This window comes from Cygnus atratus, chromosome 2, assembly GCF_013377495.2.
Source record: "Cygnus atratus isolate AKBS03 ecotype Queensland, Australia chromosome 2, CAtr_DNAZoo_HiC_assembly, whole genome shotgun sequence".
Classification (NCBI taxonomy): Eukaryota; Metazoa; Chordata; class Aves; order Anseriformes; family Anatidae; genus Cygnus; species Cygnus atratus.
Window position 1 is genome coordinate 146,026,688 of NC_066363.1, and position 72,089 is coordinate 146,098,776.

A 72,089-nucleotide genomic window follows, 5' to 3' on the forward strand; every position below is an offset into this window, starting at 1 on the left:
CCTAATTCTGTGGGACACGGCCAGTTATTGATAATGGAGTGCTATCTTACAACAATTTGTGCATTCACCTTTTAATACATTCAATTAATGCTTATTTCATAGACCTCATTAAAACATAGGGGCCAGGCAGTTAAACCCAAACTATGGTTGTGAGAAACTGGACTGCCAAATTATCCATTTATTCAGATTTTCAGCAATAAAGCATTAATAAAGCTTTTTCTAGAAATCTCCTCAAATCTTTGGCAAAATCTCAAGTTTTAGTGATGGGAAATCTAAGAGAAAATAGGACTGACCTTCTCATACTTTACTTACTAGTATTTGTACCCAAACAGCTATTACTCAGAATGACTGCTAAGGTTATATTTTGAGCTCTCCAGAATGTCTTTCACTCTTTATTTATATTTATAAGATCTACTACAAATGAGCATCTCTCTGGGCATCAGTGTAATAGAAATAGATGTTATGCACATACTTGTGGGAATAGTTCAGAAAAGTTTGGCTCAGTAAAATCTGGGACTCTGGCTACTGTTAAAGTTACTGCTGGCTCAAGTTATTAAATTTTTTAACTCCTTGATAAGTCATTCGAAACATAAGCTTCTCAGACTGTTTCAGTTTATTACTCTTTTTAAGTGAACTGATCTAAATTAGAATCTCCTGAGATCAATAGCTCATTTTTATCACAGAGCATTTGAACTGTATCATATAGACCAGATAAATCATCTTTCACTGCACTCTAAAGTAATAAAACTGCAAATCTGCAGTATAAAACTACTGTAGATTTGGTGCTAGGAAAATGATACGTTATGACTATTTCTATCTATCTACTGATCTTCCTGATTAAGTGCCATGTTCTAGCACGGCAATTATTTTAATGGTAGATGTTTCCTCAGAATGCATTGCATATTTCTCTCTCTTAAAGCAGACTGTTTACTGTTACTTTACAATCAGTATCTCCTCACTGGGTGACTTAGGTGCTGTTCAGCCTATTTACATCATTAGAAACACTAACTAATCTATGTGAACACGTGCGGTCCAGAGCTAAAGGGATGGGAACATTCTAAATGGAAGTTAAAATCAGTGCCATGGCCTTTCCTGGTTAGTGCAAGAATCACAGGACCATGGGAAAATTCATGGTGGACAGGGCCTCCTAGGGTCTCTAGCTCAGCCTCCTGCTCAAAGCAGGGTCTGCTACCCAAGACGAGGTAGATTGGAGGTTTAAACCTTTCCAGGAAGGAAATGATACAGCCTTCCTGGGCAAACTGTTCCAATGCACAACTGTGCTCATGGGGAAAAAGCTTCTCCTTATATCCATCTTCAATTTCTCTCTGTTTTTTTTTTTCTTTCTTTTTTTCATTTTATGTCTATAGTCTCTCATCCACCCACCAGGCACAGCTGTGAAGAGCCTGGCTCCATCTGTAGATGGACCGCTTTCTAGGGATGGGGGCTGCTGTTAGGTCCCCCCAGGGCTGTCCCTTCTCCAGCTGAACCAGACCAGCTCCCTCAGCCCCTTCTTGCAGAGCAAGTGCTCCTGCTCTGAGCATCTTGGTGGCCCTCAGCTGAACTCACTCCAGTTGATTGATGCCTTTCATGTGACATTTTGCCTTCTAAAGATGATTGCTCTTTGATTTTCATCCTGCTTCAGTTCATGTATTAAGCCATTATATGCTGTCAGCTGATCAAGAACTGCCACAGCAAAGGTCATTACAGGGATTTCACAGGCAGATGATATGACATTGAATAAAACCACTTGAAAATTTTATCTGAAAAGTCTTATTTTCTAAAGAGAAATAACCTTGCAAACAAAACAAAGTGGATGTCAGAACAAATTTTTTTTTTCTTCTTCTTCTTTTTTTTTTTTCTTACATTCTTTTCAACAGAAAAGATTCTTAAGGGTGTAGGGGATATTTTTTTCCCCCTGCTTTGTGTAATTCACAATATGTAGAAATAAACAATGGATTTTTAATGTCTGCTTAAGGTATATTTTTGGGGGATACAAATAAACTACTGCAGACCTTGTGAAAAAGCTGAAGGATGCTGTGTTTCAAGGTGGAAGAAAGCCTGATGTAAATGGGGCATCTGCAGAGCAACATGAGCAGGAATGTGTGCTTGGTACCAGGCAGGGTACTGATGGGGAGATGCAGCCACTGAAACCAAAATGAAGCCTTGTCCTAAATCCTCATCACATGGCAAATGTGAAAGGCCAACTTTCAGAAAAACTTCAGTTGCAGACTAGAAATTTCCCCATGTTCCTGAGTACAGGTGTTAAAGAAAATCCTGAGGACATTTTCCAGGATACCATCTATCATCCTGGTCATAGTATGGTTCAAGAAAGCAGTTATACATCTGACAGAAAATAAGGAGTAATTTGTCATTTCCAGAATTTTTCACTCTGCTACCACTGCTTCTGCCAGAATTGCAGCATCTTAGCTTTTTGGATGCTGCATTGTAGTGCCATATATTATCACATTACTGCATTGCCATAGCCTTAGGTAGGTAACCATGTCTGTGAGTTCTAGGTTAATTGTTCAACATCAGTTGCAAATTGTGTACCTTAAATCACTTTAGTTCATTAAGTCAGTGTTTCATTGTGGTCTCTTCTGCACCAGCATTAGTTAGCATTTGCGTTATTGCTATGGACAGTGGCATACAGAATATGTTTATTAATTTTTCAGATGACCTCCATCTGGAAAGTGTTACTTGGAGGACTGGAAAATAGGATTAGAATTCAGGATACTTTTGACAAATTGGATAAATGATTAAAACAAACAAAAAAAAGAAGATGCAATTCAATCTGAGCAAGCGAAAGGTTTTTATACACAGGTAGAGGTAATCATCTACTCAAATATGCAACAGTCAACATCAGGTAAGCACCAGAATAACAGGAGAAGATTTGGCTTGGTGGGGGAACACGTAGTAAATCAGAAGGTGAACCAAAGTCAATAACATTATCCTGTTTCCAGAGAGGTATCTACTGCCATGAGATATATAAGCAGGATTTTGTCTATGTCACACATGGTGGAAACCTTCCTTCTTCCAGCACTGGCATGGCCCCAGCTGGAGCATGCTCCCAGTCACAGAGGCTCTGGTGCGATGCAGCCGCTGGTGAGTGTCCAGGGGAGAGCAGTGGGAATGGTCCAAAACCACAGCCTGGAGGAATCGGAGCTGCTTGCTGAAAGGGAAGGAACACAGACACAATTACTGTTTCCAGAGCATTAAAGGTAGCTGCGGAGGGTGAAGGAATTAATTCTCCGTTATGAAATAATAGCTTAAATTACAGCTAGCTTTACGTTAGGCACTAGGAAAAGCTTTCTAATAGTAAGAGTAATTAAGCACAGAAATAGACTGCATGAAGAATATCCACCTTGGAGGGTTTTAAGAAGAGGCTAGAAGAGTACAAGTAAGCCATACAGAAATGAACAGCCCTGCTGAAAGGGAGAAAGAGCAGTTCTGATTTTGTTGCTAGTGAATAGAGAGGATTGATGTTTTCTATGTGCAAACCTCATGGCTGTGAGAAGCTCTTATCTGTGTAGCACTAGAACACAGTTGACCTGGAGCAAGTACTTCATTTATTGATGTATGCAGTCCCCAGTAGAAGGCCTATTTTGACAGATGACACCTCAAAACACTAGGAACTCAGGGGACAGGGCATCACATCAAACTTTCCAATTCACCCCTAGGTACGAGGTTAGCCCAGAGGCTATGCAGGATTCTGGACCCAGATGAATCTCCAATGTACTGGTCCGCAGGAAAAATCTTTGATCTAGCAAGCAAATGCAACCAATCTTTGTAATAACAAGCATGATCTTACCTGATCTTACCTTTGTAATAGCAAGCATGATATTGTCCTGCCAGATTTTGCTTAAAACATTTTTTTTAATTAGTGTTTGAAAATTCTGGGCAGTGGGGAAGTGAGGAAAGAGGCTGGTGAAGGAAGTTTTTTTTTTTTTTTAAGCAGAGACACCAACATGTATTTTACCAAATCAGTTCATATGTTGGTATCCTAAAGATATCTACAGAACCTGGATCCTTTGAAAAGAGGAAAACAGATCCAAATTTATCAACAGGATTTTAATATTAGAAGAGGCAAGCACCAGATTCTATAAATGTCATATTAAATGCAAACTTATCAGTATTTACCAGCTTCACGCTATCCCTGGTATCATCAGGTAGTTCAGGGACTTGATTATAGTCATCATGACAATGCTATAATAAAAGATTATGAATAGCTTGTTGCTGGCTTGGGAGCAATCTGGAAATCTCATATCATAAAACCAGCATTCAGTCTCTTTAACTTTATTATATTAAAAAAAAGTTATAAAAACTCGCTGTGTAATTTTTACTGTGCTCCATACACAAGAGAGCCATTATTTAACTCTTCATTTAATTTCCAGATGCCGTATATGCACCATATAAAAGGCATCCAGAGAACCCAGGCAGGAAACAGGGTTATGGTAGGCAACTCAGAGGTAAGCATGTGTGGAAAATACGATTAAAATTATGGCTTGTCTAGTGTGCTTTGCTTCCCTAAACTAGAAGTCTTTCAACTATTTCCATGGGCTGAGGGCTTCAGGCTCTAGGGTTGACATCCCTTTGTCTCTCCCACGCGGCCAGGCATGGGCTGCCCTGGGGATCATGTATGTGCTGCACCTCTGAAGTGCTGGATCCTAGATCCTGTGGTGCTGTCTGCCTCGAAACCCAGCCGATAAGACCCACCGGGACCCCTGCGTGGGTGCATCACTGCATGGGGTACATCTTGCAAAGCAGTGCAAGACTGACGGTCTTTGGAGTCCCAGCCCTGGACTCATACTGGCCTTTCCACTTTTTCTTTAGCAGAAAGGGGAAGAGAAAAATCTGTGGCTGTGGAGAAAATCTTAGGCAACAATTTGCAGGAGACAGAGCTATGTGGGCTGTAATTCACCAACAGGCTTTAGCCATGACGTCCCAGGGAAATGATGCAGATCCACTCCTGTGGCTGGGGAGCCCTCGCTCTCCAGCTGGGGTGTTGCCGGCTCTGCGCACGTTGAACACTCAGAAATTGGAAAGGCAGTAAACAAAAACAACTCACTTTTTCAAAGTCTCACAGTTCTTGAACATTTGAATAGCCAGCCCTGGTTTCCTGACCTCCCAGCTTGGGCACTGCTCTTGGCCTTTCATCCTCTACCAGGAACAGGAGGAACAGCACGTTTAGATCTTCCATTTGCTCTCCAAAGTGCCAGAATCGAGTTCAAAGCTTGCATGACTACTTTGGACATCGTCCTTCGGTCTGTAGACACAGCTGCCTGCTGCTCCTTGAGGCAAGTGTGGCAGACTCCTTTTGACCTGGCTTACAGCCAGTCTGGCTGTCACTCCTCACCAGACTGCATGTCAGCTATGTAGCTAAATCTCCATAAAACCCATTGATTGCAGTGGTAATAGTAGCCTTCAATTCACGCTGGGTGTGGATAAAAACAGCCTGTGGATCTCACATTACATATTTTTGCAAAGAAAATTTTAGAAGTCCTCCAGGAATGAAAAAGTTCTGGAGCAATGGTAAGTGCCTGCATGGCACAAGAAAGTAGGACATGGGCACTGTTTGAACATCGTCGTTGTTTGGCAGGCTTGAGAAATCCTGGTTGCTGGGATGCCTTTATGTAGGATGTCCCTGGAAATGCTTTTACCAGGTTGCTCTGTTCTTTTCATAATTCAAGTTGCAATTACAGGGATGATAAAATTGGAAATAAATGTATATATGCAATAGCTGGGAAAAACCAATTAGTTTTGCACTGGTGAGAAATAATGTAGATCTCCTTGTGTCTTTAACAAACTGGCTCTCAATATATATTGTAATGTACCTTCATGACCCAAATCACTTACGAAGAGCATGACAACAAAATGTATGTTGCAAATATAATAAAGGAACTAATGCAGTGAAGTTCTTATATTTTATTACGAGAAGAAAACAATTAAAATGATATCCAGGTAGTAACTTAGGAACCAAATGTCATAGCTGTCTCTTTTGCTGCCAAAATATGTGTACTCTCTTCCTAACAGTCTCTTTCCCCAAGGAAAAATAAATGTATCTAAGAAATACTTGTTAGCAATGCAATTACAGGCTTAATTCCCCAACCAACTTCAGACATCATAAAAACAAAAACAAGCAGAAGCCTTTTGCAATAACAATGGAAAAGGGAGAGAGAGAAAAACACTTAGTGTTCAGAGAAAGATAATAATATATTTTTATAACAAAGGCTGACGTACGCTTTGACAATAACATTTGAGGAGTCATTAGCATTTGTTTTTCAACTGTACTGTCCTTTTCTTTTAAACTATGGGGTAGAATGAAAAACCTTTTCTAAGGGTAGACTATTTGCTACTACTGAACAGGACTTTTGGGACATTCCAACACCAATGTAGCTTGCCAGAGTCTCAGAAAAGCAAAGCAGCCGTATCAAAATAACGTTTTTTTGGCATTGCTTACTTCTCAAGGTCTGGTCTGCCCGAGGAACTTAATGAGAGCTGGGTTAGTTGGGCAATGTGGATTCAACCATGACAGCTGATACGTTGGGAAGCTTATCCAGAGCCCTTTTGAAATGTTGGCTCTAGGAAAATAAGATAAAATAGAAAGCTCAAATAACTAAGATAAAAAGGACAAAAAGTGCTAAGCCTTATTTTTTTTCTGTGACTGTCTAGATTAGACCCATATTCATATGACACCTGGGAGGGAAAAAAAAAAAAACGCACAACACCTTCAAGAGGCCTGGAATCAGCCATAAGGCATTTGTACAAGGTTTGTATCTGTGATGTCCTTCAGGACCTCTACCCTGTGGTCTAGATACATTCCACATCTCCTCACATATTTGTTTTGTGCTCCCTGCCGAGCCTGGGCACCCTGGGGACTCCCACTATCCATAGTAAGGCCTTGAGCTTCTCTAGAGATGCCTGGGTAAGCTCTGAAGGGACTGTCTCACACCATTGGCTTCACCAGGAGCCTAAAAGCTTAAAGACTTCCTTTTGTGGGAAGAAGGTGTCTGATGATCCTGACCTGAGACTCCAGCCTCTGTGGAACAATTCCTATTTGGTTTGGTAGCAGAGTAGACTTTTACTTGTGGAGGTAGTGGTATACACCACAAAATGGTACTAGGCTATTCTCTTCTAGATCCCCACTCCCAGTACAAGCTCTAATCTCTTTGACAAGGGTCTGAAAAGTAAAGTCTTTTTCTCTTCAGCAACTTTGTGCAATTGGAAACACCCTCCTAAGACATTGCAGAGGACAACTACCCCTCGGTAGTGACATAGTCATTGGCTATCAAAAGTCTCTATTCTTTTGAAATATTGCAATCAAACCCAAGATAAAAATATTGATGCTTAAAAATTCAGTATTTTAAAATATTGAACATTAACTTCCTTTTAATGACTTTTAAATTGGCTCTAAATCAGGGTAGATATTTTCCTTTTGACAGTCACTTATAAAAGGTTACTGCATTACTAGTTTCACAAGAAGAAAGTGCTTTTTCTCTCAGTTTGTCTTGAGAGAAAGCCCCCAGCCTTGAATCCCAAATCAACATATGCCTGGAGAGGTTCCAGCCAAAGACAGTAGAGCTCCATGTGGGTGAAAAAGTGTATTCTCACTATAAATACAAAAATTCTAATAATGAAACCCCATAATCACAAATGCCTGGATCACCGGGTTGCAGGCAATGAAGTGCAGAGCTACTTGAATTAACGCCAGAGAAAGGTGAAGAAAAACGTTGTAATGTTCTCTAAGATGTCTCATGCCTGGTAAAATTGACTGACTTCAGTAGCATTTTCAATTAATAGATGTACTGATTTTCCCTCTTTACATTTAAGCTGTCAGTATCTACTGCCATAATGACAGGATGAGAGTTTTTATTTTTTCATTTCTAAAGTGTAGCTGATTAGGGTTGAAATGGGATCAAGGATATGCTTTTTTAAATTTTTTAATTTTTTTTACAGATGGAGATTTTGGATAACAGCGATAAGGGACTTGCATTTGCAAAAGCCAGTGTGATGCCTCACATGTCTGCATTGGATGCAAATTTGGAGAAATGTCCTTGACTAGGGTCATTAGAACCAGTATGATTGGTTATGTGACATTTTTAATGTAGACTCGGAAGCAAACTGCATTATTACTGAAAGCAGAAGATGAATTTATTGAGATGGTCTGAATAATTTCTTTGAAGCAGAAATTCCACAGACAGCTGCTGTCTCTCTCTTAATGAGTTTCAGAGTCTGCATAAAGAGGAAACCCAAGTCTTTGTGGAAAACTCTGAAGAGATTTCTTTCTATCCTGCCTCACAGCCGGTCTCCGGAGAAGCACAACCTTCAGCACTGACAACAATAAACACAAAACAAAGGTCTGGATTAAATGCTGGGGATGATCTATGGCTTTGTTTTGCTGGAATGCACCTGAGGCTCAAGACCCTTTTGCAAAATGGTGGAAGGCCATCTATCTCACTAACAAAAGTTACATGCTTCCAGTGATTTGAAACAGAAGGAGGCTTTATCTGCAATCTTCTGAGGTGGATTTTAAATTTTCCTTAAACTGAGGATGCTTAGACCTAATACTTTGGCTTAGCACCTTAGAAATACCGAGATTCAGTGTAAATCAGATACCAGCCCAGGTTTATTTTTCAGACATCCCTAATCAGTGACATGATGGTGGTGTCTGGTAATTTCTACAGGAAAGATGAGTTGAGAAGCACAGAGTGACACTGCAATAATGGTGGCATTTATGGGATTGGAAGCCAGCAGAAGCTCTTGTTGGGTATGAATTATGAGCCTGCGTCAGGTTCCAGGGCAGACAGCTGGAAAGGCTGCTTTCCTTTTCCTTCCTTCTTCCCTCTTGGCTGCAGAATGAAATTGTTATTTAATGGCATTTCAGGGGTGGTAAGTAATGTGGCACTTTTGTTTTGTAACATTTCTGCAGATGCCCTGGGTCCAAACTATTCATCCTTGGAGCTGATATTCTTCTCAAAGCCAGTCTTGCCAGCCAGCCATATTAGGTGTCAGGCCCCGGTAAGTGACTGCCATTGGAAAAAATAAATAAAATAAAATAAAATAAAATAAAAATAAAGAGCAACTTTCAAATGTCCACAAGAAGCCAGGAAGCCCCAGAAATGAGTCAGAAAATAAATCTCTTCCACCAAAGGGGCTTTAAGGGTGTGTAGGTTTTTATAAGCACCTGGGAAAATGTTCTTGAGAAAAGGACATTAGAGGGGCAGTGAGGATGGATGCATTGTGAAAAAAATCACGTATTTCTACCGTTTGTCAGTGGCTGCTCACAAACATGTTTGAGATACCATCAGCTCCTTGGCTTATAGACTCCAGGAAAGTGTTAGCACAGCTGACACGTGGGAGACAACATGTAGATGTCAAAAAAAAACCACAAGTTTTTGCATCTATGTGATGTAGAAATTCCTCCTCAACATGTGAATCTCAGACAGGGTACATGTCTACATGTCCTTCAAGCTGAGGGAGGGGAGATCCCAGCTTGTAGTGTCCATATTACACTTCCCATGACAATAAAAGCCAGTTTTTAAATGCCGCACCCATCATTTTCTCATTGCCTATTTCTAATCTCAAATCTATTAATTTATAATGGGGTAAGACACCAGCAGTGCTAGTGCAAAATTCCCCGTTAGCTCTGAAGGGCACGTCTGAGGCCAGGCTGTGAGTGAGGTGAGGCTGAGGCCTTCTTTGTCCCCCAGGATGGTGTTTGCAGGCAGCTGTAGCCAGGACTAGCAAATCGAATAAAGCAGCAATAACAACCCACGTTCCTTTCTGGTGAAATGAAGATTTCAATAACCTGTGTCACAAACGACAATAATAAGCAGTCCCTTTTGGTTTGAAATGTTAGGAGTAAACGTGCCAGGGATAGGAATAAGTCTTCAGAGTGATCATTTAGATGAAGGAGGCTTGTGCCGAGCTGGGTAAGGGAGGTGCGTGTTCCTCCTCAGCTGAGGAAGCAGAAAGGCAAATGGTGTTTTGACTGTTTCCAGGCAAATGGGTCTGCTTCAGTCCATTTTAGTGTGTGTAAATCAGTGTGCACACAACTGAGCTTGACCCTGAGTCAGCAAGTGTGGGAGCACTCGCTCACCACATGACAAAAATCATATCACGGCATCAAAAAGGGAGGGAAAAAAAAAAAAGAAAAAAAAAAAAAGAGAAAAAAAAAGAGGGAAGGAGGCCCAAACCTCCAATCTCACAGGCTCAGCAAGTTAGTGTTTGGCATGTTAGTGACGCCACCAGCAACAGGAAAGCTGCTTTCTCTTGCCATGGGTTTATTGAGAAGATTATTAAAACCTTTTCATTGAAAAACATTTGGCAGAGACTTCTGAATAAGTTGTGGGGACGTTTTTGCCTGCATCCACTTCCAACGGAGCAAGGAGCATTTGAGGGGGGAAAGAAACAAAACTCCACCGACTGTCCTCATGGCTGCCAAAAAGGGTCTTGAACGAGCATGCCTTGTGAGCGAGAGAGACACCAAGAAGTACTCCTTAGCCCTAGACAGGTAACACAGCTCTGTGCTTCCTTCTCTGCCATTGCTTTGTCTTTATGAGCACCATGAGATCACTGACCTACAGATGAGCTGCAAAAGCTGAAGTACAGGGAGTTTCACAGTGTATACAGGGAACATCTTTCACTACTTCCCAAATGTTTTGTCTGATTTTTTTTCCCTTTCAAACTTTCTTAGTAGATGTTAGATGCATTTACTAGACAGCAGCCTGATATATCTGCATCTGTGATGGATTGAACTAATCTGCTGCTGAAGCAAGTGTCTCCTGATACCCATTTTATAAGCTTAGTAGATTTATTGTAGGATGCAGAACCTCATGGATTATGCTGCAATTTTAGGCTGAATTATAATAGTGCTATTGACACCATGTTTGATTCAAGGCTCTTTCATGCCTGAATGTCTAAATAATCTATCTGATGTGAAAGAAAAGTGATACTGCAAAGGACTTGATCTTTCAAAGCTTTACTTATGTGAATAGTCTATTAGGCTTGAAGCTGATGTGCCAGAGGTCCAATGAGTAAATGTTTGCTTGAGTGAAGAAAGACCCTCTGAAAACATATGATGTGTTGTAGCTTGACTTCAAAAACGAGTATAAATGTCTATCACAAAATAGTTTTACAGCTGAACTTATTTTCATTCTTCCTCTTGACTCAGACCAGCAAGTATTTTTAAAAGAAAATAGCTGCTCAGTTACAGCTTAGCACCTCTTGACATTTCCATTATCTCATTGGTTTTCAGGTTATTTATTGCTTGGCTCCCTTAAAAAGCATAGGACAGAAACTTGGCATAAACACTGTCAGTTCTAATGGAAATCTGTCTCCCCATGTTCCTATACTGGGGTCACTGCCATCGTATTTTAGTCATTTCAATGTCTGGATTATTATTTAAATATTATTACATGGCTCCATAAATATACATGGCACTGTCCAAGAGGACTTTTGTGGTAATATTTATATTTTTAAAAGATGTCACATGATTCTGCAATTCATTTTCGTTACTGAAGAATCTCAGAGCCTTTTTGATAATTTGCAATGGTGTGGGCACAGCTCCAGTGGTTGAAGTCCTTTGGCCCCTTTCTCCCTCTGGACACATGGACATCTCTCGACAAAGCCTTTATATGATGCAGGGAAGGGTGCCCTAAGACAGGGCTTGTTGTTAGGACAAGGATGTCATACAAGTACCTGACATTTGTGTTGCACCTCTTCTTGGCTATTTTTTTTTTTTTTTTATCAGGTTAAGTTTTATTAATGGAAAGATCTAATTACTCATTCACAGACATTATCATCAACACATTCCAGGATCCTCTTGGGTTGCTTATGCCCTGCTGTGCTGTTCCTCCAGAAGATACCAGGGCAGTTGAAATCCCCCTTGACCACCAGGGCCTGTGAACATGAAGCTGCCCTATCTGCCTGTAGAGGGCCTCATCTGCTTGGTCTTCATGACCTGGTGGCCTGCAACAGACACCCAATATAATGTCACCTGTCCCTGCCCTACCTTTAATCCTGACCCATAAACCTTCGTCAGCCCCTCATCCATCCCTGGGGACTCCATCTAGTCATAGACATAGAGGGCAACCCCCCCTCCTCATCTCCCCTGCCTGTCCTTCCTAAAGGGCCTGTATCCTTCCATTGCAGCCCTCCAGTCATGGGAGTCATCCCACTATGTCTCTGTGACCCCAGCAAGGTCATAGCCCTGCAACTGTATGCACATCTCTAACTCATCTTGTTTATTCCCCATACTGCACTCTTTGGTGTGCAAGCACTTAATAGACATACCCCAGCATGTTGGGTTTTGGGGGGATTTAACCATAATGGTGCCTTGTATGAACTTCCTTACCTACATGAAAGTGCTGGTGACCACATTTAACCCTCATTTTCTTGATTTTGTGTTCCATCCCTACCATGTCACCCCATGCCTCTGTTCAGCAACCCTGTCCATCACTCTCTCACAGGGCTGATGGTTACCATTTCCCTCCCCCGTCATTATTCCAGAAATGGGGAGGGAGAGCCACAGCCTCCCGTCTCCCTCCTCCTGGGAAGATTTGGCTGCACAGGGGAAGCCCTCACAGCCCAGTGGCATGGAGGACACATCCAGCCCACCCCAGGGAGCCGGCGTGGTGGTGGGGAGGCAGCCTGCTGTGCTCGGGCTTGCACAGACCAGCTGCGGGCACAGCTTCAGGTGTCTTAAGCCGATCAGTAGCAATAAGCTCATTTTAGCCTTTGGTATAAATTACCACATTTTTCCATTCCCTGTGTGTAGGCTTAATGAGCAGCTCCAATGCTTTCAACAGAATCTATTTTGCACACAGATTGCCTCTTTCTTTGCCAGCCCCCAGCCTCTTTCTTTTTAATAAATGCCATTATTACAATACACAGGGAACAAAACTGTTTTTATCTCAATCATATGAGTAGGAAGTCTGAATACAGGCCCCATTCCCTGCACACAGGCTGTGCGGGAGAGTGTTTTGCACATGCCAAGCCTGTCAGTAGTCACTAGTGGGTTTGGATGCATTGAGGCTTCCCCTGCCAAACTTGAAATTCTTAAAAGGGGCCTGGATTTAGCTGAGCTCCCTGAAAATCAGGTCAGCCATAGGCTTACGGAATAATTCAGGTTGGAAGAGACCTCAGGAGGTCTCTGGGCTGACTCCCTGCTCAAAGCAGGGTCAGTCCAGAGATCACACAGGGTTGCTCAGGGCTTTATCCAGTCTAGTCTTGAAAATATCTCCCAGGATATAGATTGCACAACCTCTCTGGAGAATCTGCTCCAATACTGAATTTTCCTCACAGTCTTCTTTTCTTTTTTTTTTTTTTCTTCTTTTCTTTCTTTCCTTATATTCAGTCTAGACCCCTCATGTTTCACTTTATGATCATTGTCCTCATCCTTCCTACATGCACATTAATAAAGCCCCATCTTCTCAATACCATCCTAAAATATTGGTAGGCTGTTTCTAGGTTCCCCTGAAGCCAACTCTTCTCTAGGCTTGACAAGTCCTGTTCCCCCAGGGCAAGTGCTCCAGTCCTCATCTGTCCTAGTGGCCCCCTGCTAATTCCATGCTACTTTGCTGATCATTCCTGCACTGGGAGCTCCAAAACTGTACACAGTATTCTAGATGTGGTCTCAAAAGTCTGTTCCAAGTGCATTGATCCTTGCTGAATTTCACGGGGTTTCTGTCATCCCAGCTGCACCCCTGGGTTGGAGTCATCTGCCAGCTTGATCGGGGTGCACTCCAACCTCCTCTTCCAGGTCATGGATAAAGATATTAAACAGGACTGGTCCCAGGATAGGTGAGAGGCTCCACTTTTCTCTAGTCTTCCAGAAGAATATGAATCATAGTTTTACAAGTGTCTGAAGCTGAGCACTCAGAACCTCCTGCCTTATTCAAAAAATGTCTGTAAGTCAAATCAGATTAGAGTTGCATCACCTCTCTTTAAATTCTTCAGAGTGTTAATCATTTGATAAGTTGGTTATCTATCAGGTGATCTAGATAATCACTTATAAAAGCCCAGGAAATATCTTGACCAAATTCCTGAAGTTTCCATGAATTCAGTTTCCTGAACAGGCCAGGTTATTTCTTGCTGGCAATAGATCAATGTAACATTGACCAGAAATATTCAATATGCCACCTCATAAACCAGTGGATTTGCATCAGATTGTACCAGCTACACTGTGAGCTAGATATTGGCTTGATGTAGCACAGATTTATGATTATGTTCTTTATATGTCATTACAGTGGGATTTTGAGTACCATCATACAAGTGAAACCCAGGGCTTCTTGTCTCAAGGTTTATGTATTTATTTTACTGTAACTGAAATGAAAAGACCAGCATATATAGAGGCAAATGGTCTCGAAGTTTTAATCACCTTTAGTCTAAAGCATAGAGTTAAAGTGGCAAAACTGCCCCTACATTTACTTCTTCTGTTGAAGGTTTGCTGTGGAAATAAAGTTTTGCAGCTCTCTGCTAAATCACCCCGACATCCCACATTACTGCTAAGGGCCTATGACTTACAGAAGAGCTGACTGTTACCTACTCCAGCCCAGCTGCTTAACAGTAAGTTTTTGAGACAAGAGACAAGAAAAAGGGCAATGCTGAAGGCAGGAAAGATGTGTAAATACCTTAGAGCATGTCTTCATGCATAACTTTTTAACATTAAATTAACTGGTAGTTATTCCTGTCTAACAGTGAAGCCTTAGGCTTGTACTTGATTCTTATCTGTTGGGCTCATATCACGAGGCAAAAAGTTTGAAGAGTGTTTGGGAGATGATTCCTTCAGGTGGAGATTGATTTTCTATTACAGATGTGTAGGAAATATTTTTTTCTTTTTCTGTCTTCTTGCAGGTGATATGAAAACACTTACAGGACCCAAGAGCCCTCATCAAATAATGGCTTTCCACTACTCCTGATACCTTGTGAAAGCCAATGATGAGGAAAACTTTAAGTGCTTCTTGTGACTTCTGAAAGGTTTTTGTTGTGGGCCCTGTGGTTATGTCTCCTTCATACTGGCTTGCCAGCTGACACCAAGACCAAGCAGTATCTCGGAGAACTCAGCAAAACCCATCCAATTGCTTTTGGCCTCATGTTAGGTGATTATGAAGACCTTGTAGAAAGGACTGTGTCTGCCTAATACTGCCATACACCATCTCCATAGTACAGTGATGCCCACTTCATGTCAGAAAGAAAATTAGAGCCAAGATAGTAAGAGCTATGAAACAGAAATTAATTAACTCCGTCTCAGAAAATTGATGGTGGAAGGTTTATAACAATGATACATAAAAGCATGATTGATGTGATGAAGGTAAACAGGGAGTGGTCATTCATTATTTCTAACAGCACAAGAACTAATTATAAGGCAGACAGCTTAAGGATGCATTATTTTTACACAAATCATAATTAAACTGTGGAACTCACCAATTTTTAATCAGCCAGGTTCACAGAATCACAGAATTGCAGAATGGTTGAGGTTGGAAGGCACCCCTAGAGGCCATCTGGTCCAACCCATGCTCAAGAAGGGACACCCAGAGCAGGGTGCCCAGGGCCACATCCAGGTGGCTTTTGAAGACCTCCACGGATGGAGACACCAAAACCTCTTGGGGCAACCTGTGCCAGTGCTCAGCCACCCACACAGTAAAGTGCTTCCTGATGTTCAGGTGGAACCTACTGTGTTCCAGTTTGTGCCCATTGCCTCTTGTCCTGGCCCCAAGCACCGCTGAAAAGAGCCTGTCTCTGTCCTCTTTGTACCCTTCCTTCAGGTATTGATAGACACTGATGAGATTTCCCTGAGCCTCCTCTTTTCCAGGCTGAGCAGTCCCAGCTCTCAGACACTCCTTGTAGGAGAGGTGCTTCAATCCCTTTATCATCCTGGTGGCCCTCTGCTGGGCTCTTTCCAGTACTTCCATGTCTCTGTTGTACTGGGACCCCCAGAACTGGACACAGTACTACAGGTGCAGCCTTACCAGTGCTGAGCAGAGGGGAACGATCACCTCTCTTGACCTGCTGGTAACACTTTGCCTAATGCAGCCAAGCAAACCATTAGCCTTCTTAGCAGAAAGGGCACACTGATGACTCGTGTTCAACTGGCTGTCTACCAGGACTCTAGCTCCTTTTCTGCAGTGCTGCCTTCCAGCTTGGTGGCCCCCAGCATATAGTGGTGGTTGGATTTTTTGAGTTTTGTACAGAAAAAAAAAAAAAAAAAAGTAAAGGGCTATTTAACACAAGCTGTGGTTCAGCCATCTCCCAGTACTGCCCCAGACTGCCATACTGCCAGGTTTGTGCAGCCTGGAAGAAGGGACCAGGGAGGCACCCTCTGGACATGTTCCTTCCTTGTACTTTGTCCTTGTGTATTCCGTCATGCTCACAACGGAGGCTGGATACTACAAGCACCTTTGCTCTGAGTACAAGTGTTGTCATGCTGTTATGCAGAAGGAAATTTATTCAAAATAGATTCATGCATACATGGCCAAACCCTCAAAATGAGACTAAATAAAATAACCATCAGAACAATTACCATCTAGTAGATATCTAAATGTATGCAAGTACGTATTTGCCTTTGTTTTGTGTCCAAAATACCATGTAAGGAAAAGAAGTATCTGGAGGGCCAGGCTGTAAAAAGGTATTAAATGACTTGGAAATGTTCAAGTTTGGTACATCACAGTTGAAATCAGAGTGGTATCAGCATAAGGGATGTGACTTTGGCTTAGATAATTTTTTCTCCAAAGGCACTTTAATATCCTTTCAGGCACCAAAAATTACTCCTTTCCCTTGGGAAGGAGATGCTTTCCTGCGGGAAGTGCATTGATTCCACATTTTGCTCTTTTCACTGGGGTCTCATAATGGTCTAGGAGGACGGCAATTATTCCCATCAGCCTGTAGATCAAGGCACCCAACAGATCAAGTGAAAACAAACAAAAGGAAGTTGCAATCAAAAACTCTTGCTAATGATCTGTGTGGAATCTGCAATATGTATTAGTATTTTCTCCTTCCCCCCTTCCAGGTATGACTCAGTAAGTGCCTTTCTCTGATGTTTCCCCTGACTGTCTTTTTTAAAGGAAAGAGAATTTGAAATGGAGAAAAGATTATTTTTTAATCTGGGACTCTTCTTGTGGTGTGCTGGTGAAGAGATCTGATGCTCAAAGGCTCTAACACACTCTAACACACTCAGGAGGGGTTTATAGTTTGACAGAGCTGATCTTTGCACCTTAAGCTTTTGATTCACACATTTATAAAACCGTATCTTGGATTCTTTTAATTAGTGGCAGGCTGCTTTTGGAATAATAATAATAAAAAAAAAGGTAGCACACAGGAGCTGGCAGGAGCCTTCCTGACTCATGGGGCTGGATGCTGCTCTCCGAGTTCAAAGGGAGCAGCAAATGCTCACCACCTCTGACAACCAGGCTGCTTTTATTCAGGCACCCTTTAGATAGAAAAGTGTGACATTTGTGGGTTTATGCTGTCTCTGTTTGCTTTTGCATCTGTTCAATGAGATCTGTGGACAGTGCTTTCCTACCCCTTGACAGTACTCTAAGGTTTTGTTTGCTGATGAAGAGACTTGAAGATTAAAAAAGGGAGGGAGGTCAGAAAACGACCCAATTTGTTAGCAGCAAGGAAAGGGTTTGGTGTCTCAGAAATCAGCAGGGGTAATTTTGGCATCCCTGCCCTGACAGGCTGTTGAGCGGATCATGACTCATGTCGTTAAGATGATTTTAACATTCAGTGCCAGCTGATGAAAATTGAGTTAAAGGGAAATTAATTTTACATGCAAACTGCAGAGCATTGGAAGTTAACTCCAGAGAGGGATCATGAGAAAGAAAAACTCGCATGCCCCAATCTCCAGGGGAAAGTGAGAAAACTAAGTATTTTATTCAGCCATCTGGAAGGAATCAGTTTGTGGTACCTTCTGAGTCTAATTCATCAGCAAAACATTGTGTGCAAGTGACACAGTGCACACGAGGAGCCTGATGGATGTAAAACTCGAGCACTGGAGAAGGACTAGCTGCAGGCACCCAGCCTGCCAGATGGGCAGCCCATTCCCCAGGCAGCTCAGCTCCCGTTTATTTGTCATTGAGAGGAAAATAAGGAAAAACATGGACAAAGGGACTAGGAAAACTCAGCGTCTCCAGGCATCGGTCACTGCTCTTTCTCGCAAGCTCTATGGAGGCACATAGGGGGAATCAGTTGACTCCGCTGAGCAAACAGAGACCACATGGTGACCTGGCTGGGAACAAGCTGACTCAGGGGAACAAGCTGAACCCTTGGAACATCTCAAAAATATTTACAAACCCAAATCCGTGCTGATTATCTACAGTTGCAGGGCTCGGCTGCCAAGGAAGTGGAGAAAATGCTGGTGACCAGTTGGGGCAGCTCTTCTTCCACCAGGACCTCCGAGGAGGTGATGAACCCAGTGACTCTCATCCATGGGTGGGTGAGGGCTGCGGGGTGCCCTGGTGGGACTCGGACCCACTGAGCAGCTGCAGCCCACCCCAGCTGCCCAAGAAGGCAGTTGGAAAAACTTGTGACTTCAGGGCAGCTTTTCTTTCCCTCGACATTGACCACAGCTGATTGGAAGCATGATTTCTTTCCAGCAAATCGTACAAGATTTTAGGCATCTTGACACTTCCCTAAACAGTGCAGAAACACCACAGAAAGCCACTAAGATGCTTGCACTTCCCCAGAGCACAGCTTTCCTTCGTGCATAGATGAAACAACTCTTGGCCCAAAGGAAAGTCCTCACTACCCCAAATGGGGAGAAGTCATTACAGGGGGGCAGTGAAACTCAGCCTTGTGTCATGCCCCTGTGCTGATTTCAGACTGAAACAGCAGAGCAGTGGAGTTCGCTGCACTCCTGGACAGGCTCGCAGACCACTACCTTGCACACATGGACCACGAATAGCTGTAACGTGATTGTATGAACGTTACAAATGTGCATCTGGGCAGAATTCCCCTTTGCATACCACAGTGCACTCCCATGCGCCTTGGTAGGTGGCAGGATGTGTTTTGCCATGGGGGTATTACATGAGGAGCAGCTGCAGCTACAAATGGTGTAGCTGGAGTGGCATACTGGTTTTCAGCCGGGCTTTTTTTTTTTTTTTTATTTCCCATTCGGGCTCTTCTTGGTTGGGAGATACGGAGGATGGACCTTCCTTGCTAACCAAACCACCTTGGAGCCTCACAGAATAAACTGGGTAGACTTTGGGCTGCTCTAGTGAAAGCACTAGGTGCAATGGTCATCCGGGAGCTCCTGCATTTGCAATGCAATGTAACTCCAGGTCCCTCTTCTCCCATCCCATATTTCTCAGGCAGAAATGTGCTGCCTCAGGCAGAAATGTGCTGTCTCAGGACAGCACTGAAATTTCGTGACGGATCCGATTTAGCTGGAAAATCACCTTGGGTGATACTCAAAGACCTGCTTCTGCTGGACTTGTCTCCTTTTTGTGAAATCAGTGGCACAAAGAGGTCAGCATGCTTTGGAGAACTGATTTTTTTTATTATTATTTTTTTAAATGCCTTTGAAACTTTTGGGCTAACATTTTCCATGCTCAGGCTCTGCTGGAACAGTGATAGTCTTTGTACTTAAGTGGAAATTTGAGATGAAACAGTTCTGCATGCAGAGAGAGGAGAGAAATATCTTTAATCAATTATATTTACAAAATATAAGAATTTTTATTTTTAAATTGTCTACCTGACAAAGCTGTTGGGAATAGAAAACTGAAAATTCCCACAGAATTATCTCCAAGCTACGCCAAGCTTGGTTAGTATTTGCCTGAGGTATGACTTTTTGAAAACCTCATGCTGTGCAGTCCGAGTCCTTTCCTTTCTGTAACCTTTATAATTATGTGCACAATATACGCAGCCTAAGAAAGTCACCCTGTGCTCCATAAACTGGTAAATGATGTAGGAGTGCCCGAAGAGCTGGGAAACACAGCCAGAGAAGTCATTTCATGTGCAGCTCCCTCCCACAGAGTCCTGCTTGCGTGAGCAAGCCTCTCCTATGAACTGCTGTTCCCAATCCTGCTTTTATCCTACAGAAGCATTAATTACAAACTTTCTAGGGCTGCAGGGCTAGATGCTCAAATAACCAGGGTTTTTCTTTTTTTAACCTTCTGTTCCTTTCAATCCCAAAGGATGAGCCGGCATCAGAAGAATTTAAATGAAGAGAGGCAGCAGCAGGAAGCAGGAGATGCTGAAGCTAATCCAGCGTATCACTGTCACGGCTACTCGCGGGCCTATGAGAACAGGAAAAGGGAGCAGCATCAAGCCCGGAGGAAGCTCTGTGCTGCATCAGTAATTTGCATCTTCTTCATGGTTGCTGAGATTGCAGGGGAGTATGTTTGCTCAAAGGGAGCTCACTTTTGTGCCCAGCGCAGCTGTATTCCTGCCCTTCTGCACCCTCTCTGCCTGCAGTGACCCCCATTGCATAGAGATGAACACACCTGGGATAAAATAACTCCCTTTTACCCTTTTATCCTTTTAAAATAACATTTTTTCCCTAGTGAAATTAACATATTTTCATATATTAATTTAAGGATTGCATCTGGGTAGGAATAGGAGGATCAGTTAATGGTCTGTTCTCCCAGGTATTTAAGCTCAGCTAAAAGTGGCTACCATGTCTTAGCATCATGTCATAAATGGGTTTTTAATAACTTGAGTTAGTTTTTTTTGGAAAAGATTAAAGGACTTTTCATGCTTATCCAGGCCAATGAGCCTTCAGCGCTGGTGAAGGCAGCTAGCAGCAGGATCTGATATTAAATTCAAAAGTCTTTGCAAAATCCAGGGAAATCCGGGGCCAGACTCACCATCTGCTTTTCTTCAGTTAAGTCAATGTATTTATAACAGGGCACGTTTATCTTTTAAATTGGCCTGCTGGTATGTCTCTGGATCAATGGAAGATTATTCCCCTGTCTAATTAGCTTCCAATTCTGGACCTATCCTACAACATCCAACATAGGTTTTTGGCTCCCTCCTCGAACATTAGCTTTCATTTTGTCTCACTGATCTGCTCTCTGCATGGCTTCTGTGATATTTATACCTACCTGATAATGCCTGGCTCTTTAATTTCCCCTTCTCTGAGATGAGGTAAGGTAGGAAATGAGGAATCCCACAGGCTTTAGCCACGTGTACCCCAGGGGATGTAGGAAAAATCAGAGAAGAAGGTCTCTGAAACCCATGGTTTCCCAGACTCAGAGTCTCTGGAGCCCCATGAAGATGCAATAGAAAGGCTTTTTTTTCCCTACAGGTGAGAATTGGAGGCACTGAAGGAGTCACTGAATTTCTGCCTTCATTCCTGGCTGCCAAACCCAGCCGGATTTTCTCCAACTCTTCCCTCCCACAGGTTTCATCTGCATAAAGCCCACTTGTTTGTAGGTCACGTGCATTTTGCCCATGCAAATTGGTGCACGCCACTAATCTCCATGCAGTAATTTCCAGTGCCAGAAGTAAAGCATTATTAACAAAACCATGTAATCAATAGGCCTACGTCTGGTGAATGCAGCAATGCTAGAGGATAATTGGAAGGACAGATGATATGTTAACTAAATGTTTCATTTTGCTTAATGAATCATACAGCTTTTTTGCAGTGACAGCTTAAGTAACAGCCTTGAAGACCATTTTGCTTCAGACCATTAAACTTTGACAAACCAGTTATTAACAGCAGTTACAGGCAGCAGTCTATGGAGATTTTTGTAATTATGAACCACACATTTAATTTTTTTAATCATCAGGCTAGACAGCATGTGCCTGATGATTGACCAGTGAGTGACTGACATTTTCTACTGCTTTGTGGTATACAAAGCTATAAACAGCCATCGCGAGTAATAGTAATCATAAAGGCCACTTGTTGGGAGTATTGATACAAAGCAGTAAAAGCCTGTAACTATTACACAAACTTTACTCTTGAAAGTAAAGGACGTGCGACCCCTCCTACCACTCTTAAGGACAAACAGCTTCTGTAGGCATTATTATGGTAAACAGAAGAAAAAGAGATGCATCACTCTCAAATATATTGAAAAGTTGTGTTTCACTGAATCCCTAGATCTTTTCTGTGATTTTTTCTTTTTTCTCTAACCATCTGTGCTGGCCCTCACTACTCTCCCCAAAGGGGCACTGTTTGCTGAGCCTGATGCACCAACTGTCTCAGAAAGATAATTTTCTCTTCTTCTAATGCAGACCCATCACAATCTCCAGAGATCTGGAGATATCAGTCAAGCCAATGACACCCTATATACAGTCCTGATATAAGTGTTTACCAAGGATTTTCAGTGGCTAAGGATCAAATGTGGATTTCAACGTACTTTATTTCCTTTTGGAAAGAGAGACGAACCTAGCATGTTTCATCATAATGAAAAGAAGCATAAAGACTTGACCAGGTTGCTAAGATAAACAGACTGAGATCTCAGAAATTCACCCACAGCATCAGCTATGTCACAATAAATAAAGTAATCATTTGCCAACATTTTTCAAAGACAGCAGGCTAGAAGCAAGCTTTTGTAAGGCTGTCTCAAAGAACATGGAAATACAGTATCAAAAATGCAATTGGGCTTTGCAGACGGCTTGTGCTCTACATATTTGTTTGCTGAAAGATAGCTGATGCCTTGGCTGTTAACATCTGTGCACTGACATACAATGCTTTCCTCTGCTATGTAAAATTGTTTTCTACTTGGGAAAGAGTTGTCCTGCAAACAGTGGAAGTCTAGGAGCTGTATCATGATCAAAAAGTAAATGTGCCTTTACATCTGCTCATGTCTTGGGAAATCCCCAGTCTGTTGAATTTTGTATTTTACTGCGAGGAATGAGATGCTCCAGAATTTTGCAGTCTTGCCTGCTCTCTTTTGGGAAGTGAATTTCAGGCAGCTGTAAATGGGACCTATAGGGAGGCAACAAAACAAAAACAAAACAAACAGACAAAAAAAGCTTCTTATATGTGCGATATGCATTCCTGTGTGGTGACAAACCACACAATATTAGGTATTCTAACCTAAAATTTTAATATGGGAGGAAATCAGACAGGTAGTGCATCCTGCTGGCATGAAGACTTTCCATCTCTGAGGAAACAAGAGTTGTGTCTACATGTCCCTTTGGCAGTGGTATATTGCCAAAGGTTTTGAATGAGGCATTTTTGATTTTATGATGTTTTTCAGGATTCATTGATTTTCATATGGGTTGTGGTCAGGAGAAACAGGTGAGCTGAAACTAATTAAATGACTGAAGAAGGATGGAAGGATACTGCCAAATGCAGAAGATAGATGCTTTGGGTCTATTATTTCACATTTCCATTTTCCTACATTTCCACTGCGATGAACAGACTCCCCTGCTATAACGAGTTGGCAGGACAGCTTCCTGCCTGTGATCCTTGTCTTCCCTTGCAGCCTCCGGCAGCTGGGGTTGGTTTAAAGCAATCTTCAGTTTCTTTGGATTTGCCTGTAGCCCTGAGACATGGTTAGAAGAACTTGGCAAAATAGTATTTGGCTTACTGGGTAAAAGAAATGTGGTTTCAGACAGCCTACTTCCGCCCCCCCCCCCCCGCCCCGAATTCACATAAAACCCAAACCCCCAAAGTAAAATGACATACAGCCACATTTTTGAGCTCTAACAGCAAAATTAAATCATGCATTACAGATACAAAATGATAGATTAGTCCTGCAAACAGAACATTTTTCTCTGTGCCCTCACCAAGATGCCCAGTTGTTTATCACTGCTCTTCTATTGGAACCTTTCCTTTTACTCCTATTTTAATGTTGCCTGTGACAAACAGTCTGGCATCCAGCCACCTAAAACTCAGGAAGAACGTGCACCTTTTCCTCTTACAAATAGTGAATTAATTCCGTAGGCTAAGGCTCTGAGTTTTTTTATGGACATAAAATATCACCAATGTGAAGACATAGTGGGAGGATACAGGAAATGTGATGCCCAAGACTGGTTTTCACCAAGAAACATATTAAAGTTGTCATAGTAAAATAGCCCAATGGTAATATAAACACAGCACTTATGAATCACAGCTCTTATCCTTAGGACACTCTCAATTATGTATCTAGGACAAAGAAAACCATATTTTTTTTATTAATTCATGCTTTTCACTGCATGAATGTGGTACAAAATGAAGCAATCTATGAAGAGTTTTGAGTCACGTGCATGAACACTGAAAACTAAATGTTCCTTCTTATGTGTAGCAACAATGTGTGTCTCAAGTTTGATCTAGTTGACTCAAACTTCTGACCGGGGCCATGATACGGACACATGTTTCACACAGGTGGGCAGATTGCTGGGAGCCTGGCGGTGATCACCGATGCAGCACACATCCTGGTGGACTTGACAAGCTTCCTCATCAGCCTCGTCTCGCTCTGGCTTGCCTCCAAACCTCCCACCAAGCAGTTAACTTTCGGGTGGCACCGAGCAGGTAGGAAATGTGCCACAGTGTGAACATGTGAAATGGGAAAGGGAAGTCATCATATCAAGGAACTGGAAAATGTGCTAATGTCCAACAAGGTCTGAAGAAATTGAAAGGTAGTGTGCTAAAATTCTCAAAGCCCCCAGGACACATCACAAAAGTAGCAAGTCAATGAGCTTCAAAGAAGTAAAGAGCCCATTTATGCTTCCCTACAAATGTGTCTTCCAGTTCATTATTTTGTATAGTTTTGGGTTGGTGCTAGCTTTGTCTGAGAAAATAGTAGCTTCCCTTAGTGACTTGAGAGTGAGCAGGACTGAATACTCAATCTACTACAAAGCTAGCTTCTATAATAGCAGAAATAGCCATAAAAGTGAGTGTTTACTCCATTTATTAAATGGTAACAAAAAGCACTAACTTATTTAGAAAAGACAATGTTAGATTTATATAAAAGAGGCAGTAATATATACTGTTTTCTAAATCATCTCCACCTCCATTGTTTTTATTCAGTTGGAAGCATGGGTAGGTTTTGAACATTCTCCGTCCTAAACTAAAATTGACATATTTATGTATGACACCTAATATCAGAAGCCTGATAATCAAATGCAAGGCAAGTGCAGTTTTACAAAATACAAGGTACCAGCAAAATATTAACTATGGGAAAAGAAACAGAAAAATCTGGGGTTGTAATTCTGTTCAAAATTTGGACACATAAATATAAATACTTACAAATAGGTGAGCACATATAAGCACAGTGATCAAGTTTCTGATATGTTCAGAAGAGATCTAGGTTCAATTCAGCTGCTTAAACATAGAGGTCTAGTGTGGTACCTGAACATTCCTAGGCTGTCTGAGACTTTTGCACGGTAATAGCAACTGTGACATGGGATCAACAAGAGGCTGCACAGGATGCCAAAAACAAGACCAAGGCATCTCAAATGTGACCAGACACTCATGGTTAGGAAATGGGAATGTGTTGTCAATCAGTCAGTGGAGCAGGGATCTTGGTGAATTACCATTCATTTTACATAAACTAAATATCTAGACCTCAAGACAGTTATTTGAACACAGACATCTGGTGTCATGTGAGAAGTCTTTGTATTCTTCACCTGTTTTTCCAAAAGGATATGGATCCCCAAAGGGGCTTTGTCATACCTGACAGTCCCATGTGGGTGTCTTAGACACCTAGCTCACAACTACATGTAGATGTTTTAATTTGCATGGCTCAGGCTTTAAATAAATCCCTTGTGGGTGTCTTGTGCCTTAATTTAGTTGCTCACATGTAAGTGACTAGTGCTGTTTGAAATGCCGTAATGTGTCCCGTAGATCTCCAATGCCCATCAAGAATGCCATGGGTCATCTATATATTTTGTGTCAAGCCATACATGGAGGTGTTGGTATATCTCAAATGGCTCTAGACACCTACACACCTGAACTGAGGACTAGGATGGTGAATGCTTCAAGGATGTTCAGTATGACACTCCAGAAGCAGCTTCTGACTCAGGATGGCTGCAAGGAAAGGTTGCTTGTAGCTGCAGATCTTACAAGAGAAGAAATGCCATGCGGACATATGTCCAGTTCTGAGCCCCCCAGTATAAGAGAGACACAGACATGCTGGAAAGAGTCCAACAGAGTGGTACCAAGATGATGAAGGAACTGGAGCACCTCTCCTACAAGGAGTGTCTGAGAGCTGGGACTGCTCAGCCTGGAGAAGAGGAGGTTCAGGGGGGATCTCCTCAGTGTCTACCAATACCTGAAGGGAGGGTACAAAGAGGACAGAGACAGGCTCTTTTCAGTGGTGCTTGGGGCCAGGACAAGAGGTAATGGGCACAAACTAGAACACAGGAGGTTCCCTATGAACATCAGGAAGCACTTCTGTACTGTGCAGGTGACCAAACACTGGTACAGGTTGCCCAGAGAGGTTGTGGAGCCTCCTCCTTGGAGATCTTCAAAAGCCACCTGGAAGTGGTCCTGGGCACCCTGCTCTGAGCATCCCTGCTTGAGCTGGGGTTGGACCAGATGGACCCCAGGGGTCCCCTCCTACCTCAACCATTCTGTGATCCTGTGATACTCATCCTATCTTTATATTGCTCCCAAAATATATTCTACCAACACTATGAAATGTGCTGCTGGATGAGATGGAGTTGTAGTGTGAGTGAAGTGTAGCTGGTATTATGTTGCCAACACACATCTAAATTATGCAGCTTTAGCAAAGTACTACTTACCATCCGTAATAATTTTTTGTGTTTGTACTCTCTTAGTCTTGGAGGAAAGGAAAGTGAGAGACTTTTCTCTTAATGACAGGGAGGTGGCAGACGGGTTCAGCCATCTCATGGAACTTCACCCTCAGTCTGTGTGAGATTGTTCAGGTTTCTGTCATTGCAATGCGGAACCTCAAAACCTATCATTTACTTTATTGTCTTTTTATCCTGGTGGCAATGAGAGATCTGCATCAAATGTCAGTGGCTATTTAATCCATTCTGTGATAATTATCCTGTTGCTTATTTCCCCAGCTTTATTTCCAGTTTAACATGCAGGTGAGTGCCTTAGGAAGCTGAGAGCAGTCAGATAGGTGGCAGAGTCACAGTGTGCTGACCGCTGAAGTCCTACAGCCTTCTGCGACACTGGAAGCTGTATTTTACCGCTTCTCTCAGACTGCTAGCTTGGCTTTGTCATGCAAAACTGTGTATGACAGGGCTTGGATTTAGTGGGAGCCACCTGAATGTCTCCTGTCTTCTAAGCCAGGCAGCAAAATAAGTCAAGACAGTGGTTCAACAAAATCCTTAGGGTGAGCAGCTGCTTTCAGCAGCTTGGTTAGAAACACAGTATTGAATGAGATTGATGTCTGAGCCAGACCTACTTCCAGGGAGAAGAGGTCTCTGAAGTTTCATTTTCTTTCTCTCTCTTATGGTCCGAAGTTTCTCAAGCAATCCCAGCACTGTTTGCTGTGCTCTGGTAGTGTTAGCAGTTCAGAAGAAATTTAAATGACAACATTTTTAAGTAAAACACTTTGTACTACTGAACTGGTCTGTAAGATTAACTAAGGTTTTGCTAGGATGCTACATACAAAAATAATTTGTATTTTCACCTATGTAGGTAAAGATGACTTCTAACGCTTTCAGTGGTGGAGTACATGCACATGTGCACACAGACATTCATGCAGGTGTTCACAAAAGCTGTTGGTTCCTTCACAGCTATCAGCACTTTCCTCTGGGCCAAGTTTGCAGGGTTTCATTCTGTAATTGCAGAAAATGTAAACACCAGCTATGTTTTATTCTAGTTTTCTCTATGTACTTTTAAGCAAAACTAGGTTTCCCCATCAGTGCAGCTTAATTCATTATTTGTCAGTTTTAGACAAAATGATTATTTTTAGAAGCATCTGTAGCCCGGACTGCTGCAAAATTTGTTACCATCATGAAAATATATTCAAAATCGTAAGCTGAGTTTCAGCTGCTTTCATGAATTGATAGTGGAGGTCTGTAAATTTTCACTCTACTGTGAATTTTCATTTTCCTTGCAGTTGTGTCTGTTGTGTTTGTAAAGTGACACATTTACCCATTGAAGTCACATGGCAATTACTAGTCCCACAACCTATTAAAAATGTTCTGCACGTACATGCAAACATCCCCAGACCTTGCCTATGGCAGTTTAATAAAAGGTGGCCTTGGGGACAGTGGATTTATTTGAGCTCCGCTCAGAGCCAATAGAGACAAAATTGAATTTTGTTGCCCCAGGGACAAAATAACTTTTGTCCTTAGCACTACTGGTGGCATTTGGCAGGACACGTTCCAGGGGACAGAAAAGTGAGGTTTTGCTGGCAGGCCCTTGTCGGGAGCTCTCACTGACTTTCTGAATTGTGAAATGAAGAGAGGTAGGCAAAAATAAGGGTGGATGTTGGAGGGTGATTATATCTTCTAGTAGGTTTGAGTGAGCCTTGTTTTCCTCCTTCCCTCCCACCTTTATTCTTGTGGCCAAGATAATCTCACTGGGGAGGTGGGCTGGTTCATGGGGCCCTCACACCGTATTGGCTGAGGCAGGCATGTATGCCAGATTTCTCCAAATGCTCCGTGATCTCAACAATGGAAGGGGGACAAAAGAAGCACGGCCAGCAGGTCAAGGGAAGTGACTCTCCCCCTCTGCTCTTGTGAGACCCCACATGGAGCACTGCGTTCAGCTCAGGGGCCCCCAGCACAAGAGGGACATGGAAGAATTAGAATGAGTCCAGAGGAGGCCCACAAGGATGATAAGAGGGCTGGAGCACCTCTCCTATGAAGACAGGCTGAGGGAGTTGGGGTTGTTCAGCCTGGAGAAGAGAAGGCTCTGGGGAGACGTTACAGTGGCCTTCCAGTACCTAAAGGGGGCCTACAAGAGAGGGTCTCCTTGGCAAGGACTATAGTGATAGGATGTGGAGTAATGGTTTTAAACTAAAAAATGGTAGATTTATATTAGATATTCAGAAGCGATTCTTGGTGGTGAGGCAGTGGAACAGGTTTCCCAGGGAAGCTGTGGATGCCCAATCCATGGAAGTGTTCAAGGCCAGGCTGGATGGGGCTTTGGGCAACCTGGTCTGGTGGGAGGTGTCCCTGCCCTTGGCAGGGGGGTTGGATTTAAATGATCTTTAAGGTCCTTCCAACCCAAACCATTCTGTGATTCTAAGGACGAGGTAGAACAAGGTTAGGCCACCATGTGCACAGAGCTACTCTGGGCAGTCACTGGATTTGCCAATGACCAGAAAGGGTTTTGACCTTTTGACCCATTCTTTGGGAGCACCAAAGCTGCCTACACACAAAGAGTAACACTTCTGACTTTAGGACTCACCATCTTGGAATCATTAGCACCAATTCATTAAAATTTCTTGTGTTTCTGTAATGATTCCTGCTAAACTTAGATTTCTTTAATTCCTAGAGATTCTGGGAGCTTTGATGTCTATGGTAATCATTTGGATGGTGACTGGTGTGTTGACGTATTTGGCTAGCATGAGGCTCCTACACCCTGATTATGATATCGATGCTACTGTGATGCTAATTACCTCTGCTTGTGCCATGCTCGCCAACATCCTGTAAGTTACCTTATTTTCCCCCCCAAATGACTTTTTAACCTTGAATCTGCTGGTGTATTTCAATAAAAGATGATGGAGAAATCTTGGCCTCAAAAATATAAAGTGTTTATGAGTTTCATGAGAATATGGAGTGTGGTAACTGCTTCTCACAGAAGGCTGTAGTTGCTATTCTCCTTCCTGGTAGCTGCCAGATGGGGAGGGGTAATTATGAATGCACAAACTCTACAAAAATATTAATCTCCATCTCACATTTTATTAGACATACAAAAATTCAAGAACTCTGTAGAAAATCAGGCCTCATTAATTCCCCTTCTCACGGACATTCTTGTTTGTATGCAAAACACTGGAACACCTAGGAATTATCTGCTTAGCCACTCTATTATCCGATGTGTCTGATTTTACTGTTCAGCATTCAGAAGCAAGATGGGCAATGACGTGTGTGATATCACTGCTTTCAAAGACACAATAACCTCACAGTTTTACATCTCTTGCAGGCTAAGCCTGATTCTGCACCAGACTGGACACAGGCACAGCCATGGGGCACAAGCCAGAGAAACGTTGTCGGCCCCTCCAGAAAAGCCAGCTCTGAGAAATGCCAGCCTGCGGGCAGCCTTCGTGCATGCCATTGGGGATCTATTCCAGAGTATTAGCGTGCTAATTAGTGCACTTATCATCTTCTTTAAGGTTAGTTTTATTAGTTCACAAGCTTTCCTTGCAATTAAGGATAACAATTATTTTCACAGCATCATGACACTAGGTATTATGCAAAAATTTTCTGTTTTAATGATATAGTTTGTAATTTAGTCAAGAACAATTATGCTAATTCTTGGGAATTTAAAAGACTATTGAGAGGATCACACTTGCTTTTTGTTGTTTAAACTGCAGGAAGGATAATTTTGTTTCTGCCCCCTTCTTCACCAATAGCACCTTCACCCCCTGTTCTAACCATCCCTGACTGGCAAAGGAGGTTGGCGTTGATTCTGTACTAGATGAATGGAATATATTATGCAATGGAATTATTCTTTGAGATTAACTAATAATGAAATTAACAAAGTGATGTCTTTTTTTTTTTTTTTTTTTTAGCCAGAATACAAAATAGCTGATCCAATCTGCACATTTGTGTTTTCCATCTTTGTTTTGGCAACTACCATCACCATTTTAAGGGATATTTTGATTGTGTTAATGGAAGGTAGGACCTGATTCCAGAATCAATAGTTATATTTTGTTCTTTCTCTCTGTCTCTCCATAACACTTACATTTGTTGACAAAAGTATAATAGCACACTTCTGTATTATTTCCCAAAATTCTCATAACTGTGATCGTACTTTAATCCTAATTGCAATTTTAATCAAAACTGTTTTCTACTATTGCACCAGAAGATTTATACATATTTCAGTGTTGTAAAAATCTGTGTACAGGTGTTTTGCTAATGAACACCCAAAATTTTGTATTGCTAAAGCTAAGTTGCTTTTGTTTACCATAACATTACTTTTTATCACCCCCTTTAACATATGAGATGTCTACTGTCTTTCTTCATTGTGTAATTCCTTTACCCATGTGAAATACAACTCCTTGCCAAAAAGACCAAAGAAAAGAAAAAGGCTGTGCTTTGAACTGTATCTGTGAAATAGGATGAGTGCAAGAGACAGAAGTTTAAAAGATTTTTAGTTACACCAGTCCAGAAAAGCAAGGCAGTGGAGCTTTCCAGTCACGTCTGGGCACAAGGAAATAGACAATTCCCAGCACATCAGCATGAAGGCAGCAAGAAGAACTAGGCTCAGTAACATTTAATCCTGCCAGCTATGGGCCTGAACATTTGATTTGCAAGGCCAAATGACTTGAGCAGTCATAGATGCATACTTTTGCCTCCCTTACACTAAATAATATAATGCAACCTCTTTCTCAGCTATGAAGACTTAGGCTTAAGGGGAAAAGCAGCTGTAACAACACAGCTTTTGAACAGATATGAGTTACTCATTGTGACTATCTGCATGACTATTTACTTTTCTCTTTCATTTTGTCCCTATTTCTGCTTCAAGAAAGGAAATTTCCAATATTATTTTACAGTAAAGCTTAATTCTAGGGTTGTTCTGCTTTCAGTGATCGAGAGAGAGTAACATGTTTGTGTAGAAGTGGACCTGGACAGAAGGCAACAGCTAGTTGTGTCTTGGCTGCTGGCAAATCAGAAGGTCTTTTGATTACAGAAAAAATTGAACTAGCAAGGAGGCCTGGCAGCCCCTGATGCACGTGGATCTCCTTCTCAGAGCAGTGATTGCCAGCTTCTCTAAGCAGTGCTCACATGCAAAAATTGGCAATGCTCTGCTCCCCTCTGCAACAGGCCCTTTCATGTTGTCCTCTGGGGAGGTCTCTGAAGCCAGTCTCCTACATCCTAAGAAGCATATTTCTGCCCAGAATTTTCTAAGGAGGACTTGGAGCTGGTACTGACAGTGGCTCATTATCAGTTATGGTACGACAGACCCAATTAACCAATACTGTGCTTATCATGATTATACCTCATAATTGGTGGTATTAACAATATTTTTTCAGTGTACTTATCCAAGTGAAGCATGACAAGCATAGCTGTTCAAGTAGGCACAGAGCTGCACTTCCAAATTCCCACGTCTCACGCCAGGAAAGACCCGTAATTAAGTTATTTGGGCAAATTTGAATTGAACTCTGAATTTCATGTACAAAGTAACCCTATCACAAGTGTCCTTACTCTGAGTGAGGGTAATCATCATCATTATCACCTTTTGTACAAAAGCTCATCTAGGAAAACAGTCACTGATCTACTAATTAGCTAGACCTGCAGTCTAATCTTCTCTTTTCTAAGATTTCTGGGGCAAGCCATTTTAATCTTTGTTTGTCTTTCCATCTCTGTTAAACAGATGCTTCTCTATCATATATGGAGGACAGAATCCCTCACAGGTGCTCAGGTGATGCCATAAAATATGAACTTACAAAAGACATTGGTGCTAATATAAGCCACAATCTGGCTAAACAGCTCACCTCCCTGTGCAAACGGGACCCTTAGAGTGTCTCCTAACATATGCACGAGTCTCACTCCATGGAGAAGTACAAAACAAGGGATAGGATTAAATTTCACAGTGAACTCTGAAATAGACAGGTTTCCCATGGTGCAGAATATTTTATAAATAGTATATCTAACTGAATAAAGGTTCATAATGTATTTTCCTCTAATGATCACAATTTTTCTCTCTTCAAAATATGTTTTTTTCCCCCAATTTCTCCTTCTAAGGAACAGCAAAAGGACTTACTTATGATGCAATAAAAGGAAGAATTTTAGCAGTCGAGAAAGTGGAGTCTGTTCACAACCTTCATCTTTGGTCTCTGACAATGAATCAAACTATTCTATCTGCTCATGTTGCCGCAGGTCAGTACATTTCTGTAAACAGGGGGTAAGTATTCAGCAGCTGCCTGGCAAAGGTCGGTTACTTCTGATAGGGATACAACTGATGGTATAGCCGGTGCTTGTTAAAATATATGTCATCATTCTGCTGGAAAAAAAAAAAAAGAAAATAGAAAAACAAAAGCTTTCAAATCTTCCTCCCAGAAATCTTGCCAAAACAACAAGGACCTGTACTTAGCCAAAAAATTTGAAAACTGCAGAGGCTGTGGAACAAGGAAGTAAATTACAGGATATTTTAAATAAATTAAAAGAATTAGACTCAGACTGGATTTTTCTCACAAAATCAAATAGATTTTGGAGTTGTTTTGTCATACGTGAAAACTGTTGATTGCTATAACAAAAACTTATAGGGCAAATCTGCATTCCTGATACCTCTTCTACTGCAAAATAATCTTTAAAACATAGCTTCGAACATAGAGGTGACTCCAGGACAACAGTTTATCTTTAAAATTATTTTTAATGTCCTTATCCCTGTTGACAAATTGTCCACGACCCGAATCAGATTTCTTGTTTGCTTGTTGTAACTTATACATGTTATGGTTTATGTAAGGCAAACACTTCACCTGTGTTTGGCCATGAGACATTTCATAGGCAAAATCCCCCATGGAGTCCCACCTTCCCACAAGGAGTAGGTCTATCAGTAACCCTGTTGTGGTTTAGCCCGGCTGGCAGCCAAACACCACACAGCCGTTCGCTCACCCTCCCCCTTCCCTCTCCGGGATGGGGGAGAGAAACGGGAAAGTGAAGCCTGTGAGTCGAGATAAAGACAGTTTATTAAGACAGGGAAAATAATAACAACAACAATAATAATAATAATAATAATAGTATTAATAGTAATAATGTGTACGAAATAAGTGATGCACAATGCAATTGCTCACCACCCGCTGACCGATGCCCAGCCTATCCCCGAGCAGCCGCCCCCCCCCCCCCCTGGCTAGCCACCCCTATATATTGTTCAGCATGATGTCAGATGGTATGGAATACCCCTTTGGCCAGTTTGGGTCAGCTGTCCTGGGTCTGTCCGCTCCCAGCTCCTGCTGCATCCCTAGCCTGCTCGCTAGCAGGACAGAGCGAGAAGCTGAAAAGTCCTTGGCTTGGTGTAAGCACTGCTCTGCAACAATTAAAACATCAGCATGTTATCAGCGCTCTTCTCATCCTAATCCAAAACATAGCACCCTACCAGCTACTAGGAGGAAAATTAACTCTGTCCTAACTGAAACCAGGACAAACCCAAATCACTTGGCACTGTTTCTGCTCCCTGACTGGATGAACTAATCTTTATTAAGTAATCTTGCTTTCTTCTAGAGCTTATCTTCTGCCAAACTGAATTTCTTTCGTGATTAAACATTGCTCAGTTCTTGCCAAAATCCCATCCTCTGACCATACTTGAATGAACAAACCTTTGCTGATATGCAAGCTCCTGAAAGGAGGATAAAAAGGACAAGGGACACTTCTCAAAACCATCTTCTTTGTAGAAGTGCCAGACTGTTTGTGAATAGTTTCTATCAGTAACCACTTCTCTTCGATTACTGCTATTACACTATAAGTGATTTGATTATTTTCTGCTTGCACTCTATAGCAGACACAGAAGACAGCCAGAAGATTTTGAAAGACATCACCCAAGCCCTGTTTGAGCACTACAGCTTCCACTCCATCACCATTCAGATTGAATCAGGAGAGGATCAGAAACAAGACTGTGTCTTCTGCCAGGAGCCCAGGGATTAAAGGAAGCAGTATGCTATGCAAAGTAATGACCACTTCTCTTACAGGTCAATGGAGACTGTATGTGCTGGTTGTATGCAATTGATTAACAACAAATGGTAATTAACTGAACTAAAAAGCCCTGCCACTAAAAACAGTGCATGTACCTTTGTTTGTTGGTACTATTTACCAGGAGAGAACATGTATTATGTCCATCCATCAGCTAGATTACCTGTCCATCAGTGCTTACCTTCAATTACAAGAGAAAGGCTCTAAATTATTCTTCACTGTAGTGACAGACTGGCACCAAAGCAACACTTAAGAGTTCCTGTTTGTAATCACAGGTAACAGAAAACTAATCAACCTTCAAATTACAAACAGACTAATTATCACAAAATGTAATGAAATGTAAATTTGGTATTAGCAAAGCTTACCATGGTTATTCAGGATAAGGAAGAACATTTAAGCTAGCATGAGGGATGAAGAGATCTGGGAAAGAGCAGTATGGTGATATGTGCTTTCCTTGCCTTCTGGTGGACACTCGTCCTCCTGAATATTAGTGAATTATGCGATGTGTACCATATTCTGCAGTATGGATCATAAGAGAATCCATTCCATTCCCAGTTGGCAAAGAGTTCTTCATTTCACAGCTAGCCCTATTCATTTCTCAGCTAGCCCTCAGCCAATCTCTTTCCTACCAGACATGGGCAGTATTCTCCACTACCAAAAAACCCATAAGTCCTGTCTCACTGCACCATGACAAACTGTGATGGAACATCTGTAGCGGATTCTTGGAAGTCCTTGTCACAAGGTTCTGCTTGGTTGTGACACTAAAAAATACCAAGTGCTCCTAGAAAATGGAAATGTAATTAGAACAAGGAAAGACATCATGAACATAAAGTTTAAAGCCCATAGTGTGATCTGCAGAGTGCTACCCAGTGATGCTGCATCCCTGATGTTATATCAGACAACTAAAAAAGCCTTTGGAATATTTCAAAGCTATTTACTGAACTGGGAAGGGACATGCCTCTCCTTTGGGCAGTGTCAAATTCCCAAATTTCCTGAAAATGGGAGGGGGAAACCTTCCTCTTCTACATATCTGATAATGGTTTCTGCAGAACTGGAAACAAGAGTCAGGACTTGCTGCAGTGCCTCTACTTTTGTTCAACCTACCGACTTAAACTTTCACCTGTTAGCAAAAACAGTGGCTGCACTTGAAAATGCATACTCAAATTCTTCTTCATGAAACAACTTCAATTCTTCCCTTGACCATAACAGTGCAGCTTCACTTTCCATGCAGAACTGGACTGGATGTTTTCCCACTCCACAATTCTCACTCCTGCAGTTGTAGGACTCATTTTATTAACAGGTTATTTATAACATAAATTATGTTATATTATAAATAAATATATATATTATTATATATAAACTCAGGTGGTACTGAGTTTCCAGGCTGGCAGCTGGAAAGTGTATTGTGTTATTAAGGTATAAAGAAACCTTGCTTTTTAGGGAATGCAGGTTTTATTTGCAATAGGTTCACATTAGTTTTCTGCTTTATCATCCTAAAGAGATTAGAACTTATTATTAGGTGGTTTTGGCTATAGATAATACGTAACTATGTGATGATAGATTGATATATTAAGCTGCCATTTGTTACCTGGTAGGGGGAACAAGAAATTACTCTGCTTTGTGGAGGCATCCCAGAAGATCTTGTTAGTTAAACCTCCCAAGGAAATCAGATAAGGTATTAAAACACAGCACCCGCTAAGAATTTCATGAGTATCTCATTATTTACTGGCTCATAAGAACTGAGAACATAGCAGTGGTATTCAGTACAGTGATAAAGACAATTCTTGCCCTTATCAACTGAGACTCCTGAAGATAAGACATAGATAAATCAGAGCAGAGTAAAATAAAATGGAATGAAGATATTGATTTTGATTTTGGCCAGTTTCTCTGCTGCTATAATTTAGCATGGTTGCCTCCTACCAAAAGCAACACAGTTGTGCTTGTTAAATAACACGAACATCCTTTTCGTTAGATGGGGAAGACGAGGTAATGGTATATCTTTTAAAGAAAAATGTTTTGAATGAGACAAGGATATGGACCTGGACATAATGAGGAATTTAGGGGCACAGTGGTCAAGGACAACATAAAAGATAATCAGTGGATGAAAGAAGCACCCATATGGGACACAGATTCAGTTCTGAGATTTGGGTTGAGGCGGATAAAAAGATCAGAAGTTTAAAAACAAGTGGGAAAAGGTTTAAACTGACAAGTGACTTGGTCCACCAAGAAAGCTACATTGGGTAGCAGATCTGTGGAAAAGCTGGATGGAAGCAACACAAGAAGGGCTGGAAAAAAAAACAACACACAAAACAAAACAAAAAGAAACAACAAAACGATATTCAGCAGCCACAACAAGGACCGATGAGGATATTGTCTAGATGAATTGAAAGGATATGGAAGACTTTCATTACAACTTTGACAAAAAAAAAATAAAAATGATGAAATATAGACACATGAGAAGGAAGGAGTTAATCCAAAATATTGATCCTTACTGAAAAGCAGTAGGGGAAAGCTGTAAAAAAAAAAAAAAGAAAGAAAGAAAAAATGAGGTGGCAGCTGCTATCTACAGTAATGCTGCTAACCCAACAGCCCCTCAAAAATTATAGCCTGGGTAGGTGCATATAAAGTTCAGGGCAGGAATGGGGAGAAAGACGACAAGAGTGGGTTTGTTAACAGCAGTACACCTTGTACTTCAGGCAGAAAAATTTAACAATACATCTCTAGCAAAAGCTAGAGACAGTGTAATTGTCTCTGCTTTCTGCTGTGGAATTTCCTCCAGCAGAGCAATGCAGCAGAAGTAACACAGAGCCATCTGTAATCCTAAGGAAATTTTACCTAAACATGAGAGACTGAGCATGCTTTTAGAACAAATATTTGCCTGCAGTTATGAATATTGCTATAAGGAACTAGCTATTTAATGCTCCCATTATAAATGAACTACAAAATACATATTTCTTCTTAATCCCCTTCTAGTCTGATCCTCAGGGATATTTTCTTGGTAAAAGGTTGTTTTCAGAATACTGTCTGACTGGCTGGCAGGGATTTCTGAAGAAATGCTACTGTAATATAGAGAGACCAGGGCCAGGAAATTCATAGACAATTTCTAGACTTCTCTGTTTTTATTAACTTTACATTCTTTCAATCATCTGCAGAATAATTGTAAGAAAATGATAAGAAATTTCTTCCTTAAATCCATTCATGGAACTAGTGTGAAAAAGAGAAATATTTATCATTAAAGTGATCTGTTTTCCATGTCTATGTGTCGTTTGGTGGAGTTCAGTTCACATGAACAAGTACATGGCTTACTGGTTAGCACTGAAATTTTAAGTCCATAAGTATGTTCATCTCCCTCTAAATTTTAATGTAACCATTTTGGAGCTTGTAAATTATATAGTTCTTCATTCTCCAGACTATATTTCTCTTTCTACATCCAGAATCTAACACTCTGAGCAGAGCCTAAGGATAAGGAATTTGTAGGATCTCAGGACTTGTTGAAGTAGAAACCATGAAACCACCAACCACGAGGCTGGACTTTCCTCATTCAGCAATGACAAAGGACCTAGGTACCAATATTATGCTGAGGTGCCCACCAAACAATGACAGAAATATTTATAGTGACTTGAATTGGAAAAAATAAGGCACAAATCTGTCCTTAGCATCACCGGAATAGACCCTTACTGTATGATGATATCCATCCCCATCTGTTCTCCTGTCTGAAATGCGTAGCGAGTGTAAGAACAGGATACGAAATGCAGGATATATGAAATGCCCACTTAGTGTGAGATATCGTGACAGCAATTCATCATCTCCAAAGGAAGGTCAAACAAGACTTCCTGTGTTACAATGGCAGCAAATGGTAGCCTGAGCAACGAGGGCCGTGTAGGACTGCAATGTCTTTCTTACTGATGTCAGGAGGTTATATCAAGCAATTCTGGAGCTGTTTTCTACTTTCTTGTGAATGCTGGCATGCTCCATCACACCTTCCTGGTGCCGTACCCTCAGCAATAGTACTTGTGCTTTCCTCCATCCTTTCCTTTTCACCCCCTTGGGCTATTGTCCCCTTCTAGTCCCCGCTCCCCTATTTTTCCCCATTTGTCTTTTTTCAGCAATGCCTCAAATTAGGTGCCTGTTCAAATTCCAACTCCAACATGATATTTATCACATATCTTTTCTGCTTACAGCTCCTCCCATTTCTCTTCACCCTGTGTGGTTAGATCAAAAGTGCCCCAGAAAGAAACTAACTGTCTTTTGCTCCATGTTTGTTGAAAACTTGATATAATGAATAATTTCTCTTTTTTTTTTTTCATTTTTTTTTCATTTGACTCTATTGTAAGTACAATTAAAAAGGAATTTTAATAAAAGCAAAGAGCAATGGCCATTCCAGGCATTGCACATTGGCCCACGTCAAGCACAGCAATATATTTAGTTTCTGTTAAAATTATTCAGAAGTTTCACATCCAAAAAATCACCTGAGGTATCTCCAGCTTAAGGTACTCTTTTATATTCTCAAGCCTGCTGATAACTTCTTTCAGCTAAGAAAAATAAAATCATTTCCCACCTGAGTACACACAGTTTAAGCAAGAAAGGAGTCAGAGACATTCAGTTGCTTAACCGCCTCGGGCATCACCACCTTCGTGAGGTTATTCAGTGGGATTTCTCATTGCCTGGACTTCGTGTCAGACAGTCAGTATCTAGCAAGAACGCACTGCAGCAGGGAAAGCTTCAGAGGGCAGCCCAGCGAGAAAGGTGGCTGCGATGGAAACACAACAGAGGGTTTTTACATGGTTACTGATGCACACTCACAATTTTCCATCCCAGGTGTTACATTGATGAGAAAAGCGGCTGCTGTTCGCCAAAATCTTGGGCTTTGACTTTTGATTAAAAAAGAAAAAAAAAAAACAGAAAAAAGAAAGAAAAAAAAAAGAAAGGAATGAACAAAAGTTAAAAAGATTGTATTGTGTAACATCCCTGGTGGCTTCAAAGGCACTTTACCCCATGGCTTGCATTCTTCTGTTACAGCAGGGCTTGTTAGCTTTGCCTCCCAAACTGCACTGCCTCGTGCTCTGCCTTGATGTGCTGCCTCTCCTTACTAAACACCACAGAAAAAGAGAATCCAGCTATCCTAGAGATCTGGATAACAAAACATCCAAGCTATGAGTGCCATGACATGGCAAGAAAGGTGTGCTGCTGTGACAGATGCCAGACGACTCCTTGCATGCTATAGCTATGAGCTTCTCATCTGTAGGGACTCCTCCTGAACTGCTTGGGCAGAGCAACCATTGAGGCTTTGGCGAAGCAGAGATTTTTCTTTTTTTTTTTTTTTTTTTTTTTTCCTGCTGTGTAGTTATATTCTCCACTGATTTTCTTCTCAGAGACTGAAGCTGACTGGAACAGTTCATGTAGCTTCTGTCTAAATAAGAAAGAGCAGGAATTCATTAATCATGGCACTACCTGCTCATCCTCAAAGAGCCATGAGCACTCGGGGCTAGCTCCTGGACTAGCAGTAATTCTGATGTCAAAACGCTTGGAACCGGTGCGCTTCCCAGCAGCAGCATGCAACCTGAATCTTTAACTTTTGGCTCCTGCCCTGCTTTCTCATTTGCTGACAGGCAACAGCTAGACACACTTTGAAGGATGTGCTGTGCTTTGAAGGATGCAGTGCACTTTGAAGGAGCAGCCGAAACTGGTGATGAGCTTACGAGGATGTTGCATCCAGCCATAGAGACTTTTTTTTTTTTTTTGCAAAAGTAGATCCTTTGTAGGAAGCAAGAAAAAATGGTAAGGACATAAATGGGAATTCCTGTGGGTTTCAATGCTATCAGAGTGCCAATCATCTGGGAAATGCTGGGGAACAAGCTGCGAAGCTGTATTTGGCCTACAAAGGGGTGCATTCCCCTTCAAAATGCATGAGCAGCAGGAACAATTCCACAGAGGTGCCAACAGGAGAAGAGTGTGAATGTGAAGTGAAATTTAACAACTCCCTCTGCCCTTTAAACTACACTTACAGAATTAAATGCAGAATCTGGGATCACAAAAAAAAAAAAAAGTTCTCTTACAAAGAATAGATTTTTGACTTTCTCTGAATACTTTCTTCACTGTGTTTTTTAGAATTGATCCAGCACATTCATTTCTACTGTGTATTAGCAGAAAATAGATGGTTGTCCATTAGTCTCCTGCTGAGTTTCCATTGCAAAGATATGACTGAAAGCTGGTATTAACTGTGACAGAGAGGTTTAAGAGTCATACAGGCTTCAACATCGTATAAAAGACATGAGTCAATAGGGCCTTTCAACAGTGGTTTAATGTTATTAATTTGTATTCGCCAAACATTCTCCTGGATTTGTACCAGGCACAGCTCGGGTTTGTATGGGAACGGACAATCCTAGTCCCCAAAATGTTCTGCTCTCCTGGAATAGAGGAATTGCCTTGGGAGAGAAGGCAGTATTACAGGAGAAAAGATTTGCTTTCCTTGAGCCCTACATTATATCTCCAGCATAATATCCAAGCAAGAGAGACACCCTGGATAATGGCAACATGGTTAGTCAGGAATGAACCCAGTATCTGCCTTCAAACAAACAATATGTAAAACTTTTTACATTTATCGCAGGTATTTCCTTCTCTACCAAGAAAAAAGGTGCTGCGGACCTACCTAGTCATGCACGTATTCTGAGCCTCGGCTGCAAGTATGAATCACTTTTTTTGACTAGAAAAATGGATTTTTTATTTTATGACTCACTAAATGGTGAGAGGAGACACCCTGTCATGGAACAATAAATTCAAGGTTAAATCCTGAGGGTGGGAGGAAAAAAAAAAAAAGGTTTTATCTTTCCTTGCGTAATTTTTCAAGCAACTTTTAAATTTCCCCAGTGTATTTTAAGCTCAGCTAACACAGTGTTATTCCATGTAGTCTTTGCCTATTTTTTTTCCCTTTTCATTTCTGTAATTCCAACTCCTTTGTAACATAGAAGCACTTTTTAATCAGGCTTGGGTTATTGTAATTGAGATGACCCCCAGCTGAGCACTTTGCTGTAAAAAAACATGTTCCCTGCAAGGGACAGCTTCATGAGGAAGAAATACTGCCACCTTTTTAGGGCAAGCACACAGAAGAAATTAGTCCTGGTTTTCCACATATGGTCTGTGCAAACCTTAACCATGGCACACTTCAGCAGAGTCACTGCATCCCCAAGGAGCTCATCTGTAGCTGGTAATTTGTGGAGGGGGCTCAGACAGTCACCTTTTTTTCTGTTTAAGATCTTAAAACTCTTAATTTGGAACCCAATTCAATTGGGTGTTGCTTTTCCCTGTCAATTGGGAAGTCCCAGGACCAAGGCAGCCATTGCTCCTCATTACCCTGTTCCTTTTGTGGTGACCCTACTTGGAAATGACTTGGACATCAGCCAGAAGATGAGATTTTGGCTCCTTGGAAAGCCACCTCTGGGATCTGATAAGGATTCCCCCTCATGCAGTTGCCATTTGCATCAAACCCCAGGGATCAAATATTCTGCACAGCCACTGCACAGCATCTCATTTACGGCTTACCCTCCTCCAAATCACTGTTTTGAGTTAAGTGAATAATTAAACACTGAAGAAAACATTTTTAAAAAAATCAGTGAGATTATTAGCTACCAAAAAGCAGCAAAACACTAGGAAGTTTCTCTGATTTTTTTCCAATTTATGTAACAAAACATGATTGAGAAGAAAGAATATAATCAATATCGAGTAGCATTATAGCTAGCTGTGCAGCAATTTAATGCTAGGAATGGATTAAGGTGACGGGAAAAGTCAATGCAGTCTTAAATTAAAGGTGAGGAAAGTCAATGAAAAGTCAAAGCTGCTTAGGAGTCCATGAAGTAATAGAGGCCAAAGTTCTGTAAGTAAAAAGTGCCTTCGTAACCTCACCTTATCACTAACTGTGTTTTACATGTTCATTCACAAGGGTAACTGAGCACATGTGAGCACTCTGCATTCCAGCAACACCTACTCTTCCTAGAATACAAGGTGCACCAGAAGAGACTAAAACCATCACGGCAAATATGTTATGATTTATACAACTAAAACCTTGAATAGATGTTGAGATTTCAGCATTGCATAAACATTAACTAGTTCATAACAGGAAATATCTCTGTTTTTTACTTGGAAAGGAGAAGTCATACTGATGGCAAGTGCTGGGTTCTAGATCTTATGTTGCTCAAAGTGATGTTTCTGTAGCTTCACTTTTGATGACGCTGAAGCTTCAAGTTATGTGTCAAGCTACCCTTCAGTGTTCAGTCAGAGACAACCTGGGAAATCTATTTTGTCTGTCTTGCAATTTCCAGTACCTGAGATATCAGGCAGAGCTTTCTCTTGCTTTTAGCATCTCCCAGGTGTGTAACAGGACTTGAAAGAACTTGCATTTCTTGCACCCACTGATTCTGAGGGACAAGCTGTTGTTTCAGTGCAGCTCAGGTTGGGTTTTCTCCCTTGCTGCTTAGTATTTGCCCCACTTGGTGGAACAGCTGTAGTAGTGACAAATTGTATGCAATCTGCTAAAATAATGTGTTCAACCAAGCTCCTTTTCCTAAGCACAATCTGTAACATGTAATGTGTTTGACTCTGCCCTTAGCCTCCATGGCCAGACAAACATGATGCTTTGTGACATGAAATAAAGTAAATCCACACTGAAGTATACCTCGTTTCTTCTCTCTCTGCAGAAGATTGAACTTTCTGACAAATAGGGGAGAGAGAAATCTCTGCCACCACAGGATACAGACAATGAGGCAAAACAGTTAACACACAGGGCAGAAAATTTGGGGCTGTCGATGCTCAATTCTAGCTTATAAACATATCCTTACACCACAAGACCAGGAGATAAAAAGGGTTGTATTAGATCTAATCTTTCACTGTATTCTTGACATATTCCCTGACTCCTCTGGCTGGTGTGTTTGGAAGCTCAACTGCAAATGATGTTGGCTTTTACTCCAACAGCCAAAGAGCTCAACGCAGTTTGTGCATCTAATTCACATAGAAACCTAGGAGAGAAGACTTGAAGGTACAAGTCATCAAGACTCAGCTTGCTTGCTAATTGCTTTTTCATCATTCTGCTGACTGTTAACAGGAATACACTCAGTAAAGACAATGGGGGACAGTCAGGTCATAAGCACTGGTTTATTTACCTATTTTTCTTGCAGTGGAATATGCAAAAGATGTTTGAAATCCACTGAAGTGGTGGTGTTGCTCTCCAGCAGAGACATGCATACTGCTATTTAGAGGTGAACAACTACTAGCAGAAAGTAACTGAAGTAGCAAAAGCCAGCAGACTGGATTTGTCAACAGTGGTTCCATAGAAGGGTCTCTTTAAAATCCATACCTACTTCCTTTTACAGTGAAATGAATCCAGACTTTCTGCTATTTGTAGTTGGTTCATCAGCAGACTCATAGCAAAGACCACCCTAGCTGACTTGTTTCTGAGTCTGAAAACACCATAAAATAAACTATGGCAACCTCATTGATTACACTGATCTCTTTCTTAATATAAATTGCTTCTGCATCAGAAGTGTGTTTCATCCCATCTTACATCCTTTGTTCACAGCTGGCCCTAGTGCCCCTCTCAATGCTCAGGATGCTTTTGGTCCAGCCATCTCATTGGGTAGTAAATCTCATGGCTGAATTGTGACATTAAGCCTGTTTTCTCTATTGTTTTTTTCATGGTTGCTCTGAATGCAGAGCAAGGAGACTGAGGCTCAAAGGCATTTTCAGTGAGCTTCAGACTGAGAAGATTTGGGATTTTAATAGTGTTCCCCATGGTTTCACTATGGGGACAGGGCAGAGTATTGCATCTCACTGCATGGGTTCACCATAAACTCTGGGTGGGTTCACCATAAACGCTGATGTGTCTGTCACCAGACCCGACAGCAATTGACTGGGGAGTGCTTTACAAACTGGGGAGCTATTTTGGGTTCTGTTTGTTTACCAAAACCCATTGATACAGGCTGTCCAACCAGTTTTTACAAGTTTGCAGGGGCTTAACATATCTGTAGTTTCCACAGAGGCTGACAGTACTCAGAAAACTCTCAGAATCTCTCACTTTCCTACACAGATTTGCCCTCCATTTATTTTTAAAGTTTCTTTGCCATGTTTACCACTAGCTTACCTCACTGCTACTGTATAGTCTCTTGCACCAGCCTGTGCTTTTGCCATGTCCAGATAGCAGAGTATGGAGCATCTCTGCTCCTGGGGGCGTTTCTGTGCATCTCTGTGGCAATGGTATCATTTAGACAGAGTTGTGGCAACAGGTAGAATTTTGTCTTGCTCCCTCTAATCTTTTAAAAAGTGCTCATGAACCTGGGAGCACTGTTCTTGTAAAGGCATCTAGAAGATTTGGCTTTGGAAAAGTAAGTGAGGTTACAAGAGCTGATTACTGAAGCATTTAGCAATTTTAGTTGCTTAAGAGAAGAAAAAAGATCTTGGAGAGGAAGCACATGCCAATTTTAAAGGGATGTTGCTGCACCAAATAGTTCTGTAGAGATTTTAAAGTTGGAGGATTTTTGAGGAGCCAGGCCTATACTTCTGCCAATAGTGTTCACATTTAACCTTGCCTTCATAACCAAACTAAAACTGAATGAGTTTTCAGTCCACAAACCCATCACATTCACATGCTGTTCTAATCTTACTCACACGCCCAGGGAATTTGTTTCTCTAGCTAAATCCCTAACACAACATTACACTGATAACTTGACAGCTTATGTAACAAACACAATTGGGGTTGGTGAATGTGTACAGAGAGTGGGGAGAAAAAGAATAAAATAAGGAGTAGGTTCATATAAGAGGGAAAGGAGCATTGTGAATTATTCTTCTGTACGTGTTTTTCCTTCAGCTGCAAGCATGCCAGTGCGGAATGAGATGAGGCAGGGAGATTAACTTGAAAACCAGAGTAGCACTGAGTTCTTAAAGGAAAACCCAGGCAAAATGCTCCCAGGCTTTCTCTACTCCCATTACTGATATATTTCCCTCAGAATTCAGAAGAAGTAAACTTGGTCACAGGACAGTTTTTATAAGTTTTTATTTTATTATGTTTGCACCAAATGACTATAATCAGATTCTCTTCTCCTCCTAAGGTCCTAAACCAGCAGCTGCAGCTGAAACACCCAGCATGTCACAAGGCTTCTCCAAGACCTTCACTTGAAAAAAGCCGCTTAAGGAGCATGACACAGAAAAATCTTTTGTGCTCCAAATGTTGGATTTAGCCGTCCTCAATGGTGCTGACCTTCAGTCTTTTCCTTCTGCCTGATTGTGGTCCCCCAGGTAATGCTCAGGACTCTGAAGACCCAAAGAGGTTACGTGGGTACCCACTGTAGCAGAAGCTGGAAGCAAGGCTTGCTTCTTCCTCATCTGGTTTCCTCTCTGCTGACACTCCAGAAAGACGCTATCTCAGTGTGGAAACCAAAAGACATTGAATCAAACAGTCAAAATGTCTTAGCAGCCTGGACTCACGGACTCACAGAATAATTCAGGTTGGAAGTCACTTGTGGAGGTCACCCACTCCAACCTCCTGCTCAGTGGAGGCCCAATTAGAGCTGGCTGCTCAACGCTGGTTGAATTTTTGATGTCTACAAGGATGAATGTTCCACAACCTCTCCAAGCAATTAATTCCAATATTTGACCACTGTCACAGTAAAATAAGTTCTCCTCATATCAAACAAGAATTCCCTAAATTTCATGTTGGGTCTGTTTCCTTTCATCCTGTGTACCCAGGGCAGATGCACACAGGTGCACATAGATGTGTGCATCCAGGTATCTTTGAGTGCCTGAGGCGGGGCCTGGCTGTGTCTTCAAAGTACCTTTCCATTAGGCACTTTCAGACAGCAGTAAAATCTCAAGTCATCTATTCACCTGGCTGAACAAACCCATCCTCAGTGTCTTTTCCTATATCACGTGCTCCAGCCCCTGGCTATCTTGGTGGCCTGCCCATTGCCTTGCTCCAGCCTGTCAAAGCCTTTTTTTGTTTTATGAAGTCTGGAATCATAATCACAAACAAGTAATTGGACAAAGGAATAATCCATTAAAGAATAATGAAACTTCAGCAGGAACTTTGGGGTCCCTTATCACAACTTTCTTTGGTCTTATATCAGGACATACCAATCTTAGTACTAAGATCGTAACAGGTTAATATGAATGTTTGTCAATTTGAAGTACAAACTTCCAAGAAACACCAACCTTTCCAATGAATTCTCATTGGGAGCTGAAATTAGGGCCTTAATATGAAGTTTAATACAAAGATAAATGTAACCCCCATCAATTCACTGAAGTTGTTACTCTAATCCTCTTATGTGAATAAGCCTTCCTCACTCAGGGGACACAACATGCACGCAGAGCTTCATTATCTCTGTTCTTCCAAGCTTAAATGAGGCAACCTATCCACAGATGAGGGCAGAGTCTTTTGCAGTCACAAATTTTACTGAAGGGACTAGAAGGCACCTGATGCAGCATGCACGTTGTGTCTGCTTTTATAAGGCAAAGGCTAATTTTGGAGTGTACCTGTTCTGAAGATGCTGTTTTGACTGTTCTCACTAATACAATTAGCAGATTCATCAATGTACATCTTACATGTGGTGAGGTCACAATTATTTTACAGCCTCAGCAGCACAAAAGGATGTAGGTAAAGATTATCTCTCTGAGAATTCTGCCATAAGTTAGGGCTAACCAAACATCTAATTCACCCTTGTTGAACTATATCTATTGGTTAATATTTGGTTTTCATAACCTTTTCTTTTATACTACATCCTGTAAATTTGAACTGTTTGAACATGCCCTTTGTCTTCTTGTATGTAAACAAACAAACAAACAAACAAAAGCAAAAAAAACACTTATGAAAATATTTTTCTCTTTAATTTTAAGGACATTTTAAAGATTTCCTCTGAGGCACTCTAGATTACAACAGTACCTCAGAACATCTCTATGCACTCAGTTTTCCTTCATGAATACAACAAAATTGGATTATGATTCTAATTTCAAAACAAAAAATTACCTATCATGGTATCCATTCCAGGATGACGTATGCTTGACAAAATTAAAAGGTGGTGCCCATTTCTTACCCAATATCTTTTTTTAAATCTCTGTTTTCATGTTAAGATAGTTCACTTCGCCAACAGGAAAAAAAAAAAAAAAAAGGGTATTTTAATCTTAGATTTTTTTTTGTAGTTTGCCAGCTATATTCAGTTATTCCAGTGTTCCACTAATCTTTTTTGCCTCTTGGGAATTTTCTGTGTACTTGTATTCAAAGACTGGCTCAAAGATTCACCATGTGTCCTGCTTTTTTCCCTTCCTTTCCTTTCCTTTCCTTTCCTTTCCTTTCCTTTCCTTTCCTTTCCTTTCCTTTCCTTTCCTTTCCTTTCCTTTCCTTTCCTTTCCTTTCCTTTCCTTTCCTTTCCTTTCCTTTCCTTTCCTTTCCTTTCCTTTCCTTTCCTTTCCTTTCCTTTCCTTTCCTTTCCTTTCCTTTCCTTTCTTTCCCTTCCCTTCCCTTCCCTTCCCTTCCCTTCCCTTCCCTTCCCTTCCCTTCCCTTCCCTTCCCTTCCCTTCCCTTCCCTTCCCTTCCCTTCCCTTCCCTTCCCTTCCCTTCCCTTCCCTTCCCTTCCCTTCCCTTCCCTTCCCTTCCCTTCCCTTCCCTTCCCTTCCCTTCCCTTCCCTTCCCTTCCCTTCCCTTCCCTTCCCTTCCCTTCCCTTCCCTTCCCTTCCCTTCCCTTCCCTTCCCTTCCCTTCCCTTCCCTTCCCTCCCCCTCCCCCTCCCCCTCCCCCTCCCCCTCCCCCTTCCCCTTCCCCTTCCCCTTCCCCTTCCCCTTTCCCCTTCCCTTCCCCTTTCCCCTTCCCTTCCCCTTTCCCCTTCTCTTCCCCTCCCTTCCCCTCCCTTCCCTCTTTTTTTTTTTTTTTTTTTACTTATTTTTCCTGGAACTAAGAGAAAGGTAACTTCAGTTCAGAAGGTGGTGATTTTAATTGCTAGCACCTCAGGTAGCACAAGGACTGACTCAGTGGGTAACCAGAGTGGTTTGGCATTTGTAATGAAGAGGAGATGGCAACTACTTTGTTCACAGGATCAGAGCAGCATGTCCTGCTGCCTTGGATATTTTCTGGGATTTAAAATGTGGAACGCATAACTTAATATTGTTTGCTTTATCACTGCATCTAACCATCACTGACAGGCAATGGCATATGGCAAATCTAGGGCTTTGCTGTGTCTTGTACCACGAAGCTATCATGTGGTGGTGATTTAGGACCCTGGCGCCGTGGATTAACTTTGTTGATTCTGCCCAAATGACTCTTGGAACATGATCATTGGGGAAGGAAAAAAGAAGTAATATGTATGTGCCAGATTTCATCTATGGGGGAAGAAAGGGAGAGAATCATAAAATCATAGAACGACCTTAAAGATCATCTAAATCCAACCCCCCTGCCGTGAGCAGGAACACCTCCCACCAGACCAGGTTGCCCAAAGCCCCATCCAGCCTGGCCTTAAACACTGCCAGGAATGGGACATCCACAGCTTCTCTGGGAAACCTGTGCCAGTGCCTCACCACCCTCTGAGTGAAGAATTACTTTCAGATATCTAATCTAAATCTACTCTTTTTTAGTTTAAAACCATTACTCCCTGCCCCATCACTACACTCCCTGTCAAAAAGACACTCCCCTGTAGGCCCCCTTTAGGTCTGGAAGGCTGCTGTAAGGTCTCCCCAGAGCCTTCTCTTCCCTGGCCAAATTTAATTCTAACAGGGCTTTGGTTTTCCTAACCTGATCCCTGGCTGCTCAGACAGTGTCTCTGTATTCCTCCCAGTCTATCTGTCCTTGCTTCCTACCCTCTGTAGGTCTCCTTTTTCTGTTTCAGTTTGGACAGGCACTCCTTGTCCATCCATGCAGGTCTCCTGGCATTTTTGCCTGACATCCTTTTTGTTGAGATGCTTCACTTATGAGTTTGAAGGAGGTTATCCTTTAATACTGATTGACCAGCTTTCTTGGGCTTCTCTTCCTTCCAGGGCTTTGTCCCATGGTACTCTACCAAGCAGATCCCCGAAGGGGCCAAGGTCTGTGCTCCCAAAGTCCAGGGTGGCAAGCTTGCAGCGCTCCCCCTCACTGCCCTCAGGATCCTAAACCACACCATTTCATGGTCACTGCTTCCAAGGCTGCCTTGAGTTTCACATTTCCCACCATCCCCTCCTTGTTGGTGAGAACGAGGTGCAACACAGCACCTCTCCTCATGGCTCCTCTATCACTTGGAGCATGAAGTTATCATCAAAGCATTCCAGGAACCTCCTGGACTGTCTACGCCCTGCTGTGCTGTCCCTCCAACAGATATTGTGGTGGTTGAAGTAGGGCACAGCTATGACCATTCATATGTCCCTTCTGTATCTTGTGACATACAAGCACTAAACAAGTCCTGTGACAGATGCATAAGGTCATGAAGTCAACTTTGTGTAAAGAGGAGAAGGGTGAATGCACAACAGCTGTAAATAGCAAAGAACCACACCACAGCGCTGAAGAAACCCAGTGATTATGTGTAACACACCATAATTATGCAAATGCACTTTGATAATCTTTTCAACAGCAAACTTTTGGGCTTCTAGAGCAAGACTCTACTTCTAGAGCAAGACTATTAAAATCTTCATTGTGAACAAAACATAACTGAGTTATGTGTTTGCTGGCTATCTTGGCCAACTGCTGTGCAGATAGGTAGATACTTATGTCCCTTAGCATGCTACAGACCGGGTTGAATTATGCAGATCATTATCAATTTATATTGAAGACAAAGCAACACATTCATTATGCAGGGCCTTCTTTCCTTTCCAGCTGTGCCTTGATACACTGATGAAATGAAGTCCTACTACTGGCTATGTGGCAATGCTGGGTGCCCAGAAAGCTTTCAGCTTCTGAAATGAGTTGAATCAAGGTGAAGTCTGACTTAACATTTGGGAGAGGAGAAAGGACTCTGTACCAAAGAGAGGGTGAACAAAAGTCTTCAAATCTATCAGGGTAGAGACTGACCTTTCCGGGAACAATCTCTGCCCACTCACAGTCTATAACTACGTCTAAACATTAAAGGAGCAAGAAATTCTCTGTGAATGAACTGTTGGAGAAATACAAACTAATCAGCTTCACCTTAGCTCAAGACAGAGGTAGGACCCTGAGCTAGGTAATGGTGTGAGTGCCACATGAATGCTGACATGTTCATTCTCACCATTAAGAAGTTATTATTCCTAATTCAGCTTACAAACAAGTGAGAGGCAGGGAGAGTAAGTGATTTGCCCAAGGTCACAGTCAAAATATATTGCACTGATAGGAACTAAATCCTGATCTATTGAACCAAATTTTGCATTTGAACTGCAAGATGACCCTTTCGTGATTATATGAGCAGGTAGGTAGAGTACTTTCTGATGTGAATGTGATGAAAATGTTTTAATAAACCTGGCAAACATGTGACAAATCCATGGCTGTTGTGTATAAATACCTCTCAAATTAAAACTGCACATCCCAATTTGTCCTCTATTCCTTTTGCTGGCTCAGCAAGGTGTCACATAAAATTAGACTGTGAAGTTAACACATTAAGCATTTATTGATCTCAATAAGTTACAGTCGGATATGACCAGTGTCTTAATGAAGAGAAATAAAAGGTCATTTACAACACCCATATAGTAACTAAAATGAAATATAAATTATTAGCTATTGTGAGAAGAGAAGAGAAGAGAAGAGAAGAGAAGAGAAGAGAAGAGAAAGGAAAAGAAAAGAAAGGAAAAGAAAAGAAAGGAAAAGAAAAAAGAAAAGAAAAGAAAAGAAAAGAAAGAAAAGAAAAGAAAAGAAAAGAAAAGAAAAGAAAAGAAAAGAAAAGAAAAGAAAAGAAAAGAAAAGAAAAGAAAAGAAAAGAAAGGAAAAGAAAAAAAGAAAAGAAAAGAAAAGAAAAGAAAAGAAAAGAAAAGAAAAGAAAAGAAAAGAAAAGAAAAGGAAAGAAAAAAGTATTGCAGTCTTTATCTCTTACAATACCAAATATCTATGGCCAAGATCCAAAATTATCCTAGTTTTATCTGATCTGCTCCTAGTTCATCACAAATAACAATTATGTTCTCTATTGTCATTACAAAAAGCATTTCCTAAATTCACTGACTTCTAACAAAAGTTATTTCTGTTCTAAATTAGCAACATTAAACACATGGTAGTCTCTGCTTTGTCCCTTTCTTGGACAGGGTATCAAACAGGAGGTTAAAATTAGCTTGTAAAATGAAACTCTTTTTTAGTAGTAGAAAGCCTCTCTTCTCTGTGGTTCCCTGGGAAGTCAAGCCTTACACTTTCTGCACGTTAGCAGAGAGGAAAAGCCTCAAACTCTGCAGGTGAAATTTTTACTCTCCTCAAGGTGAGATGGAAATATTTCAATCAGTTTAAGGCTGTAGTTTCACTCCTGGGACCTAATGAGAAATAAGAAAAAAAGCAGCCCAAAACTAAGATCTCTGCCTTACAAGTCCCAGTCTCTGATGTCTACATCTGCATGGCCAACTGTTGAAGCTACGTGTTTTTGCCAGCTACTTTGTATGATTGAGAGGGAGCAGCGTCTCTTGTTAGAGATAAGGAACCTCCTACTAGTCCTTAGATGTCCTTGCCTTGATCTAACGGAAACTTTGGGGCTAGGAGTGTTGTGGTACCTACTGACTTGCAAACCCTTGAAGAGAGAAAGCCTGGGGGTAAGGCAGGACAATTGCTCTTCAGCCCCTGAGCCTTCATAGAAAGGCAGATTAACTTCTGTTTTACAAATGCTCAATTTAATTCAAAAGACAAATGGCCTAAAGAGTGTCCTGATGACACTCAGTTTTATATTTCTACCTCAGAATGTCTTTGAGAACTTCAGGAAACCTCTTGGTTAGGAAGTGGATAAGAGTAAGGTAACACGAGGGTAACAACACATTTGGGGAAGTGCAGAAAGTAAGGGAAAAAGTGTCACTGTTTTATATTGTCACAGCCACAGTCTTTTGCAAGTTCTCCTAGTGCTGGGAATTCAGTCACTGATGATCAGAGCCACAGGGTTCAGTGAGAATTGGGGACTTTGCCGCCTTTCTGCTCAGCAGATCCCAGCAGATCCAAAATGGATTCTGCACTTGGAGTCCCTCACCACACGCGGCATAGATTCCCTTAGGAGGGCTCCTTGGGAATATCAGTGGTGAATAGAAATGCAAGGTGTCTTGGTGTCCTTCAAGCTTCCTCTTGGCAACCCTTTGCCCTGCCTGTTCATTAATAGTTGCCATAACATCATCAAACCCCATGGCTCATCTTGATGGGATGCCCCAGCTAAGTCCTTCAGGATTTCCATTTCCCTCAGCCCTAGAGAAAGCAAGTGAATGATGAGCACTTTGTCATTCCTTCTGGCAGCAAATATGTCAGCACAAATGAAATATATCCTCATAGCAGCTGGGTCACTTAATAAACCTTTTGTCTTAGCCCTGCCCTTTGCCTGATCCCATCCGTGGTGGCTGGGCAGAGGGGAGCTCAGCCCTACCAACGCTGCTGCCAGACCTGCTGTCAGAGTCTTGCTGGGCTCCAAAATGCAGCATTTCCAGCAAAACTCCTACTGCAGCTCATTGACAGGACTCTGTGAGGGAGACAGGCACCCTGACAAGTGCAGCAAGAATAAGAAGTTCTCCAAAAAAGAACAGAAATTGTGAGTTAATCACCTTCTGTCACCCCAGTGCATCTCTGACTTTCACCTCAGCAAAACTAATCTGGGGTTAAACCACTAACACTGAAAATAGTCTTTGGCCCATATCTGGCAAATAATGGGGATGGAAAAGGATATTACTTTATAAGGGCATTCTGCTGTCCTAGAGGCTGTGAAATGTCATTAACAATGGATTACTAGACACTAAATTAAGTCTAAACTCATAAGGCTATGTTAGCATTTACATTAAACAAAACATCTACCTGTGAAAGAGAGCTTTTGTAGTCACAGAGAAACTTTTAGACTGCTAAAATTCTTCAGCAAAAGGTATATAGGAAGAAAAACTTGCTGATAAAGGAGAATATTCTGCTTCAATCTACCCCCAAAGTTCTCTGACCAGTAAAAAGTTTCAGACAGATATTTGGAAATGTAACCATATGGGCAGTGGTCAAGAGTCATATGGAAATGAGAACATGAATCTGACAAAAGCCTTTCTTGCCCCCAGTTCTGTTTGCTTTGAAATTGCACTTTGTGTTATTCATTTCTGCAAAGCTGAAGTCAGATTCCTGACACTTTTTTAGTATATGTGGTGCTGACAACTGTCAGTATTTCAATGACTCTTGCAGTAGTTTATGGTATACCTCTGGAAATAAGTGACACAGTGCCAATCTCAGCTCCCTTTTTTTTTTTTTTCTAAAGAATAAAAGGCAGCCACAAAGTCCAACCCGAACGGTCATTGGGAAATTTGAAAATGTAACACAAATGCCCCCTTACTACCAGGCTCAAGAATCAGGCAGTAAATACAATAAACCTATCCCTTCGTTCAATCTTGGGAGTTTCAGGCCAGTCTCATTTTATTTGGACCTGAAGTATGACCTCGATTGTCTGGGGATGGGCAGTAATAAAGTCTTCTTGTCTTCTTTGAAAGAAGGTGATGCCCTTCTGTCCTTTCAGTTCTCTTGAGGGCAATTTCTCATCCAAGTTGGCAGCCTGTTCTTGGCCCAAGAGACATTTAATGTCACAATTATACTAAAAAGAATCAGAAAAATTCTGCCAATTGCATGAGAGAAACCCATCTTCCTTCTTCTGATTTTGTTTCTCCTCTTTTTTTATAGCTTCCTTCTTTTGGTAGTAATGCAGCTCTGCTTGCACATAGAGCCAGACTGGGATAAATGTCGTGTTCTGCTGTGGTGGAGGAGGCTGTCCTCATCTCATCTCTTCTGTCCCTGCTCCCACCCTTTGCATCTGTGTAGGTCCCTGCTCCAGGGCTGGGGAAAGCCTTTGCTTTGTAAGTGGTATGCCTCTAAAAAAAAACACCATCTAAACTACTTTGGGAACTTTCCTCACAAAACCGCAGATGATTTTTCCAATATTGGACATACCAGCTTATCGTTAGGATTGGGAGAGTCTGACATTTATTTTTGCTGAAAGCTGACAGCTGCGATTTTTTATATTCATCTTTAAATTTAAATTATTCTATTTTTTTTTGTCCATTTCATATGTTTGAATGACACATATTTACCAAAACTAGAATTTATCTGACCAAGTACTGTCAGAGTTAGTCATAAACTTTCTGAGAGAAACTGATGAATTCCTGACATGCGCGGACACCACGGACACAGGCAGACCACTTACTGGCAGTTCAGGAATTGATTGCCTTCAGGAAATGATGCCTGGTCATTTTTTCCAGTAATGAACTGCAGTTTTTCCTTTATTTTCTGGTGCACTTTCTGCCATGGAGATATTAAATGCAATTTTCCTTTCTGATAGTTGCATCAAATTATATTCATTAGCACTTTGTATAATTCAATGTCTTTCAACAATTGGATTAAAACTCCTTTTGAAAAGTCTTCTTTCCAATTCTGGAGACATTTTTGTCTTTATGCTATGTCAAATGCTGTCTTCGAGATTGCACAGGAGCTGCTCATTAGTGTTTTTAACACTTTCTCTTACCTGGAAGACTTTGCCTTTCTGTTTGCAGCTGCACTGGAAAGGTATAAACTGAACAACTTCTTGAAATATTAGTGATGATGCCATCCAGTAGCTGCAACTATGGGGAGAGTGGCTGCCTCCTGATTTCCATTGATAAATACAAATTTATTTGATAATAGAAAGTAGAAAGCAAAGCCTTATCAAAATATAGCTATTATTTTTATCATCTCTGGGCAGATATCCGAGCTTCCTCACATTTTATGTGTGTTAGGTAATTCCTCTGAAGTAAGCAAATCAGCAAGTCTCCTAGCTGGGCACGCTGACTGCAACCAGAAAAAACACCACTGCAGTGGGGAATATGAAAATCTGTTGTGGCAACTTCATTCCCTGAACATCAAAACAGGAACTTTCCATTGCTTTCGCAGTCCTGGACTACATCAACGGGAAATACAACAAATATGCAACAAGGGAAGATGCTCTTGAAACAGATCTTTTGCAGGATCCTGTGCTCTGGGATGCTTTATTCTCACGCTGTGGGACCAATTAGGCAATTTAATAGTACAAGGCTCTGAGTATGAGAAAAAGCTGTTCAAGATAAGACTCTCAAGAGCATGAGCATGCACTGGGGAGAAGAAAAAGGACACATTTTATACCAAAATATAACCTTAATTTATTTTTTTTAAAAATCAAATAATGTAATGAAAGATGTAAGTGTACTAATTGACTATGACTGATCAAAATGGAAACCCTCTGATCCTCTTTACTTGTTGCAGGCTCTACAGACATGACAGAGAGACAATGTTCATGGCATTCCTTCACTGAGGAACTCTCAGCTATGCAAGGACATGCAGCCATTTCAAAAGCCAAACCATGTCACAGGATATAGCATGGTTACCTCTGTGTCAGCTCATATCTTGAATCTGCCCTGCGTTAGCCAGCTTTATGTATCTGTCTGGATAATTTTATACACATACGTAAGTGCATGTGTGTGTTTTTGCACACATGGGAAAAGATGACAGCAAACACACTGTTTTCCAGCTTAAAACATACTGTTTAAAACTGTTTTGATGCAATCTAATGAAAACTCAGGGGAGTCAGAATTCACAGAAGCATTTTGCTGGTGTTAACTGAGAAATCAGACCCAATGAAGATGGTGCAATATGCTTCTGCTAATTGTGGTCAACAGAGTAAATAAAATCATGTTCATTTCTTTCAAGAGACATTCCTTGATAAGAGATTCTATCAAAGCAGCAACATGAGCAAAGGAGAGAAATCAGAATGACAAGAGGGGTAAATCAAAATGATCAAAAGAAAAAAAATTAAAAAATAGTAAAACCAGGAGAGAGAAGAGCTTTTTTCATCTGCCTGCTCCAAATAGCCTGTCCCCACAGCACTTAGCTGCTAGAAATCCCTGCTGCAGTGGGAAGGTGAACCCTGACATATTGTTCCACATGCAGGATGTCAAGCTGACAGTGTGGTCTTGATGCAAGGGCTCTGGCAACAATCAAAGCAATGGTGATGGATGGACTGTTGACTAGAGTTGCCAGCAAGAAAATAACAAGAAGATATGGGAGAAAGCAGCAGTCGAGGTTTACAATGACAGAAGCTGCAGAAGTGGAGATCCCTCGTCCCCATGTGTCATGAATAAACAGGAATGAGGCTGGTAATTCCATGGAACATGTTAGCACTGAGTGCTTATGCAGTGTCTTAAACCTATGTCTATGAGCTTTGTGTAAATATATGCCAGCATAAATCAGATGAACTTTGGATTTCTGGATTAAAGGTTTTTTGAGTGTGGATTTCATTTCCTGACTAAAAACAGGCTTTGAGGGGAAGCAGATGTTTTCCACAAATGTTTCTGTTGTACTAGAAAGCTGTTTTTCTTAAAAAAGGAGAAACATCAGAAAGAATCTTCTCAGGACCCTTGAAAAAAATAGGCCAGGGAAAAAGACTATCCAACAGAAGCATTTTTGTAGCCTACAGGAATAAAGCTTGAAGAAAATGTACAAGTTTGCATATAGGAGAGATCCAGCAGAAGCAAAGTAAGTTCACATTTGTGTTCTTTATTTTATTTTATTTTTTTCCCAACATTTCCAAGTATTTCACATATATTAATGCTTGCAACCCCAGAACAAAAACACCTCTGGAGGTATTGTATCTGCATTTTAAACCTGAAATTTCATTAGAACTGTTGTGCAATTTTTTTCAAAACTTTGTACAAAGAGGAAGGTGAAGCCAGACAAATTTTCCTTACACCAGCACGTTGTATTTTTCCTCCACCGCATTGCAGTATAACAACTGCTTTGGTTGGCAGAATGACATTTCATTACCTAGACATATGGGAATTGATTTTAAAAAATAGCCAAAGAATGAAAGTGTCCAATTAATAACAATAGTTGAGGATTAATCCTCACTGTCTGAAAACTTTTACTAAGTAAGAGAATTGCATATAAATTCATGAAGACTACCTGCCTAAACTGATCATATGAAGGAATTTCTGACCTACTCTCTTTGATGAATAAATTGGGAGTTAGACTTGAGTTTCTAACTTCTACTGCTGAATGGAAAAGTACATTTCTTTTCATAATGCAACATCATTCTTGTAACCATAGAAGCATCAGAGATCACTGACAATCAGTTTGCAGGAGTTTCCCTTTTTCTGGAAAAGATCTTGAGCCCCCCCCTGCTCCTTCTCAGGGTATCTTGTCTAAGTAAGGATATTGGAAGACCAGTCTTTCAGGTGTCTTTGAAAGGAGGGGGAGAGGGAATTATTTCCCTAGCTAAAAGCAAATCCTCTCACCCTCTTGAAGCATAGCTAGAGAGCTGGAAAAGGAAAAGCAGTATTTAAAGAAGGAAATAGCTTTTTTTTTCTTTTTTTCTTTTTTTTTTCTTTTAATGTAGGAGTACTTTCTAGGAAGAAAGAGATTGGATAAAACTATTAACCGAAAAATTATATTCTGAACGTCTACCACAAATTTGCTAATTCTAGAAATATGCAAATTTCTACCACAAATAATGCTATCTTAACCAATGTTCAAGCCAAAGGCAGTTCAAGTAAATAGAAAAGTCCATGATTTAATTTATTACAAATTTCAGAGGCAAGAAAGACTAAGCTGTAAGTATTTGCACGTTTACTTTGCAAGCATATTGTATCTTTTGTCATAGTGTGGTAGAAAATATCCTATTCATGCACAACTGTGTTATAATAATTGCCAATACAGTTCATTACCATTTTAGTTATTATGGCAGTAATGAACCTTTAAATACTTGTGGAGTCCCAGTGATGTTATAGATTTACTTGCAGGATATAAAAACAAAACAAACAAAAAAATCCCACCTCTTTTATGTTTATTTTTCCCAAGGTAGAAATGTTAATAGTTTGAACATGAGCCAGCAGTGTTCCCAGGTGGTCAAGAAGGCCAACGGCATCCTGGCTTGTATCAGGATAGTGCAGCCAGCAGGACCAGGGAGGTGATCGTCCCCCTGTATTCTGCTCTGGTGAGGCTGCACCTCGAGTAGTGTGTTCAGCTTTGGGGCCCTCAGTACAAGAAGGACATCAAGGCCCTGGAGTGTGTCCAGAGAAGGGCTACGAAGCTGGTGAAGGGCCTGGGACACAAGTCCTGTGAGGAGCGGCTGAGGGCACTGGGGTTGTTTAGTCTGGAGAAGAGGAGGCTCAGGACAGTCCTTATTGCTCTCTACAACTGCCTGAAAGGAAGGTGTGAGGAGCTGGGGGTTGGCCTCTTCTCACAGGTAACCAGTGATAAGACTAGAGGGAATGGCCTCAAGTTGTGCCAGGGGAGGTTCAGTTTGGAAATGAGGAGACATTTCTTCTCAGAAAGAGCAGTCAGGCATTGGAACGGGTTGCCCAGGGAGGTGGTGGAGTCACCGTCCCTGGGGGTGTTCAAGGGAAGGTTGGACGTGGTGCTTAGGGACATGGTTTAGTGGGTGGCATTGGTGGTAGGGGGATGGTTGGACCAGGTAGTCTTGAAGGTCTTTTCCAACCTTAACAATTTTGTGATTCTAATTTAAGGAAGGTTTTGCTATGACTTTTTCTAAAACTAAGGAAGGTAGTCAAAGCTAGTCACTTCAGTGCCATATAAAATCAATGGAAACAGGTAGAAATTCCAAAGGTAACTGATAAGTAAATGAAAATATAGGCACAGGGAGAGGCAGACAGACCACCTAGTCCTGTGCCATGTCTCCAAAAGTGGTCAGCATAAGATGCCAAGGGGAAAGAATCAGAACAGCTCAAGCAGGTGATCAAATTTCCCCACAGTAGTCCCTAGACACTGGCAGCCTGTGGGTTTGTGGCTTCTGATGCTGGGAGCAGTGCATCATTCCTCCCCCTGACGTCAGGGCTCCAAGAGATGTGACAAAGTTCAGCCTCCCTTGTTTTTGGGGGAAAAACACAGCTGCCTAAATGCTTAATTTGTAGCTGATGTCGTCAGCTGTGATGATGTTTGTCCATGCCTGGCAGTTTCCCACCAGGCAGTTTCCACTCAGCTGATGAGCTGCTTTTAGAAAGGCAGGACAGCTCAAAATACAAGGGTACCACAAGCACTGTCACACTGCGAGGTAGTCACCAGACCCACCACTGCACCAGACCGATGCAAGAAGCCACCCCAAAAAGCCACTAATCACTGAGCTTGGCACAGTGGCCGCTTGAGCTACTTAATGCACAGCTAGCAAAAGAAGAGCTAGCAGACCTTCCCTGCAGCTGTGGGCCTGCTTCCCAGTACTCAATGAATGGGCAATTTATTTAAAAATCCTTGACCAATGGTATGGATTTTTTTAAATTATTTTTATTTTAGGTTGATAAGAATGGCTTGCTATTTACCTCTTGTACAAATGAGTCTCAGTCTGCAAACACAACATTTATGATTTTGTATATCTACATGCATGCAAAGAATCTTATCATACGTTGGAGAATCGATAGTAGCATGCTGATTTCCACTAGTTTTATCCAGACACCAGTGTCTCTTTGTGGGATGTTGGTCTTTCATTCACTGGTGGCTTTTATGAACTGACTATACGTATAAGCTTATAATTCATTCTGCTTGATTCTGACAGAAAGATGAAGTTTTTAGCAAATCAGTCAGGGTAAATAACAAGCAGACCAATTTCCTCCTTCAAACTTTAGTTATTTTAAAGATATTTATTCATATGGCTGTCTTCTGTCTGAATTGTGTCCTGACCCTGGTAACTTGGCAACTGCACTAGTTATTTTATATTTGGCAGCTCACACTGCCTGTGTGTTAAGAGGTTGAGCAGATCTTCTTTTCTATAACCCATCTCATTTCCTAGTGCTGTTCTAATTGCTGCATAAGTGGAGATGATTGCTCCCACTACTGATGGGAACATCATTATTACAAGGACTTTACACATTCCTTGTTGCTGATGCTGTGAATTTTGGAGGAAAACTACCACAATACAGGGATTTGTTCCTTTACAAAGCACGCCCATATGTTCATGGCACTGTGTGACAGGAGGATGAGTAAGTCCAGTACTGTCCTCAGTTTGTGATTTAAATGGAGTGAAGGTTTTAAAGAGAAAATGAACAAAAGAGATGAAAAAATAAATAAATAAAAAGAGACTAAAAATTATTATCTTTCCCCAGTCCTGGGTGAACAATTGTCTTTTTCTCCAAATCACTCTCAAAACCCTTTTCAGGCCATCACCAGGAGAAAGAATTATTTGTCAAATACATATTTGATAAATCTCAGATCCACTTGTTTCTCTGTTAAGTGGTGTCGATAGTAGAATGGAGGTTAACTACCTGTAGCTAAGAATCATGCTAGAAGGAAAAGAAGCAGCAACAAAATAAGAAAATCTTAATGTTCAAGGAAACGTGCAAGGTTAAATATCCTATTAACTATCAGGAGCAAATGGCTCTCCTGCAATTAGTGTTTAATCAAATGTGAGGAAGGAACTTGAAAGTATTGACTTTAAGATCCTCTCTAATAATTTGCTAGTTCTAAGAAATAGAAATATTTTCTTATTAAAATCAAAGTTATATCTACTAATATTGGATATTATCTAATATTATAGAAAATCTAATTATTTTCTGAATAATATCTACATAATCTCCTGGAAGAAAGTTAGAAAGACAATTAAATGCTGTTATACCCACTCTGGAAGTAATATAATTGAAGCAGACATGGAGAAGAAAAAAAAATCCAGACACAATACATCTGGACTCAGTGCTGTGTCTTTCCGCTTCACTGACCATAAATATTGAGATATGTTGTATTTTTTCAACCAACCTAGTCCTCATAGTCCATCCCCATATGTAGGAAATCAAGCAGGGAAGGGGGGAAACCAGCATGGCTGAGCAAGGACTTGCTGGTCGAACTGAGGTGTGAGAATGGGATGCACAGGCAGTGGAAGCAGGGACATGTAGCCTGGGAAGAGAACAGGGATGCTGTCCGGGTGTGTAGGGATAAGATCAGGAAAGCCACAGCACAGAATAATAAGAAGGGATGCTATGGGTACATTAGACAGAAAAGAAAGGCCATTTCTGATAGTCAAGAAAGGAGAATTGGTAGCAACAGATATGGAGAAGGCTGAGGTACTCAACGATTTCTTTGCCTCAGTCTTCACTGCTACAGGCTTCCCAAGTCTCTTGTTTCCCTGATCCCACAGGTGAGGGCTGGGGGAGCAAAGTCCTTCCTGCTGTAAACGAAGAGCAGACACCACCTGATGAAACAGAGTAGGTACATGTCTATGGCACCTGATGACATGCAGCCCAGGGTCTAGTGTTTTTTGTTGTCATTGTTGTTTGTTTGTATGGTTTTTTTTCTTTTTTTTTTTCCCCATCTAGAATTCCTGTCTCTTTCTCCCCAATAGCCTTTTGAATTAAATAGTAAATATGGGTATTTTTCTGTTGCCAAATACAATAAATTCTAAGTCTAGGCCTGAATTTATTTTAAAACATGGAGAAAAATTATTATTTTTTCCCCTTATGTCTGCTTCTAGAAATGTATCTCTTCTTAAAATAATGTGTTTAAAATTTGCTAGTACCGTTTGATTTATTTTTCTGGAGCAGGAAGGGGCACCCTGATACATTTTAGATCTGATCACCACTGGAAGTGTTCAGTGCATAAAAAACTTGTGTCGAGCATGTAGAGAAAAGTAATAGGAATGTTAAGATTGGTATAAGTGGGCAATGAATGGAAATGTCTGACAGTGTTTTGAAGACACAAACTGATTTACAGTTCATCACGATCCTTTCACACGGGAGTGTGAGTTTCTGAGCACAGTTTCTGAGGACACCCAGGTCAGAGAAAGGGGATAGTTAGCATACCCTGACCACTCAGAGAGGTGGGGAAATTAACCACTATTAGGACCAAAGAGCACGCACAGAAATTCTCATGTGTTTCCCAGACTAGGAGATGGGATGAGGACTTGATAGCTGGCGTCCTTCTCTTCCACCAGGAATCCAGGGGGACAGAACAGATGGATTCAGGCAATTTGGATGCTGGACATACTGTCTGCATGTACATGACCTGGTGTTTGTGAGTATGTGGGTATAAAATTGTGAGCATGAAGGAATGACACTGGCTTTGTTGTAAAATACATCCCCTTGCCCTCCTGAGAGGTCTCCCATTGAACACCCATGTGCTGTTGCTGCAGTGTTGCAGCTCTCTCTTTTATTGATCTCGGCAAATTCAGAAGAAAGGAGGCTTCAGAACTGATATTTTTTGAGCATACTATTCAAACATAGAAAAGTTAGTTGGAACAGACCTCTGAAGGTGCAGAGGAAGATGACTTCCAACACCCGGGCAGGCCAGCCATGGCTTTGTTCTGTCACCCTCTGTGGGCAACCTGCTCCAGTGTGGTACCACCCTCCGTGAGTCCAACCTCAGCACGCAGCTGTGGACATTGCCTCCTGTGCTATTGTCTGGAACAGCTCAGAAGGTGGTGGCTCCATCATCTTTGTAACAACTATTCAAAAGCCAAACCCCATCAAAGCCTTTCAGGGAGGCATCACTGTTGTGTCCACCTGTTCACAGCACAAGGCCATAAAAGAGGTCTGCATACAGCACCAACCTATACGGAAATTTGATCTTAAGGGTTGTGCATACAACACTGGTTCATGAGCTTCTCAGGACAGCAAGAACTACCTCCTCTGCTGTTTCCATCTGCCAAGTTCTTACCGCATAGTGAAGTTTCTTGGGCTTCAGGTGTACAATATTGATTACCCTCCAGAGTTTGATTCCATTTCCATCACTCTTAAACTCAATGCTCTCTTCTCCTTTCAGTATGATATCCCCAACTTTGGATGACATCCTTCTTTCTATTGATGACATCTCAATACTTTTTATCATTTGCCAAGATCTGCACTAAAGTGGTCTTTAATGTATACTTAGCTCTCTAATGTATACTTGGCTCTCTCTCCAACCTGCTACCCACCCTTCTGACATTTTCACTTTATTGAAATCTTCCCTTCATCACTGTGTTGTATGACTACTAATCTTCAGCTTTTCCATTTTTAAGCATTTATTTCATGGTATCATACCAAAATTCTGAGTGAAGTTTAGGTAGATTAAATCTGCTGTTTCTCATTTGTTTTGAAAATTACTTACAATAGATATTAAAAACCAAACAACCAAACCAACCCAATCAACCAACCAACCAAGCAAACCAAAGTACCCCAGCTCTGTTAAATTGTACTAAAGTACATTTGGTAAACTCAGGTTGCACCTTCTCCTAGGTATTTAATTATTCTTCCCAGTAGAGTTTGTTCTAAAGCCTGGTCTACTTCTGTTAGTCAGATTAATTTTTCTCACTCAGATGAATTTTTCTCCACTTTATGTTTACGATGTTACTACTGTACAGTTACTAAATGAAGGCATTATATGTAATATATATATGTGCATGTTGATCACTCAAGAAACTTAGCTACAGATTTATTTTTGTTTATAATCTCATTAAACTTAAACCAGGATGACTGCTGGATGCATCTCCTCTCTCTACATTTATTCAGAAACTATTTGATCACAGATTGCCTCAGCTTTCATAATGAAGATGAGTTCAGTCATAATATTTATCATGGGAATGGCAACAGAATTAGGAGCAGGGAAAACTCAGGCTGGAAGAAACCTCAAGAGGTCTCTCATGCAGCTTCATGCTCAGAGCAGGGTCAGCTTTGAGGTCAGACCTGGTTTCTCAGTGATTTATCCAGTCGGATCTTCCAGAAGACTCCCAAGGATGAAGATTGCACGTGTCAATAGATATGTTCTTCAAGTTTAAGAATTATAATCATGATAATGACTCAATAATTATCTGCCTACCTAATAATACTATAGAAATTTCCATTTCTATCCAAATCTGACCTGAAGACAATAGAAGTCTCCCAGATCTCTATAAAACTTCTCTTGCTCTAGCTACAAAATTACCTGAGAAGATTATTTCTTTTTTGTCATGATATCCTCCCTCCTTTGTTAGCAGTCTATTGTAGCTTACTCATGCAATTAACTTTTCTCCAAATCTTTCTTTCTCTAGTTGCTTCTTCCAAGTGAATACAAGTAGATGATTATTCCAAAAATGCAAAACAGCTCTTACTTCTGAATGTTCAGTACTGTAGGTGAAATTATTAACATAGCAGGGCTCCACTAGACTCAGGACACTGATAAATTTGCAAGATCAGAGTTTTCTTTTACCACATTTGCTTAAATGATGGTTGTGTGGAGGTGACTGGGCTCATATGAACACAACTGAGTCACAACAAAATGAAGACAGAAAAAGCAAAAATGGAATGAAAAGTAATAAAGATTTCTTAAAGTCCTCAGTAGCCATGACATGGACAATGGAATATGCATATTTGTTCTAACTTTGCATATCTGAACAGGAATGCTAGGCTTTAATGTAGCTGATAGTTTGGCCGTAAGACAGTCAAAGATCGTACGTGCTATGTGAGATATTCTGGAGCGCTCAATAGACAAATATCCACATGCCTTTGTTTGAAATGTTTAGTATGAATGCTGTCCTTCAAAAGACACTTTATTCTGTCATAAATCAAGAACATCTACTCCTTGCAAGCAAGTAATCTTCTCCAGGCACTTCATTTTCATTTGAAAAAAGTGTAAAATCACTAAGTTTAGATGCCTAAAAGGATCCCCAGATTGTCTATCAAGCTAGGTCTTAAACAAAGGCCCTCAGTTCTAACATGAAAACTTATTTTTAAAAAATGGTAATAAATAAATAAGAAAATGAATAAAGTGGAGATTAAACAGTAAACTGTAATTGTAGAAAAAGTAGAAGCAGAACATAATCCCTTTTTGCTCATTTCTGTTATCTATTTTAGATCTTGTATGCACAATTTAATGTTGAAAATAAATGATATACAGAGAAATGGGTAGAGTGAAGAATATAAATCTTAACTGAAATATAGTAAATAAAATGAGCAAGAAATTGGAGGCTTTAAAAATGAGTCAAGAGGAAATCATATAATGAAGTGTGTGTTTGTATGCTTATATACATCAACACTCTCAGTGTGGGCGGTGAGTATGCATATTGTAAACATGCATAGATAAATCATATGTAAACAAAGACAGGTTAAATCAGCTCAAGGCATCTTAGCAACCAGTTCTGCCAGCTATTGTAAAAGGCTTCTCATCAGAATAAGTCATTGAAAATCCTACCTAGAAAGATAGGTGGGTGAAGGAGGTTTCTTGGAAAGAAATACTAGCAGCAATATGTAAGATTTTATCAAATATTAACACATCACTTGACACATAAGGATTAAGTAATATTAAATATAGTACAGAAATTACTTATGTATTTTCCTCCTGATTTATTTTAGGAAAACTTTTTTTTCTTCATTAGTCTTCCCTTTTCCTATAATTCATTTACAAATCATTAATTCAGAGATATCATATCTATCATTCTCTTGTCCAAATTATTTGTACAATTCTCATTTAAAATTGGTGATTTGGGTTAGGGCCGTAACTCGAATTATTCCTTACCTCAGGTTTCAATGAAGTGGCAAGATAATTCATTCTGAACATGAGCTCTGTAGAGTTCATTTCAATTTATTATTCATTTTAAGCGCACTAATCTAAATTAAAATCTCCTTGAATCAATACCTCATTTTTATCATAGAGTATTCTGACTATATCATACGAATCATTCATCTGCTCTTGTATCCGGCAAACCTGAAATGGCTTTGTGGTGGGCTTTTTTTTTTTTTTAAAACAAATGGACTTATACACATAAGGTAATAGGCATTACAGAAAATCTCTCCCCAGGCTGTCCACCTCTCAGGGCATCAGCTCTTTCTATATTCCACAGCCAGCATACCTTAGCCATTTACCTTTGCATCATTACAGGATTATCCAATGTATAGCAAAACATTAACAAGGTACAAGATTACAGTTCTATAACCATCATGGAGAAAGATTAATTATTTACCATTTCAGCTTCCTATTTTAGTTACTGAAACAAATAACCAGCTTGCATTCCATGTAATCAGCATCACTATAATCATTCTGTGGATAATTTTCATGTTTTTGGTGTTTTGGGGATGGACTGAAATAATTTTCTAAACAGATTTTTTTTTTCTAACATTACATTTTTATGTGAAGGTAATGACAGTTAGAAAGCATGGGATGAAGTTTTTGTTCTGACAAAGGCCATAAAAAACTTTTAGAAGACTTAGTCACATCTTGTTCTTTTCATTATTCTATTATGTCCCACTTGTATTACATCGTCTACGGTCAATTCATAAAATACAATAAAAAAATCTTGTTTTATACACACTTGAATTGGCACACCTGCCTAAAATTGGTGCTGCAGATATTTTGTGCCTAGAATCCCAAATGTCCCTACATATTTCTTCCATTTTTTCCTCTTCATTTCTTGTCCTTCTCAGCTATACTGATGATTTTTCAAGTGCAAAAGATATAAAAGAATATTTCAAAATGCTCTTATTCAGCAAAGCACTTCAGCATGTACCTACCTTTAAAGATATGGATGGTTCCCTTGAAGTCCTTTGGACTTATGTGCTAAAATATCTTTGTGATTTTGGTCTCAGTGTTATAGAGAGATTGATACTCTGTGCATCAGTAGTACTCTTCAGCACATGCTTAATTCTAAGCCAAGCATAGTTCTACTTTAATCCCTCAAACCAAGCATGTACTTAGAGAGCCCAAAGAAATCTGTTACTGATGTTATACCTATATTACTGCAACCAAATGTTCTCCCCATGTCTGGACACACTATAATGAGGTCTTGATGCTCTGGGGAAAAGCCAGCCACATCCTTCCTACCATCTCACACACTCCAGCAGGTGTTTTCTGAATGGTTAGGAGACAAGAAACACAGTGCTCATCAGAATCTAAACCTAGATGCAATGCTGAGTGTTGATCATGTTGCTGCAAGGAAATTTGTAGATATTAGAAGCAAAAAAGAGTATATGAGATATGGCATGAGAAGACAGAGCACATGGCCTGGTTATAAAATGCATGAGCCCTAACAGAGGCTCACAATTCACAAGAGCATTCAAGGTCTAATTTTCTAAAATGCCTGTGTACAGCCCTACAGTTCCTTGCAGAGTCACTGCTGTATGCTTGCGCTTGTGCCTTTAGAGCTGAGAACACAGACCACTGTAAATAGATGTGTGGTTGTGCAGTTGCATTTCAAAATAGATCACTTCAAAATAAATCTAAATAAAGTCTAAAGAATTAAGAATGTGCCTTTCATGTCCATGAAATATTTTCACTCAGAGAAACTATTGCATTATTTAGCTTTAAAGTACCATGTACCAAAGCTACTTTTTTAGATCCATCAACTCGGTTTTGAGGTCTTTCCTTTCAGTCTAAGCTAAACCCTGCCATGGTGCTGGAGCGTATATGTCTTTAACTATACTCTGTGGTTACCTGGTTCACTTCTTTTGTCAAAAGCAAATGGGTAAAGAGACACACTGCTTACAGCCTTGTGGAAATTGTATCGAAATGAAATATCAAGCTAGTGATTCTATGATTCTTTTAAACCGACAGGTTTTACAAGAACAGATCTGAGTCTTTCAACACCTTCTTCCAGTTTTCCAACTGTTCTTCCATACTGCAAACCTCCTCTACCTCCTATAGGGGAGAAAGTCTACTGGAACCCAAAATAGAATTATTTCCACCACGTTCTCAAATGCAGTTCCCCTATGTAATCACTGTTGCCCCTAACAACTCTCAAAAATGTGGTAAGTGGCAACACTTAGCTGCCAATCAAGCTATATTTCAAATTCAGGGGGACAAAACTCAGGAAATGTATGATAAACACCCTCTGTTTGTCCAACAGTATAGATCAGCAGCAAGACATGGTAGGCCTATTCCACCTCTAACTATTGTACTGCTATAACTAGGGAAGTTAAATAAATTGAGATTAATACTTCTCTGACACAGCCCCTTCTTGATGCAGAATAGAATGAGCCACACTATGGACTTTGTCTCTGCTTTGGCATTAAGCTCAAGAGACTGAAATGATTTCAGACCTAACACCTTTAACATAGTGATTGTGAATAAGGTCATATGAAAACAGCACATAGCTCTTCTGATAGTTATGCTTGTTTTCTGAGCCTCTGCATGAAATTCCTGATGGTAAAATTTCTAATTCCTAAATGTCTCAGTAAAAGCACACAAAAACAAAAATAAGATCCCATACTTATCAAAGTTGTGGTGAGATAATGAAAGGTGAAGACATATCACACAGTTCACACTGCATCAGTCTTTCAATAAAAAGGTATTTGCCATGCTGGGGGCAAAGGAGGGAAGAGGTTGGATTTTCAGAAGATAAATCTATTTTAAATTGGCTTTGCTGAAGAATCATGAGTATAGCATATCACACACATTGTCACCAAGACCAGATTTCAGAGGCATATAGGTATCTAATCTATACTACAAGAAATAAATGCTTATTTAGGCAGACAGCAGATTCAGGTTGTTATGTAAAATTTACTTTTTTTGAGAAAGAAGTCTGAGATACATTTTTCCCCATAAATAAAGTTGCATAAAATAGAATTTAACCTGATGAGAAATGTAGCAAAAGTGTAAGAATTTGTAATACTTAGAATCATAGAATCATAGAATGGTTTGGATTGGAAGGGACCTTAAAAATCATCTCATTAAAACCGCGTTGCCATGGGCAGGGACACCTTCCACTAGATCAGGCTGAATATTTGTTTCCAGTATTACAGCTAAATACTCTGAACAGCAGATGATTAAATACACTGTAGTTTCTTTCTGTGCTTCCATGACACAGACATTTACTTTTTTTGATAAACGCTACTCAAAAACTCCTGGTTTATCTGATATGAAAGAGTTATGTATACCAAAGCAACATATTAAGGAGAGCTGTTCTCGTGCGTGGGGGATCTGCAGACAGGCTGGGAAGGTCCTTGATTAAGTTCAGAAAGCAGCTCTCTAAGGAATGGCATGGTAGGTTGCTGGAAAGGCAAGTTTAAGAATGTTTTTGGTCCTGTTTAGTTGAATGAATTGTGGCTCTTTGGAAATGGAAAAGTTTGAAGACGTTTTTATCTCTATGGAAATCACTTTCACTCTTCTTCCCAAATGCATTATCAAAAGCTGTCAAACAGTGGCAACAAAAGTGCTCTACAAAGTAAGAAACTGTTTCTCCCTCATCTAGCCTGAGGTAAAAAGAAATGTCAATATACATGTAACTGCTAACTGAACCCTGAAAGGCTAGGAGCTCTGGTCTGGCAGCAAAATTAGTCTAGTTCAAAGCAGCAAATAAGTTGTGGCCTTATTGCTTTAGGCAGACTTATTTATCAGCGATAGAGATAGGATCTCACAGAGGAGCTGGGCAGGAGTTCAACAATCAGAGAGGCATTAACCATGTCGCCTCATGTGAAACAGTTGCTTCTGAGGAGCACTAGATAGGGATCAGTCGTCCTCCCCTAAATCTTCTGAAACCTGACTTGTTTCCAGTTAACCACTAAATAGGAGTGTTTGCCTGCTCTGTTTATGAAAGGAACATTAATTATTCTTTATAAGTCATTAAGACAACAATATATGTTCTGTTTCAGTTTTATTCTATTGATATTAGAGCAAAGCTCAAAAATAAAAATCTTCTTCTGGTTGGCCTGGGAACAAAACCAGAGAACAGACCAAAATATTTGATCTGAGTCAAATCTGGGTATGAGATTTCATCTGCACTGAGGATGGAGAAAGATCATCAAATCCATGTGGCAATGGAGTAAAGTTAAACCTTGATCTTTGATTTTGGATGCTGAAGTCCCAAAGTATTCAAATAAGAGGTTTCAGCTCTCTTAAAGAAAAAAAGAAAAAAAAAAAAAGGCTGATGGTGTAAACTCCATCTCGTGTTCTGAGAAATTTCAGGTAAACCTAAAGCTGATACTACCCTTCGAAAATTTGAAAACTACATCTTATGTGTGTAAGTGAGCATCAAGGTACTCACCAGTTGCTCTGGATCTGACTTCAGATCCTACCCAGAACTCATATTTGTGCCACATCTGCTCCTTTGATGAGCGTGGCCTAGTTGATCCAGCAGATCTGTCCCATACAGGACAAAGTCACACTGGTAGTTCAAATGTACAGTTGGTGACTCGGCTGCCTTCTAGTCAAACTTACGTAAACCTGACTTCAGTGGATTTCAGCCCTGTAGCAAGACTCAACAAACACAGCCTGAAATTTTATCTCATACCAAATCCTAAAGCAAAGAGTTTAAGTTTTTCTATTACTGCTTTAGCTATACCAGCAATGTTAACAATCATTAAGATGTTATAAGGACATTATTTTTACATGCTTTTATAGGCAAGGCATGTGTTTTAACTGTATGAATAACACCAGCAGTCTAAAGTCTTATACTGTCTTCCATTGCCCAACATTCAGCATGCATCACAAATCAGTAACGTGGGTAATTGCAGCCAGACTTGATTTCTTACACAAAGTGTCATGGGTAAAGAGCAACTTTTCCATCAATTTGATGATCACTCACTGATTGCTTTGTTATTGACAATTTGCCTTACAGATTATTTGGACTGTGGCAAATGATACCTGTATCCACTCCTGTATTTATGCGACTGAAATTGTTTAGGTACTGAGATGAAGATTTTTGATGGCTAGAATGCTTAAGGAATTGAAAATGAAGATAGAGTAAATATAAAAACGCATTGTTCGTCCTTGAGATATAGACAATATGTGCAAGTGACTGGCTAAATGCATGTCTTTCCTGTCTCTCATCTGTCTAAAGTAACATTTAAGTGGGATTGATATTAGTATAAATCTGGCTCTAGTTCTCACCTCTTACAGAATTTAGAGGATGTGTGTAGGGAATGAATACAGATATTCAGGTGATCCTGTCTGTGATCTGCATAGAAGTATTTTCACCCAAGCGGTTGTAGAGGTGGGATTACTCTTCTCAGGCAAAGACAGGAATGGAACCAACATCTCTAGACTGAATGTCCTGAACAAGGGCTCTCCAATGAATAGAAAATATTACAATTCTTCTTCCTGTCATGTTTTATATGAAAAACTGATATTTTAATATTATCTGAGAAGGATTACCCAAGGCATTGGAATGCCTTCTCTGTGGATCCTCAGGCCCTTGTAGAATCATAGAATCATAGAATTATCTAGGTTGGAAAAGACCCTTAAGATCGTCGCGTCCAACCATCCACCTAACTACCAAGTTTACCACTAAACCATACCCCTTAGTGTCAGATCCACACATCTTTTAAATACCTCCAAGGATGGCATCTCCACCACTTCCCTGAGCAGCATGTTCTAATGCTTAACCACCCTCTCCGTGAAGAAATTATTCCTCATATCCAATCAAAACCTGGCCTAGTGCAGCTTGAGGCTATTTCCTCACATCCTATCAC

At 40.8% G+C, this 72,089-nt stretch overlaps 1 protein-coding gene across 1 annotated transcript; it reads left to right on the plus strand.

Moving 5' to 3' along the window:
• Positions 1–10,430: 10,430 nt before the first annotated feature.
• SLC30A8 (solute carrier family 30 member 8) lies at positions 10,431–34,602 on the plus strand. The gene is made up of 8 exons (XM_035556262.1): positions 10,431–10,510; positions 20,133–20,324; positions 24,249–24,400; positions 29,294–29,447; positions 29,942–30,131; positions 30,531–30,636; positions 32,707–32,841; positions 34,457–34,602. The coding sequence occupies exons 1-8, from the start codon at positions 10,431–10,433 to the stop codon at positions 34,600–34,602; spliced, it is 1,155 nt and encodes a 384-aa protein (XP_035412155.1).
• The last annotated feature ends 37,487 nt before the right edge of the window (positions 34,603–72,089 follow it).

Coding starts and splice junctions, on each gene's coding strand:
- SLC30A8 (XM_035556262.1), top strand. CDS start 10,431: ATGGCTGCCAAAAAGGGTCTTGAACGAGCATGCCTTGTGAGCGAGAGA. Junction 10,511..20,132: donor TACTCCTTAGCCCTAGACAG/GTAACACAGCTC, acceptor TCAATCCCAAAG/GATGAGCCGGCATCAGAAGA. Junction 30,637..32,706: donor TTTGATTGTGTTAATGGAAG/GTAGGACCTGAT, acceptor TCTCCTTCTAAG/GAACAGCAAAAGGACTTACT.